At 34.5% G+C, this 72,089-nt stretch overlaps 2 protein-coding genes and 1 pseudogene across 2 annotated transcripts; 2 read left to right on the forward strand and 1 right to left on the reverse strand.

Annotated features, from left to right (window-relative positions):
- Nucleotides 1-342: 342 nt before the first annotated feature.
- On the reverse strand, nucleotides 343-22,978 carry Cysltr1 (cysteinyl leukotriene receptor 1). The gene is made up of 3 exons (XM_047536415.1): nucleotides 22,525-22,978; nucleotides 6,293-6,376; nucleotides 343-2,228 (listed from the first exon to the last, which is right to left on the reverse strand). Exon 3 carries the CDS (start codon nucleotides 2,199-2,201, stop codon nucleotides 1,149-1,151), a length of 1,053 nt encoding a protein of 350 aa, XP_047392371.1. The 5' UTR covers nucleotides 2,202-2,228; nucleotides 6,293-6,376; nucleotides 22,525-22,978; the 3' UTR covers nucleotides 343-1,148.
- A 7,718-nt stretch (nucleotides 22,979-30,696) lies between these two features.
- On the forward strand, nucleotides 30,697-31,182 carry LOC124972588 (60S ribosomal protein L21-like). Its single transcript, XM_047537082.1, has one exon. It carries the CDS (start codon nucleotides 30,700-30,702, stop codon nucleotides 31,180-31,182), a length of 483 nt encoding a protein of 160 aa, XP_047393038.1. The 5' UTR covers nucleotides 30,697-30,699.
- A 26,931-nt stretch (nucleotides 31,183-58,113) lies between these two features.
- On the forward strand, nucleotides 58,114-58,580 carry LOC124972155 (small ubiquitin-related modifier 2-like; annotated as a pseudogene).
- The last annotated feature ends 13,509 nt before the right edge of the window (nucleotides 58,581-72,089 follow it).

Consider the following 72,089-nt stretch of genomic DNA (forward strand, 5'->3'; position numbering starts at 1 on the left):
TGCCTTTTGAACACACAAAGTCAAGGAACATACTGCACTTCAACAAAAGCTTGCCCATGAATATCGTAGCTATAACCAAGTTGTTGTCATGGTTGTAAGAACAAAGCTTCCAATTTAATATTAAAAAAACACTGTAAACACATCTTTGATGTTTCTGTCAACATGCCAATAAAAATAAAAAGTATGAAATGATAATAAAGTTTATAATTAACTTTCATCCATAAATACATATCATAGAAAAAATCCTCTTACATATATTTATATGTTTATACATACATATATGCACTTCTTGTAAGAATTTGTAACATGGACATTTAAAATTTTCTTCAGAGATTCACTGTACTTAATTTGTTCCTAATAATAATCACATAGAAAAGTAGACCCTCCCATTCCCTTTCTTCAGATAAATTTTTAAATTATTTCTGTTCATATATGGGAGTGCAGTTGTCTGACTTCTTAAGGAAGGCTTATATGTCATGTAGGAAGAGAATATTACAGGAAACTCAACAGACAACTAAAAGGCCATCATTGTCTTTGTGGGGCTTGAGGCAGGGGGAGAAGAAAATTGGAGATATACTGACCTTTGATCAGATATATTTTCCTTAGTTTCCAGAATGTACATTGCACAGAACTTTTAGAGACATTTGGCCAAAGACTAGCATGTTCTAGCACTTGTACATTCTCTTCTGGAAGAAATGACTCTACTCTGCCTCGCTACTCAGTACTACAAAGGAGGAGGCTGACAGTACATTTTATGCAACTCCTGGGTCATCTCCAGTTCTCATCTGATGGCATGCATGCAAAGGGATATGTTAGGATGATTGAGAACTATTTGGTGATTTTATATCTTAAAAATGTAGTCTTTTTCCTTTGTTAAGCTTTTATTTGTGGAGGAAAACCTTGATCTCAGATCCATGTTTTACAGTGCAAAAACACAAGCATTCTCCACCTTCTGGTGAATGATCAAACAACTGTTTATAATTAACAGCCTTTAGCTGTGGGTTGAATTCTTTACACTTAAAATATCTAATAATGTGATGCATATATGAGGTAGATTGGGAGGCACACATAAGTTAAGTATTTGCAAATTGTTAATGGAAAATTTTATTTTTATTATAAATGATTTCAGAAAATGTTTGGAAAACTCTTCATTGGTTTACACTGGATATGGGTTTAAATTCTTCTTTACATATTTCTTCTCCTTTTTCTGGCAAGGAGGCCTTCTTCTTGGGTACATAAGTCATGCTGGACAAAGAATGTTTTCTAAATGTAGAGAGCCTTCTCCTAAAGTTCCCCCCTGAAAAGAAATATAGAAGAGGGTCAAAGCAACAATTTGATGCAGCCAGAGACAAAGTTACGACCACCGACTTCTGCATTCGGAGGACAGAATCACAGGATTTAGTTTCATTGTGTAAAAAATGAAGGTGGATTGTGCGTTGAATATGATATGGCATGAAGCTGATTAAAAAGGCAGCTGTCACAATTATGATCATTCCTATAGCCTTTTTACGACTTGACAAATTTTTCTTCATTGAATTTTTTAGTAAGGTCAAAATGATCATTGTGTAGCAGACAATTATAATAACAAAAGGGATGATGAAGCCAATGAATAATGACACGTAATGCAAGACCAAAACATGATTTTTGGCCTGATTGTCCTGAGGAGGCTCAAAACACTTAGTATTGTTTTTTTCATCTTTGTAAGATTTGGCCATTAAAAATGGAGAACTGATCAAAATAACAAAAATCCAAATACCAACACACACAAACCTCGCTTTTTTCTGTGTAACCAAATTAATGTTTTGAACTGGGAAAACAATTGCAACGCATCGGAAAAAGCTCATGGCTGTCATAAATAAAATGCTACAGTAGAGATTAACATACAGGGCATAGGTGCTGAGGCGACACAAAAAGTCACCAAAGAGCCAAATGCCTTTGTGAACATAATAGACCACACGGAGAGGCAATGTGCACACACACAGTAGATCTGCTACAGCTAAGTTAATCATATATACTTGGAATGCTGATTTCTCATGATATGTTTTTATAAGTACATAGAGCACAAAGCCATTGCCAAAGAAACCCACAACGGAGATCATAGAGTACAAGGTGGAATACACTTGATTGCGGAAGTCATCAATACTGTCATGGCATGTGTTATTACTGGCAGAAGACATTGTCAGATTTCCAGGTCCATCCATGATTCTGTAGGAATATTTGCTTGGTGCCTACAACATATAAAAGAACTTGTCAATTTTTACCAAACCTTAAATTATAGGATGTATTAATGTTTCACTTCATAGTAACAATGTGTGTACTTTTTGAAGCAAGTGTTGTGAGGCACTGGGGAGAAATTTGACTGTTTCCTGGCCCCAGGAGGAAGGTTTAGGTCTGATGAGCACTTAGAAGAAAGTTTTTTATTTTTATTTTGGTACAGGTGAGTGAACCCAGGGGTGCTTAACCACTGAACCACATCTCCAACCCTTTTTTGCTTTTCATTTAGAGTCAGGATCTCACTAAGTTGCTTAGGGCCTCTCTAAATTGCCAGACTGGCTTTGAACTTGCAATCCTCCTGCCTCAGCCTCCTGAGCCACTGGGGTTACAGGCATAAGCCACCACATTTGACTGAAGAAACTTTTTCTTAATCTCATTTCCCATCCATATTTCCCTAATGGACTTCCACTTAACTTTGAAGACCTAGGTAAAATATTTCTCCCATATTTTAAGTCCTATCATTCTAGACTATTCCATAAGTTTTTCTTTCATATAAGTTTTTAAAATTTTGTAATTAAATAAAATTTGAGATATTATTTTCACATATATGAATATCTATTGATTATCTATTACAAGGATTCTTTGAATTATGTTAAAGAATAAAATACTACAGTGAATCTCACCTTTAGGTACATCCATAAGAAATTAATTAAAAAAAAACTATAGGTAAATGACAGAAAGATCAGGAGAGGGATGGGAGCAGAGGATGGGGGGAGGGGTGAGGAAGGGGAAGTACGTGGGACTGAATTAGAACAAATTATATTCCATGCTTTTATAATTATGTCAAAATGAATTCTATTGTCCTGTATAACTTAAAAGAAACAATAAAAAGAAAAGAATTGCTCAAATAAAATAAAGAATAAACTTGGATGATTCCCTCAAGAAGAGAGCTTCCTAGGTAACATCTGGTGAGTGCTGCTAATAACTTGGGAAACAATCTAATTCATTAGTACTGAAATTCACTCCTGTGGGAGAAATTCTTAATCTGGAACATTTATTTTAGAACTACAAAATACCATGACAGGAGAAAACTTAGAGACCACCTAGTTATTTTGATAATGAGAAAAAAGTTCCAGAGAGGTGAAATATATTTATAAAATCTGTACCATAATTTAAGATTCTGAGTAAATATGTGATATAATTAGTGGGAATATATTGTTGGGTGAGGAAGTTGTTTTAGCTGTTTACCCTTGCTTTCTTCCTAGACTTAGTCTTAATGTTTAGCTATATATAGTCATTTCTCTTACAGTAAGATTTCTCTTATTTGGTCTAACTTCATCAGGGTCATTAATAAGCTCTAATAATCAGCTAGGGTTGAGATTGCATAGAAGTAGTAATTTTTTTAGTGTTGCTGCAAATTCTCTTTTTTTATGAAAGTGAAATCAACACATCATTATGTAATATGGCAGATAATATTTGTTTGAGATCTGATTTGTTGACCTTTCACACAGATCTTGCTCCCTGGTAAGACAGGGTTTGATGATTTTAAGGTGGGAAGACTGCTTGAGCACATAAGAACTTCCAGTGATTGACAGGGCCAATCAATTTTCGATATCAAGGATACAGAAACAGATAGCTAGGTAAGTGGTTGCAGGTGGGATATAACTTCCCAGGCTTAATATAAATAGCAACATCTTTGCTGTTGAGGATGTGTCATCTATCCATTCAGCTACCTATTCTGTTTTACCCTTTCATTTAAAAATAGCATTATTTGTCACCAAGAATTGTTGGTAGAAGGTTAGCATATTGAAGAGGTATAGTTCTGAGGCCATAGAGAAAAAATGAGACTACCATTCCCAATCTCTGCATTATATCTCAGTTTGATTTCTAATTACCTATCTCTTTCACCATTGGTTCTCTGAACTCAGGTATAGTTGTGTAAGGAAGGGAAACTGCCCAGAATTAATCCAGTCTTTAATTAATCCTATTAGGTGTTTCCTCAAACTGGGCAGTATTATGCTATGAGGCACTAGATGGTGCTGTTGAGATTTTTGATATAGCCTTCCCCCCTCAGTTTTATTGAGTAAAATTGAGAAATAAGTACTGCATATACTTGATATACAGGTGTAATGTAATGTACAACATGATAACCTCATATAGTATACATTGTGAAATGATTACCACAAGGTTAATTAACAAATCCATCACTTCACATACTTAACATTTGTGTGTGTGTGGTGAGAAAATGTAAGATCTACTCTCTTAACAAACTTCATGTATTTAATACAGTCTTAATAACTATAATCAGCATGCTATATATTAGACCTCTAGAACTTGATTCATCTTATAACTGAGAGTTTGTATCCCTTGATCAGGATCTCCAAAGCCCCTGGAAATCAGCCTTCTCTCCTCTGCAATAGCCTTTGAAAGAACCACACTCAAAAGATTAGATAATTGTCAACATCCCCTCTTAGCACGATCAATCTTCAAGGTGTCTTGCTACGAAATCTTTCCAAAATTATTTTCCACACAATGCAGCTCCCAATTATGCCATTTCCTTCCTTTGAAAACTTTAATGCTAGTTATCTTTATTTGATCAGTATGTTCTGTATATATGTGTTGAAGTATCATATTGGACCCCATTATTATATACAATTATTACATGTTAATTTTAAAAGTCAGTGATTCAAAAGTGTCTTTGGAATAAAATCCAGACTTCTTGGCCTGATATTTAAGGCTCCTTAAAACCTGGCTGCAATTCGTGTTTCTCACTTTCTCTCTTACTTCTCCAATTTATAACTCTTGTACTTCAAGTGAACAATTATTTTACTATATTAGGGGAATGTGCCACAAGTTTTCCCAGTTCACTGTCTTTTTTCATGGTATTTTTTCTTTCTCAATTGCCCTTTCCTCCATCTATGCATATGCAAAATCTACCCATCATTTACCTCAAATTATACCTTCTTGACTATGCACTTCCTCGGCCTCCATCCCAAGAAATTTCTATCCTTGTTGAACTTATAGGGAGGTTTAAATATACCTTGTACGTCAGTGATTTGTGTAGATGTGTTATCATTCCTCCCAGACTATCTGGTTGATAGAGAAACATCTTATACAGGGCCTAGTGCATATGTACCTTATCCATAAGTATCATTAAATGCTGAATGAATGAATATGTGAATGGTAGAATCAGTTTATCATTTTAATGAATTATTTATCACTTGAAGTGTCTTAGATTTCTCATTCTAATGTAATTAAAAACCTTTCCAGACTCGGAGCCTGAAGTTGTGTGTAAGTAAATTTGCTTCATAAAGCATTAAAGAAGATAATTAATCATAAGACTAGCTGTGAGGGTTAAAAACACCCATATCCTTGACATTGACTAATTACGTGTTTATTTGTTGGATATTACAAACAAATTTGAAAATCTCAGACATTTGAATGAAAGATGCCAAAAAATCCTGATAAATAAAAATTAAAAATACACAAAGAAATGGATTATCTCTAGTGCCACTAAAAAGCTTATCATCCTTTATACACCAATTTAAACCTTCCTATAAATTTCAGTATTTAGGTTCAATTTTTTTTATAGACAAGTCAACTCAGTGATTTATATTAAGTCATAAAAAGGGTGGTAAAACTTTCAAACAAGTGGTGAATCCTGGAGGAGTAGGCATCATTTAGTCTAAGTCAATCATTTCATAGATGGTGACTTTGCTTCTCCAAAGTAGCATTTAACCGACTTTTATAAAATTTACAATGATCTCCCAATGATTTGATCCTACTAGATGGATACAGTGAGTTCCTTTGGAAATCCAGGATGTCTAAGAATCCATCCCTCCTTAAAACAGTTGGGGAAGGGAGTGAAGAGTAATAGCTCAGAAGTGTGGAGAGGTCTCCTTATAGTATAGTAAGAGTCATTTTAGTACAAAACAAATAAGTCATTAATTGATTAATGAAAGGAAGCATGAAACATAAATAGAATTGATATATTTTAGCACAGATGATGAAGGAAGTTATTTTGATAAGAGAATTGCAAGTTTAAAAAGCAAGGTTTGTTTTGAAAATGGAACCATACCTCTTTGTGGCACTGCAGTACTCTTCACAAAGGTTCCTTCTTACGGTGGTTTGTTCTTTTTTGTAATGTCAAAGTATGCCCAAGCTGAAATAATAAGATTGAAATGAAATTTAAGAACCTTAGAAGCAGTCTAGAAGGGTCATGGAAACTTAGCAGTGTTAAGTACAGATCCAGAGTGTGTGATAGGACATCAAATCTTTACTGACAGAATTAGGGCTTGTCATTGAATTCTATGACTTTCTTTTCCTTCCATTCATTTTTATACTCCAAATATGGAAACTTGGAATTCAGTCTGTGACTGGTCATAGATATTTGCTGCCATGAGCATATGATTTCTCTACATAAAGTTGAACACAGTGTGAGAGAATATTCCATTTTTCTGTGAAACCATGACGTTTCCCCAGTTTTCTTTTACAAACATTTTATCATAAGGTTCAAATAGGAAATAATTTGGAAAATTCTTATCCAAGGATCTAGTTTTTTAGGAAATAGAAAATATCAAGTTTATCTGACTGGAATGGCTTAGTGGTAGTTTTCCTTGAAGGAAGAATGGATTAAAGGACCTTGGAATCTTCTCCCTATAATCTCATCAAAGTATTTATTGTTTTTATCAATAATTTGGCATATATGCATTCAGAGATCAGCTGTTTTGCAACCATGTGTGGTTAATTTCTTTTTTTCTTTCCTTTGGGACTTGGAATTTTACTCAGTGCTTTTTGTATTTGCTAGGCAAGTGCTCTACCACTGAATTACACCCCAACCCTTTTTGTTTTATTTTGAGACAGGATCTCACTAAGTTGCTGAGGCTGGCCTCAAACTTATGATCCCCCTGAGTAGCGGAGATAATGGGCATGGACCACCACATATGTACATACTCAATTTTTAAAGAGTATATATCTCTTCAGTTAAATTCTACCCGGCAATATAATAAAGTATAACATATTTCCAAGTAATGAGCAGAGAAGGGTTTTATTAAGCTGCAGCAGCCTGAATGATTTTCTTTCAAAAATTTTTTTTGTTCTATAATTTTCATTCCTGCCTATAAGGTCTTTAGAGTTTAGCCATGTTTCCTTTATGCATGGTCCCAATGCCATTGAAATAAATACCTTTCTCCAATTTATTCTTTTTTTTTTTTTTTTTTTACTAGTAGAAACAGGTTGGAACTTTCCAAAGGAAGTCAACTGGGGAAAAATATCAAAAGGAAAATAAAGGAAATTCAAAAATATAAAACATATTCTAGTTTTAAAAAATGGAAACCTGGATCCACAGTTACAATATTGCAGTTGAATCCACCCTATACTCAATCATTTTTCAGAACTTCTCCAATATCTTTTCCCTCTTCAAATTATCTGCCCTTCTTCAGGTAAGGAGTTGACATAGGCAACCTATGATAGTCTGGGGAAAATGTGGGTTGCAGGTGGAGAATTTTTCAGAGTTGGCCTTTACATTTTGTTAATCAGGCAGTAAACTTTGTAGTTTACTTAGCTTTTTCCAAGTCTTTATATATCAATGAAGATATACTGACAAAATACTGAATATATAAAAATCTTTTCTGATTCTAAAATTATATGATTCCACTCATCTATCAGTGAAGAATATTATCTTCACCTCTGTCAGGTTTTTTGTTTGTTTAGACAAGCTTGTACTTCTCCTTAGTGTGAAATGAGAAAAAAAAAGTTTATGAATTTCTAAGGTCTATCAATGGGAAGTATACTAACAGACAAATGTACTAACTATCCATTTCTATGTTGATTGTGTAATTATAGTTTAGTTCAACCTTTATATGCATGAATGAATGAAGTCCACATTTTCTGGGCAACAGTGTAGTGTTTATTCAAGTTTGGGATTATGAAGGATCACTTATGGTTCCTTTAGGAATTTTTAACTTTGTACATAGCAAGCACTCAATAATTTCACTCATACCAAGGACTGTTATTTCTGTCAGGAACTGCTGCCAATATTTGATGCTACCATCCATACCTGGGTGGTTGTGTGGGTGAAAGTGAAGTGATGAAGTGAAGTATGGATATGTGGTTTTGATTTCAATGGTTTAATTGAGGAGTTACTCAGATCATTTATTTGACTCATGTTAAGTACAGTTCATTTCAGGTCAATAAATATTTATGAATCCCCTATTCTTATATGAAAGAAAACCCTCTCTCTCCATCAGCCTTTTGCCTTACTGAGCCTGTAACATAGTCAAACTAGCAAACAAGGTAAATAAAAGAGGCTGGAGACATTATAAGGATAAAGGTCCAAACTCATCTTTTTCATTACTACTCTATTATTGCTGTAACAGAATTACATATGACCAAGAATTAATTACAAATTATTGTACTAAGTGTGGTCCAGGTAGAAGTGGTGATCCACAAGTGTGCCCGGATAGTCCCCAGGTTGATATCTTCTATTAAATGAAATAGTAATAGTGCTTCTCCTTTGTTTCTAGTCAAACAAAAAGCCATTTGTGATCTTCTCAATCCAATTTATGTTTCTCTCCTTTGAAGTCATAGTATTTTGTTTGTGCCTTTCTTGATACTTTTTATTTATTGCTTTGTCGTAGTCATCTCTGGGTCAATTGAGGCTTACCCATTATTCTCATCCTGGTCTCACTAGAAAAATAAATAGTTCTATCCTTTATGTGTTTCCTGCTGTACATAATATAGTGCCATTAAATATTGGTTGATTTAAAGTAATATACTTTCTATATCATTTCCTTGATGACTTATCAAAATTGAAGGGAATTCTTGCATGGAGAAAGACAATAGGCTCAGTGGAAAATTCATAAGACTGATAGGCAGAAAACATGGATCATACCTCAAGTTCTGGTAAATGATCAATAAAGTGATCTTGGGAAAATCACTTCCTCTGTTATCTCTTTACTTATCTGCAATGCAATAGGGTTAGATTATATGATCTTGAGATCCATTCTAGTTTACCTTTCTGCAAATCTATAAAGATTACAGTATTCATTTTTCTTGAGAGAAGTAGGATAAGTGTTCTGTAGCTTCAAAAGAGAGGAACACAGATATATGTTGTGTGCAAGATTGACTTAGGACTATTAGTTGTTCCCTGAGTTTCTCTCAGAAAAATGTCTATGGGAAAGACTCAATTCCTCTTTGAATATATCAGCTGTATTCAAGATACCATCTTGGTCAGGCCCTATAAAGGCAGGACAATAGTTCTAGATTTGACATTGGTTTCAAAACTGAGTGCTATTTTTTTATGATTTAAAGTTGCTCCACTTGCCAGGGCTCACAAGTCCTTCTCCCTGGCCTTACCCCTCTTGAAAATTATGATATTTCTGGTTCTGACAGAAGGACCACTATACTTCAGGTCTTATAAGAGAGAAAATTCTGAAGCCATCTTTGTCAGTTCATTTTAATCATCTCCTGTATGAGGTGCTCCTCCTGCCTGACCATATGACTTCAGGATTCTAGGGTTAATAATCTTTTCATTCAAGCTTTAGTAAATGCCCAAAATCTACTCAGCAGGGTCTCTTACATGCTTTGATCTCTGGGAAAATATATGTTATCCTTAACATGGATAGTTTTTGTTTTTGAACCCTTAATAACCTAAACAAACTAGGCCTTTTTTAACACAAGTAAAAAAGATTTGAAGTTTGTTTTACTCATTGCAATTGGTAATATAAAGTCCCCAAATTTAGTTTAAGACAGCTTCTCCTTTTGTGTATTTTTGGAAAATTTCTCAGTCTTCTGGGAATCAAATTCTAGAGTTAAGGTCATCTATTAAGATCATTTTAGAATTCAAATGCTTGAAAGGAAACAAACTCCAAACCCTGTCCCTACTGATCCGAGTTTCTAGTGACATCTCCTCAGGTTATGCTGTTATGCCTTATTAGGTATATTTGAATACTTCCCAATATATTACTTATAACCCAAAAATATTTTTAGATCAGATAAATAGCATTAAAATAAATGTTTACTTGCTTAAAAGTGAATCCTATAATTTATTTATCTTGCTAAGTTGAAATGTTATGACTGTTGATTTGTAGCTCTTCTTCCCCACCCTCCAAGCCCTTGGCAACTACACTCTACTCTTTGATTTTATTGATTTGACTGTTTTAGGTACTTCATGTAAATGGAATAATGTATTATTTGTTATTCTGTGACTAACTTATTTTGCTTAGCATGATGTCTTTAGTATTCATTCATGCTTTTGCACATTACAGAGTTTCTTTCTTTTTTTCCCTGCATTTTTACAGGTGTATTACAGTTGTACATACTGATGGGATTTTTTGTTACATATTTGTACATGCACGCAATTTAACAATATGATTTGGCCAATACCTGAATTTCCAAAGACTGAATTATGTTTCATTTTATGCACAAACCACCTTTTCTAGATCCATTCATCTTTCTTTTTTTTTATTGTAAACAAATGGGATACATGATGTTTCTCTGTTTGTACATGGCATAAGGCATACCATTTGTGTAATCATAAATTTACATAGGGTAATGTTGTTTGATTCATTCTGTTATTTTTTCCCTTCCCCCCACCCCTCCCACCCCTCTTTTCACTCTATACAGTCCTTCCTTCCTCCATTCTTGCCCCCCTCCCTAACCCTAACTCTAACCCTAACACTAAGCCCTCCCACCCCATTCATCTTTCAATGGGCATTTAGGTTTAAATTTTATTCTGTACCATTTCTTATTTATAACAAGTTCCCTGACTGGTAAATGAAGACTTCTTATTTTAGTTACACAAACTATTTCTCCTTTAAGAAAGGAGAAAAACTCAGTTTAATTTTCTGCTGAGGCAGGGACAGTATGGATATACGGGCAAAAACAAAATAGCTTTTAAGCCAGGATAGGTCTGAGTTTGAATGGTAGTTGAATCTATACTTAGGTGGTTGACCTTGGGCAAGTTACTTAACCTGTCCTATATTCTATTTTTTCATCTATGAAATGAAAATAATGAAGGAAGCCAAATTACAGAAGAACCTGGGAATGCAAGCAAGTTTTTGCAGGGTTGAAAGGAACTCTTGAAAAATGATACATGGTGCCATTAAAGAAGGACCCAAAAGGTAAACAGAATATCATCCATTTGCTCCATATTGTGTACCCTTGAATGTGAAGGAGAAAATTGTATTTCCTTGAGTACCACAGAAAACAGTAATGCAGATACATTCCTCCTAGGTATAGGCAGCCAGATATCTGTTCTCAGTGAATAGACTGAATTGGAAGTGGCACATGAGAAGTTGTGAATTAAATTAAATTAAATCAGATTGAATTGAATGTTTTTGATTATATTATTAAAGACTTGTGGTCAAATCATAAACAGAATAAAATTAAATGTCTGTTGAGCCTTATCTAAAATAACATCAAATAATTAGTTTAATTAATTCAGCTAAATTTTCTGAGATTCAACTATAAACTGAACCTCTAAATTTAACTTTATATATAGAAAGATATATATATATCTTTATATACTTAAGATATATATATATATATAAATAGTTGGAAAATCAGTTCATATTAAATACTAAGAAGTATTAAAGAAGAAATTAAACTGAATTGCTAAAGATAAGAGCCCATCAGCTTGATTTAAACCTTTAAATTCTATCCTTCATAACAAAATAGGAAAATATACTATAATGATACAGCTTATTACTTTTGCCTAGTATTACATGCATTAATTAAAAATGTTTCCTAAGTCTCTCTTATGTCTATTTATTTACTTGGCTTGGCTCTTCTTAACTGAAGTTCCTTAGGACAGAGGGCATTACTCATCCATCTTCGTGTTGTCAGCAAGCTTAAATCAGGGCTTGGGACATGGTAAGCACTCAATAGTATTTCTAACTGGCATTGAATTGGTGACAGGAATCATGCTTGAGGATGAGGTCTAGTTCATGTTTGCCTGGAAGTGAGATAGTCACAGGATTGGGCTTGTCCTACCACTGTGTTATTAATATACTTGATAAAATTCAGAGAAAGGGAATTATTATATATGTTACCAACTAGTGGATGGGGTAGAATTCTGAATATCTTTGAAAAATTAAAAGAAATGGGGAATGTAACAAAGGTGAACACCAAGTAAATTTATGTAGTTTGTTATGTACCAGTCAAGAAATGTGATGTTTTGTTCCAAGGTGAGAGAGAGAGAGAGGGAGGGATGAAGGGAGGGAGGGAAAGAGAGCGAGAGCAAGAGCGAGAGAGAGAGAGAGAGAGAGAGAGAGAGAGAGAGAGAGAGTGTCAAAGAGAGCTGGTGGTGGAGAGGAGAGAGGGAGAACGAATATGAATAATGCATATAAGTATGGAAAGCAAGCTTCAACTTATTCATGAGTCAGGAACAGAGAGGTAGTCATGATCAACACCACACGAATCACTCTTTATCCCTTCACAGAAACTCCTGACTCCTATTAAAAAGTATAATTCTCATCCCATTAGACTTTTCTGAATTACTTCTCATGGTCCTTCCTGTTGCTGTAAATGTGTTAGTATAATATCAAATTTGCTTCCCTAAGGTGTATTCTGGTAGAAGAATTATACCAGTGCTACCTGGACACTCCTATTTAGACCAAGAAATGGCAGGACAAAGAGTAATGTATCAGTGTCTGGTGTTCAGAATTTCATGAGGATTTGAGGTCCAGCATGATTAAAGAGTGAGTTGTATGAAAAGATATGACAGCTATGTTCCCACACAACTGTAAGGTCAATCAAATCACTGTGCACAAGTTAGTGAAAGGAAGTAGGGGTCAGGATACTGAAAATAATTCTTAAACAGAGCTACTTATTAAGAAGGAGCTACCAGAAGTGGCTATAATAATCAATGTTTGGGATTGAATGACTTAGTTTTTTTTTTTTTTTTTTTTACAATTTTAGAGGTTGAAGAGCTTGTAGAGAACATCTAATCCAACCTTACTCCCTTCATGACCCCGAAAGATGAAATGATTGCTGAAAGTAACACACCAAATTAGTGCCAGAGCCAGGATGCCTGGCTCAGTCCAGTGCTATTTTCACTACACCACATGGTCAGTTAGGTTTCAGGTTCCATTAAGTGGTTCACAAAACACTGACACATAAAACAAATTCATACACTGGTGCAAATTGTGGCAGTTGAGCAGTTGTGCAGAAGACTGCATGAATGCCACGAATTGATCCATTTCTCTTCTCTCTTTTTCATTATAATATGAACATACTATTTATAGAATATTAGAACTTTATATTCTTATATTCTTTATATTCTATAGAATTAGAATATTGCAACTTTCTTTTCAATTTTCTTGTTTCTCTTCAGCTTTTTTTCTGTTTTTATCACTTATGCTGAATTATTCATCTTAAAATGCAATTCTAATCATATCACTTCCCTCTCAAAGGTCTCTAGTGACCTATTATTTAAACTCAAAGAACTACTCAAGACTACATTGATATTCCATTCTAAACATATAGAGTCACTTTTCTGTTGCTTACTATGTGTACATCATATAAATATGACCTTATGAACAGCTCTGTTTCTCATTTGGTTTATTTTCCTTTGCTCCAGTCATATTGCCGTCTGTGAAATACCCTCTGTCCTCATCACTATCAGATGTAATTCTAATCATATTTAAGACAATATCTTACCTCATCTCCTCCATAAAATGTTCCTGTTCTTTGTGTTACTGTAATATAATAATTCTTTTAAAAGTGTTGTTATTAGCCACTTAATATATGCCAGTTCTTTGTTAGACCTTTGGAAAATAAGACCCAGGCCTTACCCCTATAGTGTTTACAATCTACTAGAGAGAGACACAGTTATGTTAACAAATTCATACACTGTATTATTACAGCAGCTGTGCTATAAGTATATAAATACACAGAGAATAGAAATAGTAAATAGTGCAGTGTGTTAGAAAAGGCTTCATACAGGAGAGGAGAGAGCAGATGGAGAGGAACATTCTTTTTTAAAAAAAATCTAGTTTCTTTTTAATCACTGAATTTCAGTTTTTACAAATGATCTTAGGACAATCCAGGTAATTGAGGTTTTGTGGGGGTAACAGTTCTTGTACATGAAGAACAATTACATGCTCCACTTTTTATAAATAAGTCTATTGATTGTATTAACAAACATTGTCACAAACAGAAGCCATAGATTGCTGCATCTCTATTTACAAACAGCCATAAACAAACATGAATTTCTCCATTATCAGGACAACTTAAATAGATGTTTGTACATTAAGGCAGTGATGAGTCTAAAACAATGAAAATCTAAGTGAAGGCTTTATGTTCATTTGGTGCATTCTTTTTTTCTTTTTTTTTTTCTTTTTCTTTTTTGGTACTGAGGATTGAACCCAGGGGTGCTTAACCACTGAGTCACATCCCCAGACTTTTATTTTTAATTTTAAGACAGGGTCTCCCTAAGATGCTTAGGGCCTTGATAAGTTGCTGAGGCTGGCTTTGGACTTGTGATTCTCCTGCATCATCCTTCCAAGTCACTGGTATTACAGGTGTGCATCACTGTACTCAGCTGGAGAGGAGCATTCTAGTGTGTGGGGGGTTGAGGGAGAAAATTAGAATGAGCAAGTTGTGAAGGTGTGAAATAGCCTGGCATATTTTGGGTGCATCTAATAGTTTAATATGGCTGAAATATAAGATGATGATTATATGCATGCACATATGTGTGTGTGTGTGCGCGCACGTGCGTGGGTGATTGGGAATGCAGCCATCTTTGACTCCACGCCACATCACTTATCTTATCCTTCATTAAGTTCTGTTGATTCTCATTTTGTAATAACTTCTGATCCTCTTTTTTTTTTAAACAACCAAGTTCAGGATTCTATCCCATGATGCTACTTAAAGATATTCGAACTATGCATCCCTTTTACCCTTACATGGCCAAATAGGTGAACCTGAGAAATTTCAAGATTCAGGTTGGGGTTGTCATTTTCTACGAATGCTAACATGTGCACGGTTCTATTATCTTATTACGGTGCTGTAATTGCTCTCTTATGGTTACATGTCTGTCATTTAGGCAGACAATGAACCCATTAATGGCAGTGAATGTGCATTATTCATTTTTGTTCTCTTTTCCTAATTGGGCAACTTCTGAAAAGCATCTGTATGGTTTTAAGTGATTTTGTGTAATAGAGTACTTAATTCTCCAGGGTGGGTGTCTAGCGGGTGGAGGGAGGAACATGTTTCTGTGTAGAAACATGGGTACTATCATACAGTAATCTAAATAGTTTTGTAAAGTGCACATGAAATGTGGACACCTCTGGGAGGGTAGAATCTATTAAAAAGAAATCTGAAATTTCAAAAAGAGTGCTGAGGACCAGGACCCACGGATGGACACTTTTCAAAATATAAAAGAAAGGAAAGGTGATAGGACAAACTTAATACACACATTTAGGCAGGAAGGGAAGGCAAAATCTTAAAACAAAGAAAGAATAAGCAATCTCATGGGACTGGAGGAGAGTTCAAAACTGATCTAGGTCAGAAACTGATGAGAATCTGACACAGGATGTGTTTGACCATGGAGCCTAGGTGAAACTGATGATGGGGGATGTCTTTAAAGTGAACTAACAGAATACATTGGAAAATCAGTATCTGGATATGATTTTGTGATTCTTCTAAGTTGAACAATTCCCCAAGACTTCCTTAACCTTTCTAATAAATACTAGCATGTACCGGATGGTCTATTTGTGTTGGAGAACTGCCAGCAGGGGTGGGGTAACAAGGGTAGTGCTAAAGCAGAAGAGGAAGTGGGAGAGGCTGGGACTCAGGGCTCAGCCTCCCAAGGCAGATACTTCCTCCACTTCTGCTGAGCAGTGGCAAGACTTAGGAAACTTAGATTTCATGAGGGTGCAGCTCAGTGAAGCCCCACTCTTATTTACTCAAGTCTCCAATTCCCTCTTTCTTTCTCTCCATGTATCCTATTAAAAATCAAAAAAACAATTGTTGTATTGTTCATCCTACAAGTCTGAGATCAGGGAGGTTAAGAGCAATGTTGTATTGATCTTTTGATACAGTAGTTACACACTAATGTTCGTTGGGTGGTTATACAAATGAATAGAAAAATCAACAAATATGAGTATTTTGTAAACTGGAAGGCACTACACAATTGTAAAGTTTTACTATTTTTTCCAGCTAATACTAGGCTCAGTTCAGATCTTACTTCCTGACACCACTTTCAATATCTCATCCCATATCCCTCTCTCCCTTTGAACTTGTATTGTTTATTATCTGTATCAATAATATGACAGTCAGTATTCTACTACCTCATATTATTTTTAACATGTAGGAAGCTTGTCTCCCTGGGTAGATTGTGAACTCCCTTGAGCAGGAGAAAAAAAATCAGTTATTGTTTTCTTAAGCATTGTAACCACAAAGTTAAGCCTATCATTGTGTTTTGCACATAGAAAAAAATATGTAATAAATATTTATCAAGTGATTGGTTACTGGTTGGTGCAAAGCTACCCATCCTCCATGGTGATTTAATCTATACACAATCAGGCTTGTACTAATGATCCCAGTGCCTTTTCTCCATGGTAATAAAAGATCTTGGGACAGGAAGCAGAAAGATTCTGCTGTTATCATTTGCAGTTCTATCATTACAACAAATAGCTTTCTTACTCGCTGTTTCCAGAGATATGCTTAGCAACATTCTCACTAGTATTAAAAACTACAGGGGTGCTGATGCTGCATTACTGACAGCTGTCAGATGTTTTTTCTGCAGTAGCTTATTCTCCTTTAGGGGAGAATATCATACTCATCAAATCAGGCAACTCTGTTGTCAGACGATTGGAATCCAAACACAAAACATTATCAAGCCCAAAAGGATCCAGGGCTGTGGCATTCTGAGATAATGGCACAGTGTGTCCTCTTGCATAGTACTCTGTCATAAACAGTAATAAGATTAAAGTGACGTGTAAGACCAGGTCTGAAGGAAAAAGCTCATCACAAAAAGACAGTAGAGATTTTGATGAGTGTAAGTGTAGGGCAGGAAGATAGTTGAGATAGAAATATATTACAGGAAACCTACATACCTTTGAACATTTTGTAAGGACTAACCAGAAGGTCTGCCTTCTTTCAGGGATGCCAGTATACCTAAGTCTCTAACTAATTACCAGAAACTTGGAGTCCCTGAAGTTCTGAGGCCACTGTTTACAGTTGAATATGAGGACTTCCCTTAAATTCTTGGCATTCAGATGCCTGGAACTTGGGAGCAAGATAATTGTTTCTAGGAAATAGTTTTTTATTGAGGGTCTTTTGTCTTAAATAAGAACTCAGATTAAGCATAAAGGTTAAACAATTTGGAATGAAAAGCCTTAATGTCTCATGAGATCTGGAGACTTCCTACAGACTTTGGAATAAATATGTCAGAGATATTTGATGCAGTTATTATTACCTCAATTCCACTTAGCCTGTTGAATTCATGATGACACAAAGACAATTCTATGTAAAAAAAAAAAGGCTATTAATCTGATAGATGGGAATAATAGTTCTATACTTTAGATATCTCATGTGATTTGAAACTGGATTTTTCTTTCCTTTTTAGGAAAAGGGGATTTTGGAAAAAGAAGAGAAAATTAGAATGAGCCAGTGGATTCTTAAGTTTAGATCTCAACTCTTTTTCCTTTTCCATGAGTTACATTTGAGAAGGGGCTTGAATGTGCAGTATGTATTGATTTCATAAATACTAAATAAAACAATGACACTTTATTTATTTCAAGGGAAACCAGCTATGTATTTAAATGTCCATGGGCTCATGTTTACTCTTCTGTTTTGTCTATTCCCCCTATTTCTATGAGGCCTCTCCTTAACTTCTTTAAAAATCTTACTGATCTTAAAGATTTTTTCCCTCTTTTCTCCCATATGTACTGACTTTCCTCCCCAATCCGACAGAAGGACTGGTAGAGCACAAAGAAGGGAGAAATCACGATGGGGTGGAGTGAGATGGGATAGAATGAATAAGTAGGAGAGAAGAGTTTTGTGAAGTGCAATTTACATTTAAACAGTGGCCTTCTCTACTAATCTACAAAGAATTCTTGATGAAGGGCTGAAATATTTGTCATTTGAGCGTGTTTTAGCACCAGGATTGTAACATGTATTAATGCAACTAAGATGTCTGTGTTTATCTAATTGGACTAAATGACTTCCTTTATTGCCTTTTTTTTGTAGAAATAAACATTATGCTACTACTTGTTATCAATCTATCAGACTTCTTAGCAGTTGTATTTCCTCAGTGCAAAAGAACAAATTGACATTCTGACTTATGAACCCATGTGGGTCTTATTAGTATGAATATATTTCTCAGGAATTTGCTCATGGCTGGGAAAGCTTTTCTCACTGGTCCTCATATCATATCACACAGATGTCCATATTAGACTGAAATGCAAACAATACTGAAGTAAGGTATAAAAGTAGTTTTAGGTCTTTGAATTTCAGGGAGACACATGCAGTATATATTCCTGGAACATCATTTGTATTACAATCACATCTCTGGCTATACAAAGGCTTCATGATAGAGTAGTCAAGTATTCCACTGCATTCAGAACTTGGTGTACAAAATTATTTTGATTCTTACATTTTAATCTTAAGAATAAATGGGCTTAATGGAAGTAATACCTAAAGAAAAAAGTGTGTTTACAGAAATTCTTCTTAAATACTACACTTGAATGTTTTATTTACATTGATGTGTATAGAGGTATTACAGGACTAGTGGCAACCAGAAGGCTGGATCCTACTAACAGGAGTAGGAAGAGATTGCTAAGATTAAGAGTGAGGTCCCTGTTCAAGAAGTGTCATGTAGGGTGTAGGAAGTAGCTGGCCCTACTCCTTCTACATGCAATTGGTTTTGTTATGTGTTTTTTTTTTTTTTGTTATGTGTTTTTATCCTTCTGGAATGGATGGTATTGAAACAAAACCCTTTGGATGGTTTGAATTTTCAAGTTGTTTTCATATTTATTACTTGAAAAGATTTGGAAAATACCCATTTGATGCAGGACAAAAATCAAGAAATAGAGATGTTCAGTAACTTGTTAGAAAGCATACAGCTGATTAAATATCAAAGCAAGTATGAACTCCCAGTTCTCCAGGCTCAGATTCTTTCCTACTGAGATCTGTGCAACAAGATAGTTTAGAACAGCCACTGTTAGGCTATAAGATAGCTTGAAGCAAAAATTCCCAATGTTTGCTTTTGTTAGAATAACTCAACATTTATTTAGGGACTATAGTGTGTATGAGGCACCCGATAGTTATTGTTGTGTGAGGGAAGTTTAAAAAATAAATAACCTGGTACCTTCCCTCAAGACTCTTGGTATTTTGGGAGGACAAGAATCATATTTCTGTAGTTCTTATTTCTATGGACCCACTTCTTTCTCTTGTCTAAAGAGGTAGGCAATGCAATGCCCATTTCAGTCCATGACCATCTCTTTGATATATTTTCTCTCAACAAATTTAGATTTATTTTATAGTCTTGGCTACCACATTCTCCAGATTTAACTTTGGCCTGCATCTCTTATCCATCACTCATCTTCAGGGCCTTTATTTTTCTCATCACCCATCAGATATTCCTCCTTGAATTCTTTGCATTGCCTCAAACTCAATAGATCAAAACTGGAACTCATCATGTCCTGCATTCCCACTTCCATTCCCAAGTTACCCACTTCTGTGAACAGCAGTAATACCACTGCCCAGATTTCACCAGCTTAAAACTTCAGAGACATCTCTGACTTATTCCTCTCCTAATCACTCACCAACTTTTATTTATTCTTCCTTTAAAATGTCTCTTTGAGTTCCTATCATTCCATTGTCACAGTCACCAACCTAACCTAGAGCCTTATTAATTTCTACCCTTTAAGTTTGTTTTCTAGTTTTCACCAAATATAGTGAAGCTGATGAAATTCTGTCATATTCATCTACTCAAAATGGTTTTCCAATAAGTCTTTACATATTCAAAGTTTACTGATAATTTCCTATTAGAAAGTGCTGGAAATTCAGTGTCCAATAATTCACCCCTAAATTTCTATTCAAACTTATTTTCTGTTATTCTCTAACCCAATCTCTTTACCCAGTCCGGATCAGGTTTCTTGGTCTATGCTCTATCCTGGTACTGTGTATTGAACTCAAAGATGCTCTATCACTGAGTTACTTCCACAGCTCTTATTAAATACTTTTTGGATTTTGAGATAGTGATTTACTAAGCTTCCCAGGCTGATCTTGAATTTGTGATCCTCCTGCTTCTGCCTTCCAAGTTGTTGGAATGTTGCTGGTGTGTGCTACCATGTCTGGCACTGTTAAACTCACTCTTAACACAGCTTATTTCTGACATTATTTCCATGATCAGTATTGAATTCAAATAACCTATTTTGACCACATACAATGTACACAGAAAGTTTTCTCACCATGGTTCCAAATCCTAAATATTCTTTTAGGCCTATCTTATTTTTGTCTCCTCTCTGAAGCCTTCTCTATTCAACCTATCTTTCTTCTCTGAACTCCTTTGCCATTAAAAACAACATTGGTTTACTGTTTTTTTTATTTTTACCTTCTATAGGTCTAATAACCTCACCAACACTGTAAATTCCCCAAGGGCAGGATCCAACTCTTATATCTTACTTTATGCCACATATTGTATTGAGCTTGAGCAATACTTGTTTAACTGGACCAAGTCAAACTTGAGAAAAATCATGTTTAATAGGAACACGAGAAATAACAAAATGGATCAATAGAAGTTCACAAAGAATTATGCTAATTGCCAGATTAGGATGGTTATTCTTTTGGTATCAAACCTACAAGGTTGACTATGTATGTACCTTACGAATCGGTGCCTTCCCTTTAGAATCCCTCAATGGTTAAAGACACTGCAACTGCAAACTTATAATTTTCTGAACCATGGAAGAATCTTGCTTTTATTTTAGATTCATAGTTCATAAATGCATCAAAAATTTGATTAAAGATAGGAGGGAGAAGGTAGTAAAAAGTGAAAATTGATGATTCTGGATTGGGAAGACACTGATATGTGAGTTTCAGCCTTGGTTCGATCTGCAAACTTTCCTTAACCTACCACTCTGTCTGGGTTCACTGGTTCCCAGGTTGACTTATTTTATTTGCAGGAACTGCTTGACTGGTGTAGTCAATATTTAGGGAAGCTGAGGAGAAATTTTTTGTTAAGGAGATGGATGTAAATATAACACTTGTGGTTATTTACTTTATAGACATAGGTAGTTTTTAGTTCAAATTGGGCTATTAATAGTAAAATAATGAGAGAAAATATTTTCAAATGATTAAAACTTGTTGCTATAGATGTGGCAAGCTTAAAATTGTCTGGAAACAAATTTAACTAATATGTTTAAAATACAAGGCCATTCATTATATTCTATAATACATTCTAAAATATAATTATATTGAAAATAATATACAAACAAACCTATGTTTAGTTACATTTTCCTTTTAAATAATCTTTGGTATGTGTGGTGGGTGGCCTCTCTCTATATTTTAAAACAATTTCGGGAAACTGGATGTCATAACCCACTAAATTCAAACACGTAGATCCCACCAGTTCATTTATTCACCCTGAAAATAACTTCTTAGCTGCCAAGGAAAAAATGCTTCTGGTTCACAGATTTTATTAAAATGTATGAATTTTTGACTCTTTGTTAACCTGGTCTGTATTAGATATGTGTAAGCTACAAAATAGGTCATATAATTTTCTTATATATGTTTTCAGTAGAGAGAGCTTTCTTTTTGCAATTTCTGGTCAGACCTTGCCTGTTTCTAGTTGCGTGGTGTGTTTCAAGAAAATTTCTTAACCTTTTTCAGTCTCCTCATTTGTCAGACAGAGAGAACAACATGAACCCTGTTTTAGTTATAGGATTTTAAGAGGTCCAAGTGAAGCTACCTTGTGAAAATGCCAGGCTACCTTTCACTGTCTGTGAAGGAAACTGTCACTACATTAGAGAAACTTCCCTGAGCCCTTAAAATAGGATTTTAAGATATGTTTTACATATTTGGCTTAATCACAATAGTGCTGGAGGCTTGGGGAGTGACCGCTCTGTATTTTACCACATTGATCCCCTTGCAGAAGCTGTGAGCCATACTTGCTGACAGACTAATTACATTATCAAATATCTGGCCAAGAAATTAAGTAGAAAGAATACATTTAGCAGCATAATTTAAAGCAGGCAAGGCAGACTGGTTACTTCAAAACTCTAGGGAATTTGCTTAAATCTGTCATCAGCTGAACTTTACCACATATTCTTTTGGAACTAGTGTTGAAATATCAAATCTTACCTGCTCTCTTCAAGGTTCACAGTTAAGGGTCCTTTTGTGGTGGCTCTCAGAAGCAGGTTCCAGGTCTTCAGTAAATCTATGCTACCAGTCCCTTGGCGAGCTAACCCTCACTGGTGAGCTGCAGAGTAAATCTGGATACTCTGGAGATTTTTATAAGTGCCTGCTCTCTAGGCAAACTTCTTTGCAAAGATGAATTGCTGGTATTTTCAAGATGGGAGAGGGCGGGGCATGGTAACATTTGCTAGCCAATGTATACAGATTCTTCTTCCTCTTTCAGATTAGTCCTCAAGAGTTTAAAGCACGCCAGAGTTTGGCTTCTTCGATGCAAAGTGGGGGAGGAGAATGAACAGAGAGAGAGGAAAAATAGAAACTGGAGACTTGACGTTTGTGTATATAAATGAGCTTTTATCCCTAGCTCTAGCAATAGAATGGTCAGAAAATCATGCAGCTGCTATGATATGGGAAGCAGGGAGAAGTGTATTCTGCTTTGTTTAATTCTCTTTCATTTTTATGTCTGGTGGGTGGTTAGACGATTTGTAGGCGGGGTAAGATAATCCTATCAGTATATGCTAATATAACAGGCATTATGTGAAACTGGATCTTAAGCAAGATAAATTTTATCTCTCTATTGCATGTACTCTCCCTCTCTCCCTACCCCCTCCTTTATGACACTTGGAGCTTTATCCACATTCAAAAATCCATTCCCTTTCTGTTGTCCTATGTTCTGGAAAAAAAATGAGTACTTTAGTTTGAGCTCTGTTTCCTAAAATCTTCACAATAGTAAGTTGTCTCTGTTGGATTAAAAGTAGTTTCTCCCATCTCCCTGAGATGGTTTGGGATTATTTTGTTTGCTGTCAGTGGTCCTGTGTTAGGAGGTTGGGGACCAGGTAAGTGCTCTTGGCCTTTGGTTGGGCTCTGAGATATTGGAGCTGTGGGATCCTTATTCTGGCTTTTGGAGAATGGAGATGTATCAATTTAGTATATGTTGATTGGAGCTTGGTGTGGAACCTTGATTTTGCAAACTGAATGGGTAAGACTATGATTTAAGTTTGTTAAATGAATTATGTTGAGTTACGTTAAGAAGACTATATGGGGGTGGGCATAACTATATTCATTTTAGCATTTTATACACATGACTCTATGCTTGATGGACTTGTAAAATAAGAATCCGGCCTTCTGGACTACTACCTGTTGTGGGAAAAAGTCATTTACTAAAATTTTACTTCTTTAGGTACCAGAATTACTTTATAGTCAATATGGGGCCTGGACTCTGAGGCCCCTGGAATCTATACCTCCTTCCAGAGAATCCTTGATTATGGTAGTAGTGACAAAGGTTTGGGAAAAAGGCCATCCACCCACATTAAAGGTGGAGCTAACATTTGGATTCAAGACTAGACTTTTCCTGCCATGGGGTGTTTTATTAACTATACTGGCATTCTAACCAGTATTTCTTCAACTGGATTTGGACCCCCAGAGATCTCTAGGAAATTTTATAAGCGAGGCAGAGGGTAAATTACTACTTTCCCTCCAATTGAAATATTACCACTGTTTTGAATTATGGTGGAAGGGCAATTCATATTCGTTTTACTGAAGAAAAGAGAAAGAAGGTACATCCTTGAGATTCAAGATGGCATCAGTATATAAGTGGCAGAGAGGGGATGCCCTCTGTCACTTATTTGTGTTCCTCTACTTTTATTCTTCCTTAACTGGTTGCTTCTTTGTCCTTAAGTGATTTTAAAAGCTGTATTCTGCCCATCCTCAAATGGGTCTTTGCCTTGTCCAGTCACATCAATTTATACCATATTTGCAATAATTGACCATAGATTTCTTATCTCCCTTTCTTTTTATCTCTTCCCATTTACATTACAAACCTATCCTTGTATTTTCTATCATTTCAGGAAAGGGTGAAGTGCACAGACAGATACTTCTCTGCTGCCATCTTATTTTGCCTTCTCATTTATCTAGACTCTTTTAGTTCTCAATTACTTATTGGGGTGAGAAGACCAAACAGAAAATTTTGAGGAAGAAGGGGGATAACATGTAGCTGGATGGGGAATCTGCCTTAATAAGGTAAGATTTGGGTAGAAGCTTAAGGAATTTTTAGCCATACAGTATTTACATAGTTAATATGAGCCAAAGGATCCATAGTTTACATTGACTCAAAGCTGAGAGGGGTCTTGAAAGATCATCTTGTTTAGTCTTTATAGTAAATTTAATTCTTTTTAAAAATATTTTGTTTTTTAGTTATAGGTGGACACATTACCTTTTTTAAAATTTATTTTTATTGTAAACAAATGGGATACAAGTTGTTTCTCTGTTTGTACATGGAGTAAAGGCATACCATTTGTGTAATTATACATAGGGTAATAGTGTTTGATTCATTCTGTTGTTTTTTCCCTCCCCCCACACCTCCCTCCCCTCCTTTCCCTCTATACAGGGACGCATTACCTTTATTTTGTTTTTATGTGGTACTGAGGGTTGAACTCAGGGCCTCATGCATACCAGTTGAGTGCTCTACCACTGAGTCAAAACCCCAGCCCTAAATTTAATTCTTGAGGGCATGACATGTCTGATTTTTTAATTACATCCTCAGCTGTTAGCTCATTGCTTGTTTGGTTTGTTGAATAAATATTTCTAGTCCAACTCTCTCATATTACAGATGAGAAAATAATCCAGAGAGAAAGAGGTTGCCTCAAGATGTATTGATTTTACCATAAAATCAAGAGGAGTCAATTTTTTTCTCCAGCACTGAAATTATTCCTCAAGTCAATACTAAAATCTACTTTAGGAGGATGGATAAAGAGTGTTACTATACTCATAGCATAGTTATACACATACACATGCAAATACACTTACTCACAGACACCAGGACAGCCATGATTCATCTTTTGGTCCCAGCTTATAGAAAACTGGAGACAATTAAAAAAAATCAGTCTGTAGAAATTTGACCCTCACCAAATTTTTTCTTCCCCTCCCAGGGCCTACCCCAAGTGTATAAAGCAACCCTGGATTATCATTTCTAGTTAGGTAGGGACTTAGAGTGGGTGAGTTTGATGAATCCTGTAAAGCAGAATAGCACAGACCACCTAGAAGAGATGATACAGATCATCTAAGTCAATGTTCCATACATTTGTGTGCTATACCATGTGATAGTGTCACTAGCCATGTGTGGTTATTGAAACTTAAAGGTAAATTAATAAAATAAAAAATTCTCCCTTTTATATCACTTAGGTGCTCAGTATGGTAGCCATATGTGGATATGACTATTGCATTGAACACAAGAGATTTAGGAAGATGTTAAGACTAATACCTGGGGCTGGGGTTGTAACTCAGTAGTAAAGCGCTTGCCTAGTACATGTGAGGCACTGGGTTCAATCCTCAGCACCACATGAAAATGAACAAATAAATAAAATAAAGCTATTGTGTCCATCTTCTTCATAAGAGAAACCACTAATACCTGATTTGGGATAGAGAGTGTCACTAGTATAAGGTCATATAATTAAGTACCAAAGTTTGGAAAAGAACTTAGTTTTCTGGACTTCCAGTCAAGAGTAAAAAGATTTATTTTCACCCCATATGTATTTATTTCTGTGTCAGTGCATATCTCTGAGCATTGTTGAGGCACAGTGAGTATGTGTGACTCCATGTTTGGGCTTTGAAGTGTTTTGGGGGTTGGGGGAGAAAAGCATCTGGTTAGCATGGATGAGGGACCTTCTTTGAATGAATTTGTATAGCTCTTACCTTTCTTCCTAATAGGACCAAAAATAAATACACATAAAAGCACATAGAAAAAGTTATAAAAATAATAGAAGGTGGATTGATTATGATAATTACAGCCTTACTTCCCCCTACTTAGTGTTTGTCCCTGAGTTCAACTGGAGATGGATGTGGGTAGGGAAGTGGGCTGGATTGGTAGGTCATTTTAGCAGCTGAGGTGAGAGGGAGTCTGTTGGGTGTGTGTGGTCAGAAAACTTGCTAATAGTGTCCAAACCTAGGAACTGGGGCTGGATAAACTTGCTCTCACCTCAACTTTTGTTCTAAGAGAGAATCAGTAATGAAGGAATTAAGCACAAACTGTCAGTGATAGCTGGACTTTTCCTTAATTATGGGGAATGTTTACAACCACTTACAAGTGTGTTAAATTTAGATTTTTCTAAGAAAAATGAAAGAAAATATTTTGAGAAATTATTACGCAATAAATTTCTAGTGAAAGTCTTGCTATAACTAGTCTACCAAGAAGTGTCTAGGAATTCTGCAGCTCCTCCAATCTTCTGATACTCAAAACTTGCCAGTCAGTTATAGCTTGAAATGCTTTTAAATATAGTTCATGACAAGAGTCCTAGCTTAGATGCCTTTAAATTCAGATCTACTAAAGAGTACTGGCCTAAGGACTGACTTCTCATAGGAAAGGTTATCCACTATGGATGGAGAGAATTAGATGTGAAAAGCATACCTCGGAATATACAATGAGGGATTTGGAGTAATGATAACTTTAAACCTCCTGGGCAGGTGGGCATGTGAAGGATACAGAAGGGATGCTGACATTATAAGTGAACTTTACAACTCCCATTCACCAAGTAGGTTTAGCAGTCATAGAGCCTGGATTCAGTTTCAGCTTGCCTTGTGACTCCAGATGAATTCTAGAGTCCTTCAGATTCTATCCCCATAGAGTAGAGAGAACCATAAGAGTGTCCATATGTTCTCCTTATTCTACACATCAGCAAATTTATGATATAAGTCAGCTGTAGTATTAATCTTATTTGCTGCATAAATCAATCTAGTCCAACCCTCCCTTATTACACTTAAGGAAACAGCATGGAGAGGATTTTTCAAGATTAATTTCTTAAGACTTCTGAATCTTAGTCTTCTTATTAGAAAAAAATGATGATATAATATCAATTCTGCCTTCTGCCTGCCTGATTCACAGAATTTAAAAGCCAAGTAAGAGCCAAGAAAGAGCTTTATAAAGTATAATATATTTTGAGGATACAGCTACTTCATTGTCTAGTTTTTATCCACCCACCCAGAGATTTCTTTCACCAAAATATTACATGACTTATTTTTCCCTATGTACTGTTTTTAAATACTTTAATTTTATTTATTTTTATGTGGTGCTGAGGATTGATCCCAGTACTTCACACCTGCTGGGCAAGCTCTCTACCACTAAGCTACAACTAGAGCCCAACATGACTTCTTATAAATAAAATTTATTTTGAGAGAGAAATTTGGATAGCTTTGAGATAATCTGGGATCCTATAGAGTGTTACACTCCCAGGGCAGGGGATTATTGCCATTGAGGATGTAGTTGCAAAGGCAACTTTTAAAAAGCCTTTTTATTAGTACAGTATTAATTATACAAAAAGTGGATTTCATTGCAGCATATTTGTATATGTATATAACATACTTTCTTTATGCTCTCCCCATTACCCTCTCTTACCCTTCACTCCCTCCTCCCCTTATCCCCTTCCTCTTCTGTTATAGACTCCAACAAAGGCCTAATTTTATTTCAGAAAAGAGTTTACCACAACAGCAGGTGTGTTTGTATGTGTTTCCTCTGTGTGAGTGTGTCTGTGTGGGAGGGGTTTATAAATGAGGCTTAGAGGCTGTTGAAGCACTACTTGTATAACTGCCTTAGCCACTGGAACTCTCTGAGAGTAAATGAATACATTCATTTTACTCAAAATTGGAGTCTCAAGACCTATCAAAGGTCCATCATTTTTGGTATGGCCTGGGATAGAGCATGTCATTTAAATTTTCTGAGCTTTGGGTTTCCCATTTGTAATTCATAAGACTAAGAGGAAAATGACATCCACTCTGTTGCTTCACTGGGAATCAAAGTGGAGCTAATGCATGTGAAAGTGCTGTGGATTGTAAATAGCTGTAAAAACAACCTCATTGTCATTTCCTAGTAGCAGGGGAAGTCCCCTGGTCCCCCGGATGTGCTCAGAAATTATCTTTGGCCTACTTCCTTATCTTAGTAGGGACCAGCTAACTCTAGTCAAGAAGGGATATCGATTTAAATATTTGATTTTGTGGCCTAGGCCTTAACCTAGCTTCACCTTTATTGGTGAAGTATTCTAACTTTAAAAAACTATAAACAGAACTATCATTGGGCAAAAATTTTGACACAAATCTAGTATGTTTTCAAGATGCTTTTTCTTTTTCCTTTTCAGCACCTGCTCCCCTAGAGTGGGTAGCAAGAGAAACTGTATTCTGAGAGGTGTATCACCTGGGGTGTAGTTAATAGCTAAAGATCTGGAGGTAGATTCAGGCTAAATCTTTGATTCACCATTTACTAGTTGTAATCTTGGACAAGATATTCAGCCTCTTGACTCCTTAGATTCCTGGTCTGTAAAATGGGGCCAATAACTGCACTATATTATGGGGTCATTATAAACTTTAAATGTAATAGTTCTTGGCACAAATTATGTTAACAATAAATGTAGCTTTCTTTTTATTTTTATTTTAAAGTTGCAAGCCTGGAAATAGATATCATCCCAAGAACAACTTCTGATTTAGAGCATTAAAAACTTTCCTACATCCTAGACTTGCTGACTTGCTGGTTTGTACAAGTGAACCCTCAGGCAATATTGGGCACAAATTTGAACTCAAAACAGGATCTTGATATTTTGTAAATGATATTTTCATAAACTTTCTGCTTTATACTTTTCAGTGACTTTTTGTTTTTTGCTTACAGATGACCAGAAATGCTTTTCTTGGTTGATTATTTCCTAATAAATGTGTGCATCCCTGTCCAGAGGCCTCTCAACATTGACCAGTTGGACCCTATATTGGCTGACTGAAGCTTTCATCTGGACTAAAAAAAATAAAGTTTTTTTCCTCTGGACTTCAGAGATCACAAAAGATGATAAGTGTCTAATGGGGCTAGGTTGGATCCCTGGAAGTAAAATAGGTATGGTTATGGAACAAGGGGCTTAGCTTCTTTAGTCCTCATTTCTTATTTGGGGCATGCCTCTGTGGATCAATCCCAAATTTACATCATTAGTTCACAGACTGATTTTGTTTGATTCCAGAAAGTTATACCTAACAATTTATTTCCCACCCACACAGAAAAAACATGGGCCAAATATGTGTGTGTGTGTGTGTGTGTGTGTGTGTGTGTGTGTGTACGCAGGGGCAAATAAGTGGTTACTTGTTGGTTGAACATTTTTCTCATAGAAACAAAAGAACTGGGAAAAAATAAAAATAAAGAACATTTAAGAAGACAAGGAGTGGAGGTTTACCTGGTTTGATTACTTTTGTCACATCTCTTAGCATAGTGCCTGAACATATTTTTCTATGTCTCACTGTTAATAAAAAGAGATTTGTGAAAGCAAGTTGAAAATGTGACTGCATTATAAAATTCTGAGATTATCACTTGTCATCAGTTTGGTGTTGGTTATGGAATGTTCTTAAGTCATGGTGAACTTGCACTTTGGCACCAAGATCTTATGGGCATTCTCTCTCTTCTCAAGTGGTACTAATGCCCACTTTTATCTCTAAATGAAAAGCGTTTTTGAATCTGATAACAGCTCAATCTCCAGACTGTCTTGAGACCAAAATAATTTCAACAAACAAATGGGCTGCAGTCATGAGTAGTCAAAGTGGTAGGTGTAAGAGTCTGTCTTTTCGTTCCTAACATAAAAAGGCCTTCTCCTTTTACTCATTTTGGGTTAATAATGGTCTGTCCTTCTCTTCCTGTTTTAAGCAGCAAATGTTGATAACATTCCATGTAAATAATTAGTCCACATTGCATAACTATTGCCTCCTTTCAGACTTCGAAGAGTGCCTCAGTCCTGTTCCAGATAAGTAACTAGGAGACAGAGTAGGAAGGTATTAAATAAAAAAGAAAAGGGGCTAGAAATATCTCTTCCACTCTGGATATGTCTTCCTGGAGTAATGGTCTGTCTGCCAAATGTGTCAGGTTAACTTTAAAGTTGTCAGTCCAACAGGATTAGCCCTAAGGAAAATTAGAGAATAAATGAAATGAGCCTGTCTTGACTTTTCTTTTATTTAGAGATAGATTTTTCTCCCTTTTATCTCATCTGCTATCCAGATATCCAGTGCTTCTATTTTTTTTTGTCTCTTTCATGAAGAAATTTTTATTAGAACATTGCTTTTAATACTTGTTGGAGCCTTTAGGCCGGAACTGTCATCTTCCAGTAATTTGTCAAAATGACGAACACAAAGGGAAAGAGGAGAGGAACCCCATATATGTTCTCTAGGCCTTTTAGAAAACATGGAGTTGTTCCTTTGGTCACATATATGCGAATCTACAAGAAAGGTGATATTGTAGACATTAAGGGAATAGGTACCATTCAAAAAGGAGTGCCCCATAAATGTTATCATGGCAAAACTGGGAGAGTCTACAATGTTACCCAGCATGCTGTTGGCATTGTTGTGAATAAGCAAGTTGAGGGCAAGATTCTTGCCAAGAGAATTAACGTGTGTATTGGGCATATTAAGCACTCTAAGAGCCGAGACAGCTTCCTGAAACGTGTGAAGGAAAATGATCAGAAAAAGAAGGAAGCCAAAGAGAAAGGTATCTGGGTTCAGCTGAAATGCCATCCTGCTCCAGCCAGAGAAGCACATTTTGTGAAAACAAATGGAAAGGAGCTTGAGCTGCTGGAACCTATTTCCTATGAATTCATGGCATAATAAATATAAAAGCAATAAAAGTCTGTGAACTTAAAAAAAAAACTTGTTGTACACATGTGGAGGCGAAAAAGATTTCCCCAATAATTTTAATCAATTAACCACATTGTTCAAATATAATTTTTACTTTTTATTAGAAAACTTCTTTTGGTACACCAACAAATGCAGTCATTAGCTTCAATTGAAACAATTTATTTTCTTTAGAAATTAATACTGTATTTTATCTCTGTTGTATTACTTAAATGTTCATTGAAGTTAATGTTTCTAGAACATATAGTATGCCCATTCCTTTAAAATGTAATCTTATCTTTTATGTTCTTCTATAATTATTGATCATTTTGTGACTTTAAATCCCTGAAAGCAAATACAAAGGAATTAAAGGCAATCATGAAGAAATTTTTTTTTATTTAAAAGAAAATTTTCAGTGACACAAAGTTAAAAGTACAGCTGCCTACTCAATCATATTAACTACATGTAGCTGAGAATAATTCTGTATTATAGTAGTTACCTTAGATTTCATTTTCTCTACATTAATTAGAATTTAAATGTATCATATATAAATAAAATATAGCTTGAACCATTAATTTTAAATATTGATATTTTAAACATTTCACAAAAAACAATAAAGTGGGAATAATAAAGTCTCAGTTTTTCCTCCTTTGTTTTGAATTATTTTGCTATTTCTACCTAGAAGATGTTGCTAAAATAGCACATAATTATAATGTTTTGAAATCTAGACCAGTCTTGCTTTATTTTGTTCTATGCATGATATGCTTCATAATTGCCATGTTTAATACTCAAAACGTTGGCATTCTGTCTCACAACAAACTCAAGTCTTATTGTCATAACTAGTGATTTAATTCTTATGCTAAGATTTCAACAATTCAAAGAAAAGTGAATCTGAGAAGTCACTAACACTTTAGTGTAAATAAATTTAAATTGTTCACTTTTCTAACATGACTTCATTTTATTTTATTTAATTATTTTTTCAAATCAAGTAAAACATTTATTGAATGCCTACCATGAGTACAGAACAGCACTACTAAGAATAAAAGTGGTTATATATAGATGAACACAATGTGCCACTGGCAGCAAGTAATTTAAAATCAAAATGCAAAACCTAATTTCTCTTGGAATTACCTAACAGAAATCATAAAATATACATCTATCCTTTCTATCTTCAGTAATTTGGGAATCTCATTACATTGATCTTGATATCTATCTCTATACTTGCCCAATGGCATCTGATATACTTCATTTCAGTTATACAAACTTACAAAATACCACTCAGAAAAATAAAATAAAATCAATAAAAGCATCCATGGTCTCATGATGCTGAATGAACACACTCTTAACATTTATGTATAGAGTATTTTATGCTTTTTCTTTACATATATACATTCACATAATGATCAAAATGGGATTAGTTTATACATATCATTTTGTAACCTGATATTTTATTTAACAATATATTGTGAATTTCTTCCTATAATATTAAATATATTCTTTCTGTCTTGAATTATTTTCATTAAAATTTATATTTTCAAATTGTAGATTCATATGTCATTGTAAGGAATAATGAGGAGTGTACCCTTCACAAAATTTCTCCCAATGATAACATCTTGCAAAATGACAGCATGATATGACAAATTACTGATATTGATACAGATATGAAAGATTTTATTTCATTTCAGACTTCTTTTTTGACCCATTGATTATTTAGATTGTATTGTTTAATTTCTAAGTATTGAGAAATTTTCCTGTTGTCTTTCTATTATTGATTTCTAATTCGAAACCATTATGATACAAGAACAGTATTGTCACAATATCTTATGTTTGGTAAGGCTTGTTTCATGGTTTGAGATGTGGGTTTTCTTGGTGAATATTACATGTACTGTTGAAAAGACTCTGTATTCTACCATGGTTATATGGAGTGTTCTTTAATATCAGTTAGATCCTGTTGGTTGATTATATTTTTCAGATCTTGATCTTTACTAATTTTCTGCCTTGTAGCAAATAGTTAGCAGATATTTTTAAGTTGACTATAATAGATTTTTCCTTTCACCTCTGTTAGCTTTTGCTTTAAGTATCCTGTGGTTCTCTGGGATGTATATATGTCTATAGTTAGGCTCATTATTTTTCTGGGTGGAGTATACTTTTTATCACTATGCTGTGTTGTCTCTAGTAATTTTCCTTGTTCTTCAGTGTATTTTATCTGATATTGATATAGACACTTTTTTATTTGTTCTAATTAGTTATACATGACAGTAGAATGCACTTTGTCTCGTCATACATAAATGGAGTATAATTTCTCATTCTTCTGATTGTTCTTGATGTAGAATCACACTGGTTGTGTAGTCATGTGTATATATAGGGAAATATTGTCAGATTCATTCCACTATCCTTCCTACCCCCATACTCCTCCCCTCCTTTCACTCCCTCTACCTAATCCAAAGTTACTCTATTCTTCCCTAGGCAACCCCGCTATTATGAATTAGCATTCACATATCAGAGAAAACATCCAGTCTTTGGTTTTTGGGGATTGGCTTATTTGTCTTAGCCTGATATTCTCCAGCTCCATCCATTTACTGCCAAATGTCATAATTTCATTCTTCTTTAAGACTGATTAATACCCTGTTGTATATATATATACCGCATTTTCTTTATCCATTCATCTGTTGAAGGGCACCTAGGTTGGTTCCAGAGTTTAGCTATTGTGAATTGAGCTGCTATAAACACTGTCGTGACTGCATCAGTGTAATATGCTGATTTTAAGTCCTTTAGGTATAAACCAAAGAGTGGGATAACTGGGTCAAATGATGGTTCCATTCTATGTTTTCTGAGGAATCTCCACACAGCTTTTCATAATGGTTGCACCAATTTGCAGTCCTACTGGCAGTGTATGAGTGTACCTTTTTCCCCACGTCATTACCAACATTTACTGTTTCTTGTATTCTTGATAATTGCCATTCTGACTGGCGTGAGATGAAATCTTAGAGTAATTTTGATTTGCATTTCACTAATTTCTAGAGATGTTGAACATTTCTTTTCATGTATTTGTGGATTGATTGTATTTCTTCTTCTGTAAAGTGTCTGTTCAGTTCCTTAGTCCATTTAATGATTTGGTTATTTCTTTATTTTTGGTGTTAAATTTTTTGAGTTCCTTATATATCCTGGAGATTAATGCTCTATCTGAGATGCATGTGGTAAAGATTTTCTCCCATTCTGTAGGCTCTTTCTTCACATTATTGGTTGTTTCCCTTGCTGAGAAGAAGCTTTTTAGTTTGAATCCATCCCATTTATTGATTCTTGATTTTACTTCTTCCACTTTGGGAGTCTCGTCAAGGAAGTCAGATCCTAGTCTGATATGGTAAAGATTTGGGACTACTTTTTCTTCTATAGACGCAGGGTCTCTGTTCTAGTGCCTAAGTCTTTTATCCACTTTGCACTGAGTTTTGTGAAGGGTGAGAGATAGGGGTTTAATTTCTTATTGTTACACGTGAATTTCTAGTTTTCCCAGCACCATTAGTTGAATAGACAATCTTTTCTCTAATGAATGTTTTTGGTGCCTTTTTGTAGTATGAGATAACTGTATTTATGTGGGTTTGTTTTGTGTTCTATTCTATACCATTGATCTACGTGTCTGTTTTGGTGCCAATACCATGCCATTTTTTTGTTACTATTGCTATGTACTATAGTTTAAGGTCTGGTATTATGATGCCTCCTCCTTCACACTTCTAAGAATTGCTTTGGCTATCCTGGGTCGTATTTTTCCAGATGAATTTCATGATTGCTTTTACTAGTTCTATGAAGAATGTCATTGGGATTTTAATAGGAATTGCTTTAAATCTATGTAACACTTTTGGTAGTATGGACATTTTGACAATATTAATTCTTTCTATCCAAGAGCATGGGAGATCTTTCCATCTTCTAAGGTTTTCTTTAATTTCTTTCTTTAGTGTTCTGTAGTTCTCATTGTAGATGTCTTTCACCTCTTTTGTGAGATTGATTCCCAAGTATTTTATTTTTTGAGGCTATTGTGAATGGGCTAGTTTTCCTAATTTCTCATGCAGCAGATTCATCACTGATGTAGAGAAATGCATTAGATTTATGGGTATTGATTTTATATCCTGCTACTGTACTGAATTCATTTATTCATTTTAGAAGTTTTCTGATGGATTTTTTTTGATCTTCTAAATACAGAATCATGTCATTGGCAAATAGTGATAGTTTGACTTCTTTTCCTATTCGTATCCCTTTAATTTCTTTTATCTAATTGTCTAATTGCTCTGGCTAGAGTTTCAAGGACTATGTTGGTTAGAAGTGGTGAAAGAGGGCGTCCTTGTCTTACTCCAGTTTTTAGAGGGAATGCTTTCAATTTTTCTCCATTTAGAATTATGTTGGCCTTGGGTTTAGCATAGGTAGGTTTTATAATGTCGAGGTAGGTTCCTACTATCCTTAGTTTTTCTAGTGTTTTGAACATGAAGAGGTGCTGTATTTTGTGAAATGATTTTTCTGCATCTTCAGTATAGACACTTCTACTTTCAAAAAAATGCCCATAATGTCAGCATGATATATTTCCTTACATTTTTATACTTTAAATCTCCTTATGTATTTTACACTAACATTTTCACTTGTGAAATTTATTCTTGTAAGATGAGAAGTATCAAGTTTTATTGTATTTTTAAAAAAACCATTGTCTCACAACCATGGATTGAATACTCCATGAATTCTTCTGAAATTTTTTTGAAACATCTATTTTATAATAATCTAAATATTATTTTGCCTTTTTTGGGGGGTACCACAGATTGAACTCAGGGGTACTCAACCACTAAGCCACATCCCCAGCCCTATTTTGTATTTTATTTAGAGATAGGGTCTCACTGAGGTGCTTAGTGTCTTGTTTTTGCTGAGGTTGGCTTTGAACTCAAGATCCTCCTGCCTCAGGCTTCTTTGCCACTGGGATTACATGTGTGCACCACCGTGCCCAGTTTATTTTCCTTTTTTTGAAATAATTTACTAAGTGGAAATTCATACAATATAAAATTTACCATTTGAAAGTGAGCAATTATGTGACATTTAGTATATTTGCACTGTTGGACAACTGCCACCTTTATTTGGTTGTCAAACATTTCCATTATTCCAAAGTAAAACCTCTTACCCATTATACAGTTTCCTCTTCCCTCAACCCTCTGCTCTTGACAAAACCAGTCTGATTTCTTTCTTTATGGATTTATCTATGCTCCATATCTATGCTCCATGAGGAAACATATGTTATATGACCTTTTGTTTCTAACTTGTTTCACTTAGCCTAATGTTTTCAAGGTTTGTCCATACCATAACCTATGTATGACCTTCCTTTCCTTTTATGGCTAAATTAATTTAAATTTATGAATATGCTACAATTTGATTAACTGTTCATCTATTTGTAGTTCTTTGGGATGTTAAGTTGTAAAGACAGAAAAATACAGATTTTGACTTAATAAATCAGAGGTGTCCTACTGAATTCTAGGACCTGATTCTTTGGCATTGGAAAGGAGAAATTGGAGAGAGGGGACCATGGAAAGTTTGTATATTGAAACAGAAATTGTTAGGTCAGGGAGCAGAATCACAGTGTGTTGAAATAGGAAGTTAGTGAGCAAACCTCTATAGGTGATGCAGCCAAAGTTCTGAAAGGAACCTATTGGATTTCTGAATATGAATGAGCTGTTTGATAGGGTGTTGGATTTGTTTTCCCTTTCCCTCAGGCTGAGGGGAATTCCATTGTAACATTACTACTCCCCAAAGGGATATTAGATTGTAGAGAAAGAATAATTGTCTGCCCGTTTCTCAAGGATGTTGCTGACCAGAGAGTTTAGTACAGGCTTTCCTGGAAAAAGAAAGTTAAAAGTGTTTTTACCTTTTGGCTATTATGACTAGAACTACTATAAAATGTATTTGCATTATCTGTTTTCATGTGTGTATAATATCTGTTTACAATTCTTTTGGTTATATACCTATAGGTAGAATTGCTGGGTCATGTGGTATTTCTATGTTTTACTGTTTTCCACAGCAGCAGAACCACTTTGCATTCCCGCTGGCAACATGCTAGGTTTCCAGATTATCTATATTCCCTCAAATATTTATTATTTTATTTTTAATAAAATATAGCCATCTCAGTAGGTATGAAATGGCAATTTATTGTGGTTTTGATTTGCATTTCCTTATTGACTAATGTTGAGCATCTTTTCATGCATTTGTTGGTCATTTGGTTTCTCTTTTAAAGAAATGTCTATTCAAGTTCCTTTCTCATTTTACAAATTGTGCTATTTGTTCTTTTGCTGTTCTGAAAGTTCTTTATAATTTTGGATACTAAACCTTTATCAGATATATGACTTGCAAGTGTTTTCTTCCATTGTATAGTTTGTTTCACTTTCTTGATAATATCCTTTGATGTCTACAAGTTTTAAGTTTCAGTGGTGTCCCAAAATTATATTTCTTCTGTTTCTCATGCTTCTGATGTCATATCTAATAATCCTTTCTGAAGCCAAGTTCATGAAAGATAACCCATATGCTTTCTTCTAAAACCTTTATGATTTTAGCTATGTATGTCTTTAATCCATTTTGAGTTAATAACTATATGTGTTGTGTCCCATGGTCTACCTTTGTTCTTTTGGACATGGATATCCTTTTGTTTCAGCACAATGTGTTAAGTAAACTATTCTTGCACACGGAATGGTCTTGGCATCTCTTTGAAAATCAGTTGACCATAAATATTTCTGGAGTCTCAGTTCTATTTCATTGGGCTATATGACAGTACCATACTGTTTTGATTACCATGGCTTTGTAGTATGTTTTGAAATCTAGAGGTGAGAGTCTTCTTTGTTCTACTTTTTAAAGTTTTTAAAAAAATTTTAAAGCTATTCAGGTCTCCTTTCAATTTTATATGAATTTTAGGACCGATCTTTCCATTTCTGAAAACAGGATCATTACAATTTTCATAGGGATTGTATTCAATTTGTAGATATCTTTGGGTAGTATTCATGAGCATAGGATATCATTTCATTTATTTAGGTATTTATTTAGATCAAAATAATTTCTTTCTATTGTTGTATTATATTTATAATAGTGTTATCCATTGTTACATACTCATACATGCAAACAATAAAACAATATAATTTAGTCAATTTCATTTGCTAGTCTTTAATGCTTTCAGGAATGTTTTGCAGTTTTCGGTGTTTAAGTCTTTAAGTGTTTAAATTAAGGTAATCCTTAGTTGAATTCATTTCTAGTTTTTAAAAACAATTTTAGATGTATTATGAATAGAATTGTTTTCCTAATTTCTCCTGCAGATAACTTTATTGTTGGTGTGTAGAAACATAATGGATTTCTGTGTATTGATCTTATACACTGCTACTTTGGCAAACTTGTTTATTAACTCATAACTTTTAATTGATTTTTTGGCATCTCTGACTTGCTCGTTATCATAGAGGGGAAACCTTTCAGTCTTCCACCATTGAGTATGATATTTTCTATGGATTTTTAATAAATATTCATTATCATGTGGAGGAAATTCCCTTCTATTCCTAGTTTTCTGAGTTTTTTTCATCATGAGAGGGTGTTGGATTTTGTCAAATATTTTTCTGCATCAATTGAGATGATCATATAGTATTGTTGTTTCATTCTATTAATATGGTATATTACACTGATGGATTTTCATATGTTGAACCACTTTTACATTTTTGGATAAATTCCACTTAGTTATGGTATATAATCCTTTTAATATGCTGCTATATTTGGCATGTAGGTATTGTAATAATTTGATATAGGTATATATCATTTAATGATTACTACAGTCAAATTACTTAACATATCCATGATCACCCATACTGTATATTAGATCCCATACTAGTTTATTTTATAACTGAAAGTTTGTACTTCTTGACTAACATTTCCTCATATCCCTAATCCCACTGCCTGATAACTGTTATTCCATTCTCTACTTCTATGATTTCTACTTTTAAAAATTTTATATATGTGAGATCATACAGTATTTGTCTTTTTGTGTCTGACTTATTTCACATAGCATAATTTTTTCAAGTTCATCAGTTGTTACACATAATACGATTTCCTTATTTTTATGGTTGAATAGTATTCCATTATACACACACACACACACACACACACACATACACCATATTGTTTTTATCCATTTATCTGCCAATAGAAACTTAGGTTACCATATTTTGGGTGTTGTGACTCGTGCTGTAATGAATATAGGTGATCTTTTCAAAGAACCAAGTTTCGACTCCCTTGATCCTCTCTGTTGTTTTTCTATTCTGTATTTAATTATCTTTGTTTAATCTTTTCTATTTCCTTCTTTTTCTAGTTTTAGATTAATTTTTTCCTCCGTATTCTAGTTCTTCAAGGTGTAAAGTTAGGTCATTGATTTGATACCTTTATTCTATTTTACTGGTTCAAGATCCCCCCTGTATACCATTTTCACTGCATCCCATGGTTTTAGATATGTTTTATTTTTATTTTCACTCATTTATAATTATTTTTTTCATTTCTCTTGTGATTTTGTACTTAATCTATTAGTTGTTTAATTTCTACATAATTTCTATTTTATTTATTTATTTATTTTGGTGCTGAGAATTGAACTGCAAACCTTGTATATGGTATGTAAGTACTCAACCACTGAGCTACATCCTCAGCCCCCCATATTTGTGAAACTTCCAATTTTGCTACTACTATTGTGGTCACAGAAAATAATTTGTATTATTTCAATCTTTTTAATATTTATTCAGATTTGTTTTGTGGTTTAACACAAAATTTGTCCTGGAGAATGTTCCATGAGAACTTGAGGAGGATGCATATTCTGTTGTTGTTGTGAAGCCAGAATTGGGGACAGGCAGTTAGTGTAGAAATAGGGGATCCGGTCAAATTGAGGAAATGAAGGCCATGAAAAGCCATCTGCCTCTGGAAGTTGGAGACTACCCTTGGGAGAATGGAATGTTAAGGATCTCCAGAGCCCATTGATTACCAAATTTACCTGCCTTATCAAGAACTGAAAGCAAGGAACTGCTAATTAATGCTCCCTGGGCCCTTGCCTGACTGAATCACTTTGGCCCTCCCCCTGCCCCATCCACTTCTCAATTTTTACATCTCACCTGCAAAACCAGGCCTAGTCACGTAGGCAGGAAGGAGAGATAAGGGGGAGAGGACTGGAGAACAAAAGAGACCTTAACCTATAAAAGATGTAGGGTGTGCTCACTACTTGGGACATTAGATCATCATTCATGGCCCCCTTCTTCCTCCCCAGAGGAGTCTGTATTGTTACCTTTAAATAAAGCCTGCTTAATATGCTTGTCTTGGCGTGCTTCTCTAGTGTTCAAACTTCAACATTAGAGGGAGCAGAACTCGTCACCGGTAAATAGCCGTATTAGTTGGATTATTCAAATGATGTCTCTTAGGTCTTGGTCCTTTATAAAGTTGTCAATTTCTCTATTTCCTTATTGATCTTTGGTATAAGTGGTCTATCCATTGTGGCTAGAAACTGTGGCTTTGATGTCCTCAAATATTGTAATTTTCATTTCTTCCTTCAAATCAGTAAATGTTTGCTCCATATATTTTGGGACATTTTTGTTTTTTGTTTATAGTTGTTATAGTTCTTGATGAATTGACCTTTGCCAATATATAATGACTTGCTTTGTCTCCTGTAGCAGTTTATTTTGACTAGTATTAGTAATCCCCTATTCATGGCTCACTTTTGGTTACTAAATGAATGGAATAACTTTGTCCAGCTTTCAATTTCAACCTGTTTGTGTCTTTGGATCTAAAATGACTATCACTAATTTTAGACTGCATAGAGTTGCATTATTTCTTTTTATCTATTCTTCCAATCTATGCCTTTTGATTGGAGAGTTTAATATATGTCTACTTATAGTAATTACTGATAAAAAGGATTGCTGTTATTTGTTATTTGCTTTTGTTATTTTATATGATTTTCATCCTTTATTTTCTCCATCACTGCTTTTTTTTGTATGTATTTGATTTTTTTGTAATGTACTTCTTTGATTCTCTTCTCCTTTATTATGCATATATTTTCTAAATATTTTCTTAGTGGTTACTGTGAATATTGTATATCATATCTTAAATTTATAATAACCTAGTTAGAATTGATATCAAGTTGCTTCAATTGAATATAAAAATTCTGCTTTTGTAATATCCATTATCTCCTTCATGTTGTAATGAATTTCATCTTTGCACATTGTGTGCTCAATAAAATGTATTTGTAATCATTGTTCTATGCATTTGCATTATTAATTTGTAGTAAATAAAAAGTCAGGTTACCAATAAAAATGCAATAAAAGTACTGGTTTTTGTAGTACCTTTACCAGAGATATTTATTTCTTTGACAAATTTCAAGTTAATGTCTCACGTCCTTCCTTTCAATCTAAAGGCCTCTCATTAACAAAGTCTCTCAACTTCTTCATCTGGGAATGTCTTCATTTCATCATTATTAATTTCTATTGAGAAATAATATTTGGACATATTAAGGGGTATATTATGATAATACATGTTAAGAATATTTTATAATCAAATCAGGGTAATAATCATTTCTATTTTGGGAGTTACCAGGGATTGAACTCAGGGGCATTCAAGCACTGAGTCACATTTCCAGCCCTATTTTGTATTTCATTTAGAGATGGGGTTTCACTGAGTTGCTTAGTGCCTTGTTTTTGCTGAGGCTGACTTTGAACTCATGATCCTCCTGCCTCAGACTCCTGAGCTGCATTTCTATTATTAAAACATTATTTTATGAGTAGGGAATTTTGTACTCTTTTTTTCTAGTTATTTTGAGTATATCATAAATTGTTTTAATGAATACTTGCCCTACTGTGCTATAAAAAATAAACCAGAATTAAGTCCTCTCTGTCTTTGTGTCCCTTATTGAACTTCTTTCTATCTTTGCCCGCTTCCCTTCCCAGGTTTTAGTGACCACAATCCCATTTCATTCTTCTACAAGATAGACTCATGAATTTCCATTAATGAGTGAGAATATATAGTATTTGTCTGTCTGTCTTATTTCACTTCAAGTAAGGACCTCTAATTCTATCTATGTTGTAGTAAATGAGAGAATTTCATTGTTTTTATGGCTGCATAACATTCCCTTGTGTATCTATAACAAATTTTTGTTATCATTCTTTCACTCATGGACTTCTAGGTTTATTCCATATTTTACCTATTATGAACTGTGCTGCAATAAACATGGGAATGATAGTATCATTTTGGCATAATTATTCAGTTCCTTTGTATATATACACAGTAGTGGAATTGCTGAATTATGTGGTAGTTCTATTTATCTGATGATTAATGATGTTGAGCCTAATCTGATGACTAATGATGTTTTTCTTGTACCTAATGGTCATTTGTATGTCTTCTTTTGAAAATGTCTATGTACATATGCCATCCATTTTATGAACTCTCCACCATGATATGCTGTCTTGCCTCATTTTACAATTAAAATAACTGAAACAAGGAGAGGTTGAGTAACTTGCCTAAGTTTACAAAATAAGTTAGTGATGTATCTAGAATATGAGGCCAAGAAGTCTGCCTTCGGAGCTTGTAAAAATTGTGTTACGTATACAAACCTACATAGAATTATATGTGGTTTCTGTGAGGCCAAACAATATGGCTTTATGTTGTTTGAAAAATTATTGTTATTAAATGCAGGCAAATTCTTGGGATACCATGGCTATTTAAAAAGTTTGTACTTATCTTTGTTTATAAGCCGTCCTTTGGAAATGTCCCCCACAAGTTCAAGAAGCATTTCTAGTAGCAATTGAAAAGATATGGCCACCTGTTATTTTAAATGCTTTTCGAAATGTATTAAATGTATAAAAATGGTTCCTGAACATGCTAACAAATAATTCCAACTAAATAAAAGGGTTTTAGATGAGAAGCCAAAGTCTCTCCCTATCCCAGCCCTGTCATAGAAAAAAAAAAGGATAAGATTGTGGTCATTGGAGGATATGAAGGACAAGGAGTGGGGAAAGGTTTAGAACAAGGACAAAATAACAGTCAGATAGGAAGAACAAATTCTAATGTCCTACATCATAGAAAGGCAACCACACACTTCATAATTGTTACATATTTAATAAATAACTGAAAGAAAGGTGTCCAAAGATTTCAATATGAAGAATTGACAAATGTTTAAGGAGATGGAAATACTAATTAACCTCATTTGATCATTACACAGTATATTCATATATCAAAATATCACACTTTATCTCATAAATATGTAATTTCTTTTTTTATATATTGGTTTAAGTAAATTTAAATAAAAAAGAAAATACAGCAACATGAAAAATGTTTTTCCTGAATTCTTTCAGAAATAGTCTACACAAACACAAACATGTATAATTATGTATACATGTGTGTGTTGAAGAAATATGATCACACTTCACAGTCTGTACCTTTTTCTAATACTTAATAAGTTGACCATCTGTCCATATCTCATATAAAGAACTAAACTCATAATCTTTAAAAAAAAATTTTGTCTTTTTTTTTTTTTTTGGTACCAGGGATTGAACCCAGGGGCATTTAATCATTGAGCCACATCCCCAGCACTTTTTATTTTTGAGACTGGGTCTCACTAAGTTGTTTAGGGCCTTGCCAAGTTGCAGAGGCTGGTCTTGAGCTCATGATCCTCCTGCCTCAGCCTCCTGAGTCTCTGGGATTACAGGTATGCTCCACCACACCAAGCTCACCATCTTATGGTTTTTAATAATATATCTTGGTTAAAAAAATCAGTTATACTATATTCTGCCCATTTCAAGTTGCATCTTACACTTGGGAGTGTCTTGAGACTGCATAGAAGAGTCTTCCTGCAATTTTGTAAAATTGAGAAGGTAAAGTTTGCTTCTGTAGTCTATGGCTTTTGTTTTCTGGAATTTCCACATTTCTGTGACATTTGTTATCTGACTTTTTTTCATATTTTCATTCTCGTCTCTACAACTTTGCTTTTAAGAAAGACTTTGCTAGCATAACTTTTGCTTCTGGTGTGTCTTGATATCTTGGTGTTATTTCTCCCCAAACATGTAATTGTATGCATAACATAATATTTGTTATGAAGGATGTTGCCTCCTACAATGAAGTTCCCAAATACAAAAGTTTCTGTTAAAGGAGAAAATCAAGAATAATGTTCTGAGTACAGATACATATACTTCAAAAATAATGAGATAATATATTCTCCCCATTTCTAACATTAACATATTCTTTTGTGAAATGATGGTAAATAATTGATGTTGCTTGGTAAAATATTAATCTGACGACCTATTATTAGGGTAAGGGAGGGTAAAAGAGGAGGAAAAGAAAAGTTTGTATGGACTCTTTCCACTATTACTATAGTCACATTGCACATCAGCGTAAATAGACGATGTAGATTATTTACTGTGTTCCAGGTATTGCCGAATTTAAATACAGAAAAATCACGTTACTGTTATTATAATAATCTTTCTTTGGCTAAAGCTATGTGTTGTGTTACATTCTTATGATTAAAAAAAAAAACCAATGAAATGAAACCAAATGGATTTTAGAATTACCAAAAGCCTATTAGTTAGGTTTCTTTTTTAATCTTTAGGGACTTCTGGGTTCTAAAAATACTACATGTGCTTTTCAGGGTTTAGTATCTAATACTTTTTTGTAAATTAAACTTTTATTCATCTAGGAACTGCATGGTTTATTCCCTTCCTCGTGAGAATTAAATATTCATGACAGAAAATCAGTCATTCTTTGTGAGGGAGAGGCTATACTTGTGCACTAAATATATGAATTCAGGAGAAGACACAGAGAGTATAAAGGAGCAAAGGCCATTCCCTAAGTCAGTAAAACTATGGAATTTTAGAGTTGAGAATGATGCTTATTTTATTTAAAAAAAAAGTCAAGAAAAAAATGTGATTTCCCCAAAGTAAGTCAGGTTGTCAGGAGTAAGTATAAGATAACCACCTTATTCCAGGCCAGCCTTCCTTCTATGGAATGTCCATTTTGACAAATTGATTTTTTAATTTATTTTTTATTTGTTGTTTTTAGATATAAATGACAGTAGAGTATATTTTGACATAGCATACATACCTTTCATGGTCCCAGAAATAAATTACTTCCAGTCTTAGAATCATCAGAGTAGAACAGAAATTAACCCAAGGACCTACCTGATCAACAGAGAAAAAGATACAATATCCTTCTAGGAAAACTGACATGGTATTTCCTACTCTATTTTATAGGACAAATTAAAATGAAATGGATATAAGAAAAGGGAAATAACTCTGGCTTATCTTGAAAGAAAGGCATTTCTACAAATTATTCATTTCCTTTATTTTTTCATTTTTATTCATTATAATTTTACATTTTGTGTAGTGATTTGGAACAACTAGAATTTTGGGTTCTAATATAAAAATAATAAACATTATTCTTGCTATTTTATTGGCATGCTAAAATTTACAAAATTCTTTCATTCATGTTTGTAATCTCATTTGTTGCTCACATCACCCCTAAGGCTATACTACTTAGTGTTACACTTTGTCTTTTCTCTAAGGTCAACACACTTTACTGTAGACTGTTAATGTCTCTCATATATCAACACACACACACACACACACACACAATGGGTTTTCTACAACTTTCTGCCCCTTTTTCTTATGTCATGCTGGCTTTGTCTTGCTGTGGTTCCTCACTTAAAATTCTTAAGAGATTTTAGCTGGAAAGAGAAGATTCAACTTCCTTTTTCTGCTGCTACTTTCATGTTTTAAAAAAGTAAAATATTTTTACTGTGTTCTGTAAGCCTCTTCTTTTTGATTTTCCATTTCATTCTCAAGTTTGGGAAATTTTCTGATATTATTTCATTGTATAGGTTGTTCATTCCTTTGGTTAGTTTCTCTGTGCCTTCCTCAATCCCAGTAATTCTTAAATTTGGTCTTTTCATGATATCCCATAGTTCTTGGAGGTTCTGCTCATGATTTCTTACCATCTTTTCTGTTTGGTCAAACTTATTTTCAACATTAAATATTTTATCTTCTTTGTCTGAGGTTCTGTCTTCCAAGTGATCTAGTCTGTTGGTGATGCTATCCATTGAGTTTTTTATTTGGTTTATTGTTTCCTTCATTTCAAGGATTTCTGTTTGGTTTATTTTCAGAATCTTTATCTCTTTGTTGAAATGATCTTTTGCTTCCTGCAATTGCTCTTTCAACTGTTTATTGGAGTGATTGTTCATTGCCTGCATTTGCTCTCTTATCTCATCCTTTGCTTTGTGAATCATTTTAATTAAGTATATTCTGAACTCCTTTCTGACATTTCATCTACCATGCTGTCATTGGATTCTATTAATATAGAATCTTGATTTGTTTGGAACACATTCTTCCTTTGTTTTTTCATGTTGTTCACATATCTTCCCTTCTAGTAGTGCAGATCTAGGGTATTGCAGTTTCCCCCCTATGGGCTTATAGTGACCCTGAAGGTTTCCAAAACCTCTTCTTTAAGGGGGAGATCAATATTAGCAGCACCCAGTACAGACAATATGCAGCCCTAAACCAAATAACACCTATGAAAATGTTAACAGTATTGTAAGAATAAATGGAAAGGATGAGTTCAATTACTATCTACAGTATAACAAATAGATTTGAAATGAGGTCTAAAGTTTCTAATGGTAGACAAAGAGGATAGGGAGGGATGTAGGATGTAATTGTTAATGGGATAAGAAAAGAGTATGTAAAATACTAGATTGTAGGAAGAGTGAAAATGGAATCAAAATAAGTTGGTTGTTAGCATGAGAAAAGAGAGAGAGAGACTCTGAGGAAACAGGTTAACAAAAGGAATATATAGAGAGAAAAATAAAAACTTACAAATTTTCAAAAAGGAGAAAAAAAAATCTAAACCATAGCAGTCATATACTATGCAAACCTCCCAGTCTTTAGGAGCCTGATGCATGAGAGGGACCTGACAATGAGCTTCCAGTCTTCAGCAGGTGTCTCAGATGAGATTTGCCCCAACTAAAGATGGTGGTTTCCACTTCCAGTATAATCCAAGATGGCTGCACTGGCTTCCAAACATGTTGGCAAATGGGGAGCTGCAGCATGGAGCGTGGGCACTGAGTCCATGTGGGGTGCGGTCATTCAGGCCAGGGGTCCTGGAGGTGGGGCCCAGTCAGTTGGACCAGGGGTCCTGCAGGTCCTGGTTGTTGTCCCAAAATGGCAGCAGTCATGTGTAACTAAACCTGCAGGTAATGTGACAGTGGACTTCCAGGCAACAGCAGGCAGCTGGTGATCTGCTGGCAGTCTGCAGGCAGTCTGCAGGCTACCGGCAGACAATCGGCAGCTAGACATCCAGCAGTGGGTGAAAGGCAGGCTATGAGCAGGCAAGAGGCAGGCAAACAGGCAAATGGTGGATGATAGGTGGCAGTCAATGAGTGATCTGCACTCAAAAAGTAGTTGATATGCTGGCAGACAGTGGGTGATTGAGGTGGACACATGGGGTAAACAGCAGGGAATTGATGAGCAGCAATGACTGCCTCACAGAGAAACAGATTTTCCTCTGGTTGAAACCCGAGTTATAGAGTGACAAGGAATGCAGCCTCCTTCCAGTCTGCCATCTTGGATCTCCAGGTTTTTATTTTTAACATATGGATGCAAAATAGTTCAAATGCCAAATTTTGAAAGACTGTCCTTCTCCTTCAAATCATCTTTACTTTTTGTCAAAAATCAATTGACCATACCTTTGTGCATACATTTTTGGGCTCTTAATTTTCTTCCATTGATCTGTAAGTCTATCATTTCTCTAATATCATATTGTTTTGAATAATGCAACTTTATTGTGAGGCCTCCAACCACAGTTTCCTATTTTAAAACTGTATTGGATATTTTAATTTCTTTTTCATTTAATTCCTTTATTGAGATATCATTGATATAAAAACTATATATTTAATATGTAAAATTTTGATGAGTTTGGATATATATATTAACATCTATGATACCATTACCACAATGAAAGTAATAGACATATATAGAAATATTCAACACCTCCCAAGGTTGCCTTGCATTTCTTCTGTAGTTTATTTTTATGGTTGTAACACTTAATATGACATACACCTTCTTAATAAAATTTGAAGTGCACAATTCTGTGCAGATCACTAGAGCATAGTCTTCAATTATAACTGAAACTTTATAGCAATTGGATAACAACTTTCCATTTTTCCCTGCCCTCAGCCCCCAGCAACCTCAACTCTGTTTCTATGGGCTATTTTACATATCATATAAGTTGAATCATGCAGAATGTATCTTTCTTTATCTGGTTGATTTCAAAGTCATAGTGCCCTCTGTGTTCATCCATGTCATTACAAATGGCAGAATTTCTTTCTTTTAAAAGGCTGAATAATATTCCATTATATGTGTGTGGGTGTATATATTACATTTTCATTACTCCCTAATCTGTTAATGAACACTATTATTGTTTTCATATCTTGGCTAGCATAAAAATTATATCAGTTAGCTGAATTTGGCAAAAAAACTTGCTGAGATTTTGGTTGGAATTGCATTGAATCTATAGATAAGTTTGGGGAGAATAAGCAGGTGAACAATAATGACTCTTTCAATCCTTGAACACATTATTTCTCTCCATTAATTTAGGCTTTGACTTCTTTGTGGGTTTTTTTTTCCACAAAGATTATGTACATACTTGTGAGATTTACACTTAAATATTTCATTATTTTTGGTGGTAGTATAACTAGTGTTATTTTTAATTTATAAATTCTGATGCTACTGTATAGAAATATGATTGATATTTTAAAAATTGATTTTTATGACCTTATATTCTAAAACCTTGTTAAACTAATTTAGTTAATTAGCTACTTTATGGATTCCTTAATATTTTCTACACACTTATGTCACTTGGAAATGGAGATAGTTTCATTTCTCCCATTTCAAAATCAATATAATTTAGTTCTGAATTTATTTGGGCCTTATTGCATTGGCTAAAGTCTCCAGTGTGATGGTAGATAGGAGAGGGGGCAGAACACATCCTTATATTGTTTCCAATTTTAGTAAAAAAGTATTCAGTCTTTGGCCAAAATACATAATGCTTGCTTTAGGGGTCCTTTATCTAGACAGGAAGATTTCTTTGCACTGATTTCCTGCGAGTTTTTAAATTATTATTTTAAAGAGATGGTGAGTTTTGTCAAATGCTTTTTTCTGAATCTACTGATAGTATAATTTGTATCATGTTTTTTCTTTAATCTGTCAATATGGTGAATTACATTGTTTGATTTTCAAATGTTAAATGAGTCTTGCATTTCTGGGATAAGGCCCACTAGGTCATGACACATTATTTTTTAAATATATTGCTAGATTCAACTTGCTAAAATTTGGTAGTGGATTTTTATGTCCATGTTCATGAAAGATGCCAATCTGATTTTATTTCTCATTATATCTTTGTCTAATTTTCAAGGTAAAATTCAGACCCCAGTACCTGTATTTCTCCTTACCTCTCCCACCTCTGTGCCCTTCCCTCTACTAAACTTTCTGCCATTTACTTATAGTTATTTTAAAAATTCATTTCTTGTAGGTGTACATGGTGGTGAGATTCACTATGGTATATTCATATATATACAAAGGAAAGTTGAAGTTCAGTGCAGTAGACAAAGGGGAATACAATTTCTTTAAGAGCTGTATGGCCACTAACATTATTTATTTCTTTCTGAGTTAGTATGGTAGTTTGTATCCTGCAGGAAATTTTCCAATTCCACAGAAATTGTCAAATTTATGAGTATGTTACTATGAGAACCAAAAGAATTGATATACCTCCTATCCTGGGACCATAGAAAAAAATATGCAACCCTGAGGATGATAACAATGGAGGAAAGGAGCCTGGTCAGACATGCCAAGCCACTCTTAAAACAAGCAAAGGATGGAGAGAACTGAACTGGTGTTCCCCTTGCCTCTTCCAGAAACATTACCTCTTGCACTGGCAAAGGGAAACTATGAAGTAATTGGGAATTCTAAACTAAAAGTCTAACTCTGGTATATACAAAGGTGATATTCTTGATTTTATGACAGTAGTACATGTGCTTTTATTTGTTCCACTTATGAAAATGACTTATACTATGTCCCTTTTGTGATTTTTAAGTCATCCTTGGAAGATAGTTGGCTGGAGTTAAAGAGCAGATGACTGGAGAAGTAACCATCCAATTGCATTAAATTCTGCTATCTTTAGCACTACACTACAGCAATTAAAATTACCTATCCACAAGCCAGACATGGTAGTATATCCATGTAATACCAGGCACTTGGTGGGTTGAGGCAGAAAACCTGCCATGTTTGAGATCAGCCTAGGCAAATTGAGACCCTGTCTCAAAAACAAAAAATAAAAAAAGACTGGTGATGTAGCTCAGTGTTAGAGTGTCCCTGGGTTCAATACCCATTACTGAAAAAAAAATCCACAAACAAAAACCCCATCTACATAGGCAGTAGGAGCATGTCAGTAACATGTCAGAATATGCTCAGAAAAAGGTAAATGGAATGAGTATATCCTTGGCTAAGTTTTTTTTAATACTTTTTAAAGCTATAGGCCCAGATTCCATGATGGGTGCATGATAATTTAGATAAAGATATCCTGGAAAAAAATCAGGACAAGTTGGAGTGCAGCTTAGCAGCTTATATGATAAAACAGGTTGCTTCTTGCAGCACTAAATAATCAACTTCTGCTGAGAAAATACTATGTACTCAAATGGCAGAGATCCTCAGGTAGCTTGAAGTGGTAGTAAAACTTACAATGCATTTGTACCAGGGGTATATGACAAATTTCACTTGTGAAATGTTTTATAAATATCCCCCTTATTGTTTCTGAGGATTGAGAATTGTGGAAACCAGGTAAGGTTACTTAACAACTGTGTTAATCTCTTAGGTGCTTTTGGATTCTATGCTGAATGAATGCACTTTAATGTACTACTGGGGGAAAGACTGGGCAGGTTGTCGAAAATATTCAGCATGGCTTCTCTTTAATTTATTGAATATTCCTTCAAGTGTCTGATGTTTGAATATATCCTAGCATCTCTATCAAGTTTAGAAATCCTTCCACTAACTGACAGAGGGAGCTTTCCTCCTCCCTTACAGTGACATCGCAGATATTTTAGGACTAATAAATCATTAAATCTGTTAAATATTTGTTGTTTTTCTTCAACAATTCAAAGGAAGAACAATTTTAGTGCAAGCTGTCTTTCTTGTAAATTGTCTTGAGAGGAAGCTGGAATGCTGCCACTGGCTCTTTAACTTCAATCACAATTATGTAAGTCCAGGAAGGCTTACAAAATATCATTGCAGTTTTTTTGGCTTTTTTGTGCCACTTTATTCTTTCTTCTTCTGCTTCTTATCAGTCTTTATCTTCATTGCCGATTAACTGTGGACATTCTTCTAAAATTCAATATGCAGCTTTCCCTTCTTCAAGGACCCATTAGTTTTCATGATCTCAGCTATCCTTTTGTGTAGTTACCAAATCATTGCTTTTATTCCTTACTACTAAACTATTACTATGTGTTCAGTCTTTTTCATTTTCACTTTGGAATAACATTCAAGGGTTTTCCCTAGGCTTGGTGTCAGATTAGACCATTCAATGTGGATCTCAACTTAGCCAACTCAACTATTTAACATTACCTCTCTGATACTTAGGAAAGGAGTAATAAAAAATTCCCAGAGATAATGTCTTGAAAATATACTGCCCTACCCTCTCTCTATCTACTGCCCTCTCTCTCTATCCAGTTACTATTGCCATTATTCTATGCTTAGCCTCTGGCATAGGTCTGTGATCTCAATGACCATGGGATCAAATTTCAGGTTAAGATAGACAAACAAATGAAACGGTCAGAAGCATATGCACCTCAATAATAGAAAAGCTCTTAAATTCCCCTATTAAGTGTAGAGTACTACAAGAAGTTCCTATTTATTATCTATAAGTTCACAGTGCAAAGTGTGAGACAATCATCTAAGTGGACAATTACAGAAGTATGGCAAGTGTATGATACTGTGCTATGATTGTACAGAGATGAAAAACCTAACCTAGTTCAGAGTGATCAGGACCATTCTCCTGAAGGAGTTGATGCCTGAAGAAGGAAGAGTTAGGCAGGCAGAGAATAGGAAGTGTTCTAGGCCAAGTGAGTAACATCTGCATATATATGGAGATATACATGGATTTTACATGCATGAATTATAACATGTGGATTCATTCAGAACACTGGAAAGAGCACAGAATGTTGTGGAAAGAGTAGAAATAAAGAAGATTTAGGAAGTTGACAGCATTCTACTCTTGTCAAGCCAAGCATGTTTATCTGTTTTTCAATTCTACAGGCAATTTTCACTGTCAAATTTCAAGTTGTGGGAAGGACTGCTCAATGTAGGCAATGAATGAGCTTTGAGAAGCAAAAAAAAGAGAAAATGCAGAAAAAACAAAAAGCAATGTTAATACTCAATAAAGTTATCTGGGGTCATAGGACCAATCAACCCACGCATCTCAGAAGTTCCTGAGGTTATGCATCCTTAGTCTAAAAATCTGGGTACATGTAAGACAGAATTTATAGAAAATTTCCAGTCAAAGTGGTTAAAATAAAGTTTTGTTCAAGAGTTCCAGATAGCTGAGGTTTTCTTGTACATGTCTTATACCACTTAAATTGCATTACTTAATATTTCACAGCATGCATGTATTTTTATTCAAAATTGTAATGTATGCTGTATCAATTTTTCTAGCACTTACTAGGCAGACAAACCTTAACCTTGTTTTAAGGCTATGATGTAAGAATATCTTCCTAGATTAGACTAGGAGAGATTTGACTGTGTACTATAAATTATGCTCATTTAGGAATAGTTTTACCATTTGAAGATATATTTTAATGACTTTGAATTAACTAAATATCTGAGCACAGGTCTATAAAATGATTTTCAGAAACCACAATGTCGCTAATCTTCACTAACATTTTATTGCCCTTTGAATTTATAATGATGGTCTTCAGTCTTGCTAATTAATTTGAAGTGAGAAATTTGTCATTATTGGAATTTTTGAGTGATGCTTATTTTCCCTTTCTGTTACTTTTAGTTAAAGGCTTTTTTTTGAGGAAATGGAGTCTAAACAAGATTTCTTAGGAGCAGTGTAAAGAAAACCCATGTTGTCAAACCCTTTGAAAGCATTGTTTTTATGAAAAGAGATGGTTTGTTAATTGATACACAGGATCTCTTCTCTTTCTTTAACCTTTATTTAATTTAATTATTTTTACGTAGTGCTGAAGACCAAACTTAGAGCCTCACATGTGCTAGGCAACTGCTCCACCACTGAGCCACAACCCCAGTCCATCAGGATCTCTTCTTGCTGGTAGTGTTAGTGGGATTTATATATGTATTTAAAGTTAATACAATACCAATTCTTTTAAAATAGATGTTTATATTTCAGGCTACCACTTTTAGTGCAATTGTTTCATATTAGTGAAGTTTCACTAAATTATTATTGGGAGGATGTCAGAAATATAATTAACCTCATATCCATTTCAATACTATACCCCTCAAATACACAGTTTTCATAAATTTCCAGTTGCACAAATCTCAGTCTATTTCATAGAGGAGTTAATTTTCTTGAGTTCTTGTCCAACCAACTATGAATTACTGGACAGAAGCTTTAGTAAGTACAGTGTGAAGAAGGTTGACTGATAAAGTATTCCTGTGGTGAGATGAAACTATTATTTAGGCAGAAAATGATATTAGCTTTTGCTTAGTGATACAATAATAAAGTATATTTTTGATTAAGCTGTGTGTCTGCTTCTTTCCTCATATTCAGATACAGTGTGATTGCTAATGACCATAGAACTAAAATTTCAAAACTATTTTTTATAGTTCTATCAAATGAAACAAAGACTTAGGTCATTGTAGAATACTGGGTGGTTTATTTTCCTTAATAATGAAAGAGCTATTTACAAGGGTCAATTGGCAGAATGATCTGGCTAAAATGCAGGGTGCAAGTTATGGGGAATTAAGAGATGGAATTGGATGAAGATTAATGAAGTTTTTGAATGAGTGGCTAACAATTTACCTTAAAAGTGGACTCATCTTAGGTTCGAAGTAAAGAAGTTGCAGGAGGAATATAATGCCTTGAAATGTTATCTGACTGTGGTTTTCAGGGAAAGAGGAAAATGTTAGATTGTTATTACCTTAGCAGGCCTTCTGTGAGGTGAAGAGAACCTCTTCTAAAGTGGTGTCAATGTGAATGAAATGAAAGAAGATATTTTCATGAATTTCATAAACCCTATAGTTAATAAGGAGTGTAAAATTTTTCGGTCTAACTTTCAACCAAGTAAATATATCTTTCCAAGCATCTCTAATACCTCTTATAGCTGTGAATTTCGTTGTTGACTAAGATTTTTTTGTTTTCTTGGCCAAGGTCTGTTTTTTAAACATTGGGCTAAGATCTACTCCTTTGACATTGACTCTTTAGAAAGAAAAAGTTATTGGTTAGATATGATGATTGACTAGGTGGTAAGGTAATATAAAGGGAATAATACATGGGTCATTTAAAAGCTATGGACCTGACAGATTGAGGGAATTAGATGGTATTGACCAAAACAGGATGGTTAGGGTTGGGAAACAGTATGGAAAGGAGAAGACAACATGGAGAGTTTTGCACATGTCTATCTCAAATTGAACTCAGTTTAATAAAATAAGAATGGGACTCTAAGCTGGGCACTGTGAAGCATGCCTGTAATCCCAGTGACTTGGGAGACTGAGGCATCAGGATTACAAGTTGGAGGCCAGCCTCAGTAATTTAGCAAGACACTGTTTCAAAGTTAAAAAACAAAGGGGAGTCAGGATGTAACTTAGTGATAAAGCACTCCTGGACTCAATACCTAGTACCAAAACAAAGCAAAATAACAATAACGAAGATAACTGAACTCTAAAATCTTGTTTATGCAGGCAAAATCCTTGTAGATTTTCTTTCCTTCTGGACTTCAAAATTTACTACCTATTAAGTGTTGATGAAAATTTCATAGTATCTGAAAGTTTAGTTTTCTAAAAAGTTGCAATAATACCTACACTTTTTAACTAAAAGTTAGTGATAGGATCAAATGAGATAATGTATGTAAAATACTTCACATATTTAAAAGTGTGAATATTAAATATGGAATATTATTATTGCTGTAATCTGAGAGGAAGTGTTCAGAAGACATTTTGAAATAAAGAACTGAAACTCAAGTGAGGATGTATGAGTGGAAATAGATATTTCAATTATTCACATTCGAGAGATAATTGAAATCATTTTAATAGGCTAAATGGGAAAGGAAACAACTCAGGAAAGAAAAGAGTCAAAATGTAAATGCCTACAGGTATTAAATTCAAATAAAATGTTTAATTAGCTAAGAAATAAAAATATTGCCAGGGAGGTAGAAAGAAAACCAAGTTCATATAATGTGGTATAAATAAAAAGCAGAAAACTTTTAAGGAATGGCAGGTTAGAATCATATGCCAAGAGTTCATGAAATCAGAAAACTGAGAAGAGTGTGGTGGAAGTGATTATCAGAGAATAATGGTAGGGACCAACCTCAGTGGAGCTGGAGGTAGGCAGCAGATGCTGTGCAGGAAAACATACTGCTGGACATTCATGAAAGAAAGAAAATGGAATATTATTACTTCATGGAAGACTCTGAGGAAACGTTTGCTTTGCTCGATGTGAACATGATTGAATAATAGGAGTATTCTGAGCTGGTAATTTTAGAAACTGAATATCAGGAAGCAAAAAGGGCTCTATTTCTTCTTATTTTCCTTTTTTGGGGCTCCAGAGATTTGGCATATGAAGGGACTATTCTGCTTTTTTGTCACTGTACTTTGTAGTTCTGTCTACAATAGAATTACAATGAATTAGAAAGAAAACAGGATATTAATTGCTTATATTTGAACAATAAATGTAATGTGTATTCAGGTAAGTAAATGACATAGCTAATGTCATGTAATATACATCTGAAAAAGTTGGAACCCCAAAAAATTTCTCTTCATTTTATTCCACTCTTAACACACAGTCTTCTAATATACATAATCTAATTTATTAATTGAAGAATATTTTTTCAATTTTTTTATACCTGGAATTGAACCCAGTGGCACTTAACCACTTAACTATATCCCTGGTTCCTTTTCTGTATTTTATTAAGAGACAGATTTCATTGAGTTCCTTAGGGCCTCACTAAGTTGCTGAGGCTGACCTTGAATTTAGAATCCTCCTGCTTCAGCCTCCTGAGCTGCTAAGATTACAGGTGTGCACCACCACGCCTCACTCCATTTTATAAGGTTAAAAAGGCTCTTTGTCAGAAACAAGCTATCCAGTGTAGAATAAGTTGTGATTTAATTTAATCTTCATCTTTTTTCAAGTGCTTGAAATATCACTAATATATGTTAAGCCTCACCTGAGCAGGTAGGGGAGAGGGGATGTTGGGAACAAGAAAAATATTGGATAGTAATGCTGCTTCTGAGATAAAAATCAGACTTTAGTTATTTATACAGTTGATTCAAAGATGTCAAAGGTGTCCAATAAGAAAACGAGTGATAATTTAGTCTCTATAGGAACTGATAGGTTATTTCTAAATGAGAGTGAAGGATGAATAAGAGATCAATCATTTATTTTAATCACTTTGTTGTCTTGTCAATAGAAATTAGAATACAAGACTGAAAAACTGGTTTTTCCTTTTCAACCTTACTTTGCCTCTTGATAAATAAGGCATGGTTTGAGTCTATTTATGAAGAAAAAAATACTTTTATCTTCTAGATTACAACATCCTAATGATAGTCTTAACTCTAGTAATAGAAATCATTAGGAGACTTTAACGAACTAATTTTAATCACATATAATGCTAGATTTATATACTTATATCAACATAAATGTATTTACTCACTTGGTGTAAATCATCATGCTCCAGCCTTATTTCTGCTACCAGATTTTCTTTCATGCTGTTTTCTTCATTTAAAATAATGTTTATCCCCAGTCTTTCAACATGTTAAATTTTATTCTGTGTTAAAACCCCAGCATAAGCCCTGCCTCTTCAATAACTTACTTCCTGAAGACTCCAGGCCATGGAACTCTCTTTCTCTGATCTGTTATTACAGAAGCCATGCTGTGAAATAGCTATTGGTATCTAGGCTCCAGAGGGCCATGTGATCAAGGTTTGAATCCCTGTTCCACCACTAACTAGCTCTATGACTGGACATTTTATTTTATTGTCAGTATTAACTGCATCATCTGTAAAATAAGGTAATAACAGTGTATATCTATTGTTATTATTTTTTTTTCTTTTTGCAGTGCTGGGGATTGAATCCAGGGCCTTGCATATGTTAGGCAAGTGTTCCACCACTTAGTTATATCCCCAGTCCTTTTTTTTTTATGGTGCTGGGGATTGAACCCAGGGCCTTGTGCTTGGGAGGAAAGCACTCTACCAACTGAGCTATATCCCCAACCCTATGGTTATTAATGAAGATAAAATGGGCCAGTATGTGAAAATTACTTAGAATAGTTTCTAATACAGAGTAATTCTCAATACATGCTAGCTATCATAGCATCGTAAATTTATTTCAACTGTAATGGTGAGCCTTTTTTGCTTCAGCCAGAATGCAGATTCTGTAAAGGCAGGGACATTCAAATTCAGCTACAGCCCCAACTTACCTCTCAAACTCAGCAAAATAAAAGCACTAAAATCAATAGAATCCACTTTTCTTAGAAGGCGGGTTATTCGCATTTCTTGCTATTTGTACAATATATTCATTTTCAACCTCACCCCAAGAAGATTTTGAAGAATGCCTTCTAATCACGCTTCCTTCCTTCATTTCCAGTGATTTTCTATGGCTTTTTATGGACTGGTATCATTGGCTCAGAAGGCTCACTTCTTGGCTCGCCATGGCCGACGAAAAGCCCAAGGAAGGAGTCAAGACTGAGAACGATCATATTAACTTGAAGGTGGCGGGGCAGGATGGTTCTGTGGTGCAGTTTAAGATTAAGAGGCATACACCACTTAGTAAACTAATGAAAGCCTATTGTGAACGACAGGGTTTGTCGATGAGGTAGATCAGATTCCGATTTGATGGGCAGCCAATTAATGAAACAGACACACCTGCACAGTTGGAAATGGAGGATGAAGATACAATTGATGTGTTCCAGCAGCAGACAGGAGGTGTCTATTAAAAAGGGGACCTGCTACTTTACTTCAGAACTCTGTTCCTACAGACCAAGAATACATTCTTAATTAGAAAACTGCAATTTGGTTCCACCACATCCTGACTACTACAGTATAGTTTTCTCTATTCTTTCATTTTCCCCTTCCCCATTCCTTTATTGTACATAAAGTAACTGGTGTATGTGCACAAGCATATTGCATTTTTTAAAACTAAATGGCCAATGATATGTTTTGATTGACATCAAATGGAGATGGGATGGGGAAAAATACTGGTTCTGTGAAATTATCCCCTTTCTCCATTAGTGGCATGCTCATTCAGCTCTTATCTTTATATTCCAGTAAGTTATTTTGCTCTCACTGTTTTAACAAAAAACAAAAAACAACAACAAAAGAAACCTGAACAACATAAAAATCCTTGTATACCTTGTTCGATTGGAGAATTTTAATGTTTTTCATTTATCATTGTAAAACCAAGGACAATTTTATAACTTTTTTGTACGTAGCTGTTACATGTAGGGCAATCTGTCTTTAAGTAGGGGTAAATTACTCTTAAAAAAAAAAAGGTTCCTAGATAGTTTTCCCTTCAAGTCAAACGTCTTGTTGTTTAAATAAACTTCTTGTTTAAAAAAAAAAAAAAGAAGGCTCACTTCTTGAGGTTTTCAGATTTAGGAAAAACAAAATAAAACATAAAACCAAAAACCCAAAGTGAAAGCATTAAATTGGAATTTCATGCAAACAAATAATTTTAGTATCATTTTAATCATAAAGTGATCTGTTTATTTGAAATTTTACTGGGCATTTTCTATTTTATCTAGGAATCCTGTGACTGCTGCTCAATCTGTTGCTTCATTAAGTAATTTTGATGGCTACAGAATGGAGTCTTATGATGACAAGTAAAAGTAGATATGATATCTAGGGATTTTATCCTCTCACTTGAAGGTAAATAATTCCAAGGTGATAAGTCATAATTTAGCTCTAGGTAAGATTCATAAAGACTGTTTCAGCCCTGTCTTATCCACCTAAGCCTCTTTTCCTCAGAGAGTAACCCTTCATGCTTAGTTAACTTTATTTTTAACATTTATTTTCTGTTTAATATAAAAATATATGTTTTGGCTGGGTGTGGTGGCACATGCCTGTAATCCCAGTGGCTCAGGAGGCTGAGGTAGGAGTATTGCAAGTTCAAACCCAAACTCATAAATTTAGCAAGGCCCTAAGCAACTCAGTGAAATCCTGTCTTTTGAAAAAATACAAAAAAGGACTGGAGATGTGATTCAGTGGTAAGTGCCCCTGGTTAAGTGCTTTTTATAGAGAAATTTGGAAATGCAGATGGTATAAAGATATAAAGAATAGCTGGGTGCAGTGGCACATGCTTGTAATACCAGAACACTGGGAGGCTGAGACAGGAAGATCACAAGTTCAAAGTCAGCCTCAGCAATTTAGCAAGGCCCTAAGCAACTTAGCAAGATCCTGTCCCTAAATAAAATATAAAAAGGCCTGGGGATGTGGCTTAGTGGTTTAGTGCCCCAGGTTCTATCCCTGGTGCTAAAAAAATTATATATATAAATTTTCTAATATATATGTCTTTATTCTTTATATATTTATGTATATGTAGAGAAGAAAGTAAAAGCCATCCAGAGAGAGAAAATCATTATTAACTTTAAATCATAATATTACTTAATGTTGGGAATAGGTGATATATTCACATGATTAAAAAATAAATACATATATGTACACGTATGCAAATTAATGTATATGGTGAAAACTCTCTCATACCTTTGTCCTTCATATACTTAATTCCCACAATCCCTTAGATGTACCACATTTATCAATTTGTGTGTACCTTTGTTTCTTAAAACAAATACAGATAAATGTTAATATAGACTTTTGTTTTTCTTTTTAGTTTTCAAAATGTAGTGTATAATGTATTCTGCTCTTTACTCATCTGTTTTTTTACTTCAATTATGACTATACCAACTTCAGTACATAAAATTCTTCCCCATCTTTTAAAAAATTTTTTTAGTTGTTGATGGATCTTTATTTTATTCATTTCTTTATATATGGTACTAAGAATCGAACCCAGTGCCTCAACACCTGTGAGGCAAGCACTCTACCACTGAGCCTCAACCTCAGCCCCTCTTCCCCATCTTTGTTTATGACTGTAGCATGTTCCATTACATGGATTTACTTTATTTAATAAATTATGTAGAGCTGGATATTTTGATTGGGTCAAATCATTTTTAGTTTTCATGCTTTCTGACCCTCACGTCATCCCATGTCTTATCTTATGCAACCTTACCCTCCATGAGGAAACAAAAGGTTTGTGGCCCTCACATTCTGAAATAAACCTCAGCAAGTCTCCTGTGGTGTCTCCTAGGTATAGATAATGGATCCATAGTCAATTCACTAGAGAAAACAGTGCTTACTGGTTCATGGGATGATAGGTAAATGATTTGGCAAAAGGATGGCCCTTAGCAGAAAAAAAATAATCAATGATGGTTTTATTTTATAAAGTGCAATTATTATTATCTCCATTTTCCAGTTGAGGAGACAGAATCTTAGTGCTGCCTTCTTACCTGCCTAAAGTACTTCTAGGTGCTTTGGAGACCCTGAGCTTTTTTTTAATTGCAGTGTTACTCTTCTTCCTGTTCCTAATTATGTCCTCCAAATGCCCTTTGGTATATTATTAGAGAGTTATTCCTGGTGCTGCTGTGTAGCACTTTTGATCTTTTTAAGCCTGTGTCAAATGATTTCTGAAAGGGGAACATCCTATGATCTAATGCTTTGGGTAAGGATTGACAATTCTGTGGGAACAAGTGTTGGTGAATGTGGGACACACACTAGGACACATGACAGATATATATGCATGTGTGCAAATACGTGTGTGCCTATACAAGTATTAGTGAACCAACTGATAACATCACAGGAAAAACAATCAGAGGAGCTAAATTGCAAGGGCTGGGGAGGAGTGTGCAAAGACACATTTATCTTCACAGATAAATTGGGTGCTGATACTTCAGGTACCAACTGTATCTCTGTATGGCATTGAAAGGGAAGTTACTGTGATGTAGACCCAATTGGGGGATGTCCTTCCAGCATCTGGGCTTTAAGCCTTTTCTGAGTTGTATTCTTTTCACATCTAACAGACTGATTGCTCTGATGTAACCTCACTTTAAATGGACAGATGAAGATCCTAATAATAAAAAGGAAAAGTCCTATCCTTTTATGTTATCAGATTTCTGTTCCCCTCCACCTTTGGAGCCCTCATTCTTTACCTCTTCAGGCTTCTAGCAATACTAGAATCTCTACCTGCACTCTGTTAAGCAGGTCTTAGGCAAGGGCTTAACTCTTTGGTGTGACTATTTAGTGACCTTCTATGTGACTGAATATCACCCTCTGGGTCCCTTCTCTGATGAGTGGATGTAGGGAAGGGGCTCTTCATTCTGATCTTCTATCCTGGTAAAGCCTCAGTAAATGGGAAAGAAAAGATGTATTTAGCAGGTAGAAAGATGCATTTGTCTTCAAACTTCAAATTAAAATGACTCTTTTTCTCTCATTTAAGGTTAGCTGTGTTGTAAAGCCTGACAAGAAAAGAATAGTTACTTTCTTGCACATATCATTCAAAGTCTATCTTCTTGGCACAAGAGAAACCTGGCTTGAAGTTTAAGATAAGTTCAATTGGGTTGAGGTCAGCTATGGGTCTCTTAGATTCTGGGAAGGAAGCGGAAGAAGGGTATTGAAAACAACACTCACCCTTTGGTCATTATGAGGAGTCTCTTCCTTCTTGGCTGAGACTTTTACTTTGACAAATTAAAAAACAAACCACAACATCTTTAAAATATTCTAAAGGAAGTTTCAATCAATTGTAAGATGTGGGTCCTTGCTGTCTTTCTCTGTGAAAAACTATCCCTTTGTGATAAACCAGGACATTCAACCCCCTCTCTAATAACGGTGCTAATTACCTTGAGAGTTGTCAGGATGTTTATGTAAGTCTTAGACTGATTAAAAGAAAACGTCCTGGATCTTGTTAAGGAATCTAGGTGCTCCTGTCAACATGTTTATTTAAAATAAAGTTCATCAAAACTCCTCATTTAAACATAGCCTTCAGGAGTGCTCCAATATGGTTTCAATGAAATTAATTCATCCTTCCTTTAGCTTAGCTTGTGTAAACCAGAAAATACAGCTGGACTTAAATGGTACCTGATAAACAGCCCTTCCAAATAATACAAAGGTTGGTAAAGACCTTAATTTTTTCATGGAGGCAACTGAAATCTAAATAAAAGTCATTTAGACCTCCTGAATTTCTCTGCTGGAAACAATCAGGAATCAATCATTTTATGTCAATTAGGCATTAAATTAATCAAATATAGAAGGATCAACATAGGGGAAGAGAGAAAGGATAGTTATGAAAACTTAGTTGAGCAAAGGAATGTGATCTATTGACCAAGGTATAGGAACATCTATCTCATCACATTCTTAGATCTGGAAACACAGACTTCCTAGGCAGTATTCAAGCTTTTGGCTTGGATTTTGAGAACTCATTATTAAACACAGAATGATATATTACTAACATTGGAACTTTTCTTGGTGGAACTGCTGTCATGACAATAAATAGAAGGGAATATCCCTGAATAAAGTGTATAGCAATTTATTTGTTCCTAATGTAATAAATATTTGGGTCCTGTATTCATTCATTTATTCATTCACATATTATCTAGAGTAATTGGGACAACAAGGAAGAAAGAAGCCATAATAATCAGTCATTTGCAACCCAGAACTGATGAACCCTACATTCAAAAAAACTTAATAAAGGTCTGGGGGTGTAGTTCAGTGGTAGTGCACTTAGCATGTTTAAAACTCTGGGTTTATTGCCCAACACCACACACACAGAAAAATGCCTAATGAGTGACATCACTAAGATGGTAGACTAGAAATCTCCAGGCCTTTATTCCTCCTCCCCAAAGAAACACTAAATAAAACAGAAACGAACCCAAATAACTTTGTAGGAAGTCTGGAAAGCTACCAGATTGGTAGCAGCCAAGAAAATGCCCATTCAGCAACAACAACAACAAATAAAAAAAACAATAGTCAAAACAGTAGAAAAATTTGTAGCATTTTAGTTCACCCTTCTCCTGATCTAGGATCCTACCCTGTTGCAGTAACGTTTTGGGAAGCAGAAGCCTGATCACTAGTCCCCTTTCAAAAATTGGGGAGAGCAGAGCAGGTCCCATTTTCAGCTTTCTAACCTGCCTATGGACTATGTAAGGGATTTGCCTTTCTATCAGCTATGTCAGAAATTAGAAATTATCTTGAGACAAATGAAAATGAAAACACAGCTTACCAATACTAATGGGATTCAGTGAAAGAGTTAAAAGGAAAACCTATAGCTGTAGATTTTTACATTAAAAGAGAACAATTCCAACTTGTTCTTATGCTTTATTATAACCTTATTCTTTATGGCACAAGAACAAGAAGAACGAATTAAACCAAAATATAGTAGAAGGAAGGAAATGTTAAAGATTAGCACATAGATAAACAAAATGGGGTCTAGAAAAACAACATAGAAAAATCTATTAAATAATCAACAAAATTGACAAAAATTTAACTAGATTAATGAAGGGAAATAGCTAAAATCACAAAGAAAGAGGCAACATTATTACTGATTTTCCAGAAATAAAAAGAATTACATGAGAGTAATATGAATAATTATATATATGCTAACAAATTTGATAACCTAGATGAAATAGACCAAATCCTAAAAATACTCAACTTACCTGGACTAAATCATGAAGAAATATAAAATGTTAATAGATCTACAACTTGTAACAAGATTGAATCAATAATCACAACCTTCCCAACAAAGAAAACCCCAGAACTAGATGCATTCATAGTGAAAACTAAATACATTCAAAGAAGATGTAACACTAATCATCCTTGAGCTCTTTCAAAAAATAGAAGAGTTGGAAAAACTTCCATACCTATTCTGTGAGGCCAGGATTACCCTGATACTAATATCAAACAAAAAACTACAAGAAAAGAAAACTACAAATGAATGTCCCCTATGAACATTAATGCAACAAAATATTAGCAAACCTAATTTAACAGTGTGTTAAAAGGATTTATAAACCATGATGATAAGGATTTATTCCTGAGTTTCAAGGATGGTTCAATATATGAAAATCAATAAATGTGATACACCATATTCATAAAATGAAGCAAAAAACACAATTTTATCAATAAATGCAATAAAAGCACTTGAAAAAATACAACAGCCTTTTATGAGAGAAGCGTTTAATAAACTAAGAATAGAAGGCCATTAACTCAACATAATAAGGACCATATATTAGAAAATCACAGCTAACATTTCACAAAAGGTTAAAACCAAAAGCTTTTCCTTTAAGATGAAGAATAAAGCAAAGAGACCTGATTTTTATCCACTTTCATTCAACATAATATTGGAAATCCTAACTATAGAAATTAGCCTAAAAACATTTAAAAAAGCATCCAGGGAGGAAAGAACAAGATAGTGGCTGAGGTAGGTCCTCTTCCCATAGATACACCATGTAGAAAAACTATTCACATACAAAAGCTACCTTTGAAAGACTTAAGGAAACCAGGTAAGAGACCGTAGTGTCTGATTTTGTGATAACAGAAAGGGCACATTACAGAAGGCATGCTGGGAGGGGTTGTTAATGTCATCTCCCCCCTACCTGTCAAATACAGGCAGCACAGACTGGAGAGAGACACTTTAAGCTTGGGGAATGGGGCAAGACCCCATTCACTAGGGGTAAGACAAAACGGTAAGTACAGGACTTTCACTTGGAACCTAGTGCTCATCTGGTAAAACCTAACACAGGGGAGATCCTAATGGTCCACATCCCCAACTAGCCTGTGGATAGAGCTTCTGGAAAAGCTTTAGAACATGGAGAAACTATATGCTCAAAACCTATGGGATACATCAAAATCAGTAATAAGATGGAAGTGCAGAGCAATCAATACCTACATCAAAAAGCTGAAAGATCTCAAATAACCTATTGCTATATTTCAAGGAACTACAAAAACGTGAACAAAATCCCAAAATTTGAACAAAAGAAAGAATAAGGATTAGAGCAGAAATAAACAAAATAGAGACTAAAAAATCAGTACAAAAAAGCAACTAAACAAAGAGATGGATTTTTCAAAAGAAAAAAATAGACAAGCCCTTTGATTAATAAAAAAGTTAAAAATAAGTAAAATCAGAGATTAAAAGGAGATATATCTGACACCACAGAAATACAAAGAATAATTACAAATTTGATAACCTAGAAAAAAATGGACAAATCCCTTGTTACGTACATCTTACCAAGATTGAATCACAAATAAAGAGAAAATCTGATGAGACTAATAAGAAGTAATAACATTGAATTGGTAATAAAATGTCTCCATCAAAAAAAATTCCACAAACAAATGGGTTTTGAATTTTTTCAAACATTTAAACAAGAGCTAAATCAGTACTCAAGTTATTCCAAAAAGTAGAAAAGGAAGGTATTCTTCCAAACACATTCTATGAGTTCAGAATTACCCTGATATCGAAACCAGATACAGGCACAACCACCAAAAAAAAAAAAAAAAAAAAAGAAGAAGAAGAAATAAAACTTTAGGACAATATTCTTGATAAACGCAGATGCTGAAATCCTCCACATAATACATGTAAACTTAATTCAACAGTACATAAAAAGATTATTCATTCACCATGCTCAAGTGGAATTCATCCCAGGGATGCAAGAATGGTTCAATATACACAAAGCAATAAATAGATTATTCCACATCAATAGAAAGTAGTGCAAACATCACATGCTCATCTCAATAGATACAAAAATGACTCTAGATTAAATTCAAAATTCCTTCATGATAAAAACACTAAACAAATTAGGTAAGAAGGAATGTACCTCAACATAATAAAGGCCAACTCAGTGAGACTCTCTCTCTAAATAAAATATAAAAAAGGACTGGTGATGTGACTCAGTGGCTTAGTGCCTCTGAGTTCAATCCCCGGTACCAAAAAACACATCAACAACAAAAAAATGGAGCTGGTTGCAAGGGTGCACGCTTGTTATCCCAGCAACTCTGGAGACTGAGATAGGAGGATCATGAGTTCACAGCCAGCCTCAGCAACTTAGCAAGGCTCTGAGCAGTTAGCAAGACCCTGTCTCAAAATAAAAAAATAAAAAAGGTCTGGGGATGTGGCTAAGTGGTTAAACACCCCTTGGTTCAATGCATGGTCCAAAAAAAAAAAAGAGAAGGAGGTATTACTTACACAATGGAATACTATTGAGCTATTAAAAAGAATGATATCCTGTCATTTGCAGCAAAATAACTATGGTTAAGTGAAATAAACCAGGCACAGAATGACAAATAGCACTCATTTGTGGAAACTCTTAAGTCAATCTTGTGAAGGAATGGAATGGAATTGAAAAGTGGTGACTAGTGTCCTGGAAGGGTAGAAGGGAAGGAGGACAGAAGGAAATTAAGTAAGCAGTACCAAAAACACAGAGAGGAGGAATCATTCCTTGTATTTCTTTAGCACAGTAGGTTAAACAATTGGGCAAAACAATTCTAGCACGTGACAAATGATTAATGGTTGATGAGATCTAAATACTTATTACCTTGATTTGATTAATAACACTGTATTACATGTATTAGATTATCATAATATACCCCGTAAAATTGCACAAATTAAAAAAATTAAAAATAATTTTAAAGGGTCTCAGAATACAAAGAAGTCAAAATATCTTTATTTAGAAATAACATGATAATGTATAGAACCCTAAGGAATCCTTATACCTATTAGAAATAATAAATTAATTCAGCAAGTAGCCAAATACAAGATCAGTATACAAAAATCAATTGTAATTCCACATACTACCAATGAACTATCCAAAATGAAATGAAAACAATTCCATATAAAACAGCATCAGAACATAAAATACTTGGAACAAATTTAACAAAATAAGTGTGAAACATACTCCAAACATTATAAAACATCACTGAAGGAAAAGAAGACCTAAATAAACAAAGATATCCTGTGTTTATGGATCAGAAGATACAATATTGTTAAAATGGTTTCTTTCCCAATCTGACTTATAGATTCAGTGCCATCTGTGTCAAACAGCCCAGTTAGCCTTTTTACAGAACTTGATAATGTGATTTTGACATTCAAATGGAAGCAAGGGACACAGAACAACTAAAACAATCTTGGAAAAGAGTAACAGAATAGAGAATTCACCATTTCCAATTACAAAATATTTTACAAAGCTACAGCAATCATGACTAAGGATGGACATGTAGACCAATGATTAATATTGAGTCCAGAAATTAACCCATACATTTATGGTCAATTGATTTCTGTCAAGATTGCAAAGACTATTCACTGGGGAAACAAAAGTCTTTTCAACAAAAGGTGTTGGGACAAATGAATACCCATGTGCAAAAGAAAGGAATTGTGTCATTTCCTCACATGATATACAAAATTAACTCAAAGACAGAATCAAATATAAGAACTAAAATTAGAAAACCCATGGAAGAAAATATAGTGGAAAATCTTTGTGACCTTGAATTTGCTAATTGTTTCCTGAACAGGGCAACAAAAATATATAAGCAACAAAATAAAAATAGATATATTAGATTTAATAAAAAAAATTTTAAAAATTGTGCAGCAAAATACACCATTAAAAACGTGAAAATGCAGCCTAGAATAGAAAATGTTTGCAATCATCTGTCTGATAAAGCGCTTATATTTAGACTATATAAATCCTATTACAATTCAGTAATAAAAAGACAACTCAATTTAGAAAGTAAAAAAAAGTCTGAGTAGATAATTCTCCAAAGAACATATACAAATGAGCAATATTTACATGATAGTCAACATCATTACCCATCCGGGATATGGAATTCAAAAGCACAAGGTGATACCATTTCATACACACCAAGATGACTATAATAGAAAAAAAGACAATAACTACTGTTAGTGGAGATGTGGAGAAATTTATAACCCTCATACATTGCTTGTGGAAATGTAAAATGGTGGAGTCACTTCAGAAAACTGTTTGGCAATTCCTCAAATATTTAAATTGAAGGTCAGACATAAACGCCATGTATTATCTGAATCTATTTATATGAAATGACTAGAAGAGGAAAATCTATAGAGACAAAAAGTAGATTCATGGTTTCAAGAAACTTGAGTAAATGGCTGCTAATGAGTACAGAGCTTCTTTTTGGGGTGCTGAAATTTTTCTGAAATTGATAGTAGTGATAGTTACACAATGTTATGCATATAATAAAAGTCACAGATTGTACATTTCAAAGACTGTATTTTATGGTATGTGAATCATATCACTGTCATTCAAAAACTGAGTTGCCCAAAGATAAAATTAGCAAATAATATCAACAATAATTAAGAATTCACATGATATACCTCTTTGATATGATGCATGTAGAAGGGCACACATTATCCACGAAGAATTTTGTTTAAAATTCATATTCCGAATTTAAGAAAACAATTAGACTAATCTAAATTAAGAAACATTCTACAAAACAATAAACCTGCAATCCCGAAAATTAAATGTCATGGAAGACACCCCCTATAAGAAACAGGGCTACAAAAGAGTTTGAAGATAAAGGAAAATAAAAGGACATTACAGCAGAATGTAATGTATAATTTTCAATACTGAAACTTAAAAAAACTAGATAGTTTTTTAAGATAGTATGAAAAATTGGTGAAATTTGGTATGGCTTCTCTTACATAATAGTATTGAGTAAATGTCAAATGTCTTAAGAGAGATGATTGTATTGTGATTATGCAGGAAAATTCCTTTAGTTGTAGGAAATACAGGGTGAAGAATTACTTGGAGGTGAAGTGTAATATCTGCTAATGTACTCTCAAACGTTATGGAGGGGAGCATATGTGTGTGTGTGTTTATTAATTCTTGTTATTCTCAGTAGCTATATGTTCTGTTCTATAAAGATGTGGTGAACACTGGACCAGCAAATACTACTGAGTTTCTTGACCTCTACTTCATGCCCCACTTTTGTCTCCATCCTCTGGACATCTCTGTCTAAGAACTGAAAGCTCAGTTGGCACATCAGATGACTTGAAATTTTTGTAGCTCTGCATATGTCAGTCAAGGGCCAGGAAAGCTCTGAAAATATTGATTTGGGGATTAAAAATAAGATTTAATTTGTAGGCAAATTTGTCAGTACAAAAATCTGCAATTGGTGAGAATTGTACACACATGCACACACACAAAGGGACACATACATATGTGATTGTTGGCCTACTCTTGAAACTTCTATATAATTTTTTTTCAAGATACAAAGCAGAGGGAAAGTTAAATAAAGATAGAGCATGGACAGAAGAACAACAAAAAAAGAGTTCCTATGGCCACCTAACTTTGTTAGACAAGGTGGGACCTACCCAATATAATTTTAGAGACTCAGGGAAGCCCTCCATCACCACCACTATCTCTAACTCCACTCAAATAATGTATCTTTTCTGCATGCCCATTGATGGTATGGTCTTTAATAGAGATCACAGTCTTTTATCCCACACTGAAGGATCAGGCTTAGAATGAGGACCCCACCCAACCCAGGAAACTATGAATTACATTCATTAAAAATTAGTGAGTCATATTAGAATATCCTAAGAGTATAATTTAATAGGAAAAATGGAATGAAGTCTGAGGACCCTACAATGAAAGAATAGGAGGAGGAAGGAATTCACTTCAGAGAGTTTCGTAGTTTTTAAATATTTGAAATCTAGAAAAGTGCAAATTCTAATTTAGAGATATAATTTTTCATCCTCCAGTGCCTTGTTGTTCTGGAATTTTCCAAAACTAGGCAAGAATACTTTAGAATGATTAAAAGCAAATGAAAATCATTTTCTTCCTGCTCCACCTTCAATAACAACTTTTCAACAAATTGTACAATGCTTGACTACTTTTTAAAGATTAGTCTTGGCACTGTCCCTTAAATTGTAAATGAATCTTTATTAATGGCCCAACCGGTCTTACTAGGAAAGAGGCTGCATCTTAAAATGCAGTTTCTCAAAGGGAGCATTAGCTCTTAGATTTAAGGGAAATTAATATCAGTCTAAAAACTACGTGAAGGAAATCAGTTGATCCTCAGCATTTTTTGTTAAGATTGGGCAATTCCAGATAAATTAGGTGTTATTTTGTTTCACTATACAGCAATGCAAAGGTTGGAGTAAATGGGGTTTAAGTGGTAGATGAGAGTGGGTACGATGAAAGCAGATCAAAGGAGTAAAGGAGTATGGACTGCCATAGAGTTTTCAGGTCTTCTGTGAAATATATATGAGACACCAGTTTGGGTTGTCAGATAAAATACAAGATTACCAGTTAAATTTGAATTCAGATAAATAAGTAGTATTTTAGTATAAGAATGCCCCTTGCAATATTAGGACATATTTACACTAAAAGATTATTTTTGCTTTGTTTGAAATTAAAATTTAACTGGGTGTTATGAAATTTTTTTCAAAATCTGGCAATCTTACTTAGATTCCTTCAGACGGGCCTCATAGTTTTCATTTGCCAGTGGAAATAACAATAAAAATAACATTCAATATCTATAGAGACTCTAAATATTTCAAAGAATAAGCATATACATCGACTTATTATACTGTCATGACAATGTTGGAAAGTAGATAGAGTAGGTATTTGTTATGATTTGGATCTAGAATGTCCTCCCCAAAGCTCATGTCTTGGAAGCATGGTCCCCAGTGCAGCAAGATTCAGAAGTGGGGCTTTTGGAAATGATTAGGGCTCCAACCTCATCAGTGATAGCTGAATGGAGTACTGAGAGGTGGGGAATATGTGGAGGAGTAGGTCACAGGGGGCATGCCCTGGAAGGTTTATCTTCTCCCTGCTCCCTTCCTCTCTCCATCTGTGTTTCCTGGCTGCCAAGAGTTGATTAGTTGTCTTCCTGAACTCCATTCCACCACAATGTTCTTTCTCACCTCAGGCCCAGAGCAGTGGAACCAGCTGATGATGGACTCAGACTTCTGAAACAATGAGCTCCAAATAAACTACTTTTACTCTTCTAAGTTGTTCTTGTCAGGTATTTTGGTCACAGAAACAAATGAGATAATTTACAGTATTTATTATTCAAGTTGAAAATAATGCCTAAAGAAGTGAAGTGACTTATCTAAGACCCACCCAGCTATTAAGTAACAGAAAGAGAACTTTAATTTTTTTAACCCAGTGTTGTTCCCAAGTTGAATGTGTATAGGAATTAACTGTGAGTTAGTTCTTTTTTGTTATATATAACATTAGATTTAATTTTGACATAATAAAAGTATGTGTAGGTTCTTTTAAAAGAATCAGTAAAACTGGGGTGGATGTCAAGATTCATTTCAAGCAAGTTTCCTAGTGATGCTGATGTCACTGGTCCTCAGACCATGGTTTTGAATATGAGGGTCTAACTAATCCCCACAGCATTGTTCTTACTACTGTCTTTTCAACTGTAAGTAAATCATCATTGGCTAATCCTTCAGTGTCTGAATAATGTGGAATAACAGTTTTAGTAACATGAGGAATAGATGTTATTTTGTAGATACATCAGTCCGAAATACACTTCTTCATGAATTACACCTCCCTCCGCACCCAAACATAGCTACTACAAATAAAAGAAAAAGTCCGATTTGATTTGT

Source organism: Sciurus carolinensis, chromosome X, assembly GCF_902686445.1.
Source record: "Sciurus carolinensis chromosome X, mSciCar1.2, whole genome shotgun sequence".
NCBI lineage: Eukaryota > Metazoa > Chordata > Mammalia > Rodentia > Sciuridae > Sciurus > Sciurus carolinensis.

Coding starts and splice junctions, on each gene's coding strand:
- Cysltr1 (XM_047536415.1), bottom strand. CDS start 2,201: ATGGATGGACCTGGAAATCTGACAATGTCTTCTGCCAGTAATAACACA.
- LOC124972588 (XM_047537082.1), top strand. CDS start 30,700: ATGACGAACACAAAGGGAAAGAGGAGAGGAACCCCATATATGTTCTCT.